General features: G+C 40.0%; 1 protein-coding gene and 2 pseudogenes across 3 annotated transcripts; 1 reads left to right on the top strand and 2 right to left on the bottom strand.

Annotated features, from left to right (window-relative positions):
• Positions 1-943: 943 nt before the first annotated feature.
• LOC131220063 (exopolygalacturonase-like) lies at positions 944-3,642 on the bottom strand (annotated as a pseudogene).
• Positions 3,643-10,398: 6,756 nt separating this feature from the next.
• LOC131220062 (exopolygalacturonase-like) lies at positions 10,399-13,069 on the bottom strand (annotated as a pseudogene).
• Positions 13,070-19,593: 6,524 nt separating this feature from the next.
• Positions 19,594-51,949, top strand: LOC131221383 (DEAD-box ATP-dependent RNA helicase 1). 3 transcript variants are annotated; one of them, XM_058216641.1, is made up of 11 exons: positions 19,598-19,807; positions 19,848-20,030; positions 26,243-26,477; positions 34,250-34,504; positions 35,878-36,032; positions 36,132-36,309; positions 39,004-39,191; positions 39,873-40,077; positions 45,840-45,945; positions 46,113-46,291; positions 51,615-51,949. In XM_058216641.1, the coding sequence occupies exons 2-10, from the start codon at positions 19,891-19,893 to the stop codon at positions 46,226-46,228; spliced, it is 1,578 nt and encodes a 525-aa protein (XP_058072624.1). In that variant the 5' UTR covers positions 19,598-19,807; positions 19,848-19,890; the 3' UTR covers positions 46,229-46,291; positions 51,615-51,949. The 3 variants fall into 3 exon arrangements, with proteins under 3 accessions (XP_058072626.1, XP_058072624.1, XP_058072625.1); XM_058216642.1 differs by having other exon boundaries at positions 19,630-19,693; positions 19,874-20,030; XM_058216643.1 differs by lacking the exons at positions 39,873-40,077; positions 51,615-51,949 and having other exon boundaries at positions 19,594-20,030; positions 46,113-46,262.
• The last annotated feature ends 18,269 nt before the right edge of the window (positions 51,950-70,218 follow it).

Genomic DNA, 70,218 nt, shown 5'->3' with positions numbered 1-70,218 from the left:
TCTAACTATAGTGGTATTATCAATCATGCTTTGGCGAATTATTAAAGTATTTATCTTTTAATAAGGTACGTCAAAAATCTAACGGTTGCATTTGGAGTATTTTTACAATGACCAAAATCTTTTATTCGATGGGCTCCCCTTGCATGGAAGATACCCCAAAAACACTTTACGATTTAATATTTCAACCCTTTGGTCAAACAAAGTTATGGTGACCATTCATCTTCATGCGCTAAGTTATGTCGTGTTCAATTCAATTGTCCACTGATTATATTTATGCTAAACGTACACGTCAATAGGAACTAATAAGAAGTGTTTTAAGCCATTATGATGGTGGTCCACTTAATGGATTAAGCCTGTAAGCCAAGCTGAGCCATTCATCATTGGCCCTAGCCCAGCCTACCCTACCATCGGATCCATACTTTAGGCATTGGCACATCCCTTGGGCTAAGCTTAAGCATCCAAGCCTAGGCCCGACCAATGGCTGCCCCAATTTTGATATATGGTAGAGATGCTCTTTTCAATCTTATATATAGAGGACATATCCCTCTAATTTGCAGCAGGGATGACCGACTCATCCACATTGGTCGGAGTCAGCCCTTACTTTAAGACTTGTGGCACCCACAGACTCAGACTAAGCCTGAGTACACTTAAAGCGGTCACATCGGACTCAAGTGTGCCATCAAACACAGGAAAATCATTTATCCAGTTAAAAATTCACTTGCAGTTTGTATAAGCTAGCTACTCTCTTAGGTACATCCATCATTCTCCATATATTACGGTGACATCCTATAGATTTTCTAGTGGTATAATTTCCAAAATCGCATAGAAAGATGAATGAGGGAGGGAATAATGCATTTTCTTGAATGTGTGAACTATAAAACACAAATGAAATACATTTCATTCTAATTGTTGAAAAGCTATGTATATGAAGAAGTGAAGAGGATCAGAGGCAAGAAGGAGGGCTTTGTGGGCCAGAAGAAGTTCCCTTGATGTTAGAACACGAGGATGTGGCAGGTCCCCCTAATCCAATGTAGACCAGGTTGATGTTGTGGAGCCGCACATTGTGACATGGCATGCCTTTGCTGCATAAAAGATTGACCGCAACCTGCGACGTGGAGTTGCCCCGAATGTTTGTGAAGCTAACGTCGCTGATCTTAACACACGAAGTGGTCTAAAGGATAGAACGCCAAACCAATGTAATATGAATTAGATAAAAATTTTGTGGAAGATCCAGAGATTTTTTTTTGAAGTGGTAAACAATAAACCAATGTACTGAGTGAGCGAAGATGTACCTGTTGGGTGCAGGATGCATATGGGCAATACTCTTGATCTATGATGATTGGGTTATAGACGTTGTTCATGACTATATCCTTGAATGTGAAATCGGATGCAAACAAGATAGAAGAGTCTTGCCATGTCTTGATCCTTAGGCTGTTGGTGGTCCCTGTCATGGTGCAGTTCCTCACATTCACGCCCACCACATTTCCTTCGTTCGGGTACTTTCCAAGGCTACCGATGCTGATACCGTGTCCTGGCCCACATAAGATGTTGGATATGGAGATATTGGAGCTGTCGGGCCCAATGGAGATGCAATCGTCGCCGGTGCCTATTGCTGAACGGGAGATCTTCACCCCACTTGAGTCTCCTATGTGGATACCATCCGTATTAGGGCTGTCCCCAGGTGCGGAGACGTTAATGGATTAGAGCTTCAAGTTCTTACACCCCACAATGTTCATGTGGAAGAACTTGCTATTCACCGAAGATATGCTACGAATCGTTGCATCTGTCACAAACATGAATCATAAGGACTGTGGTTGTGATTAAAATAAACAAAAGACATGAATTCCTTTCGCTAGTCATCTTCATGCCATCCCAGTCTCTTGACAGGAACCATAACAAAACCTATCGTTGGTAAAGCTTGCATTAAAGCTTGCATTTCTTCATCTTGGGGCATTTATTGTGTGGCCAAGCTAAAGCTCCTTGACCGTCGAATGTCCCACCTCCTGTGACCATCAAGTCGTTAATGTATTAGAACTCTATCCAACCGTCTGATTCGAACTTCTCAAGACCAGGCGCCTTCACCACCCTAGCGCCCTGAAATACAATAGCACCCTCGCATGGCCCTTTGAATGCAACTCAACCCACAAGGAATGTCCATTTGGGAATCACAACCCTACCCATACCATCCCATGCACATGCATGCTTCCATGTATTCAACAACGCTTGCAAAACATACAAATACATTAATAATTTCAATGGTGTGTACTAATGAGATGCACGTGCATTGCACATGAGCATCCAATATCATTATATGTGCACGCTCACATTGTTGTTGTCTGTTTTGCCGTCTGCGATTGCACCGAAATCCTTCACATTGAAAACTTTCGCTAGCGCGACAACTTCGGCCACCCACGCAAACAAGAAACCAAACAGGCTGTCTGAAGATTTGATTTCGAACCCATTTCACTAATAATGGGAAATATGTTTTTGGATTATGATTTTCTCAACTTGGTTTTTTCAATGGATGGAATGAGAGCATTTGCATGGGGTATTTATATAGTGGGTGTTGGAACGTCCTCATCTCTCTCTCTCTCTCTCTCTCTCTCTCTCTCTCTCTCTCTCCAACTTCTTTTAGTTTTGAAGGTTTTAACAACTCACCATCCCTGCCATTCCACGAGGAACGGAATTGTGCGGTTGAGACATCCCTTAGCATCCAGTTGGTAGGGGATACATCTGGACTGTCGTGGCTGGGCCACGGTTACAAGCTTACACAAAATGAATTATCCTAGGTATCTGATTAATAAGATCTTAAATGATGATAAAATTAAGAAGTACTAAAGGTTGATATTTTATGGGGAAAGGACCACAAACTAAGGGTTAGGCTTATCATATTGAAGTGATTTCTGAAAAACTGACTATTTATGTTAGCGTCTATTGGATGAACGGTCCCAACTAGCACTTTAATAGTCATGAGTGCAGCCGAAGGGGCCATGCATGTCACACATTCCTTTGTATTGCATTTGTTTTACATGCATAATATCTCTCTATATTTAGATATTCCATCCTCTAGTTGTAGTTGCTAACTTCTCCCATTTTTAGGATGAGAGATGCTCCCATACTCGGCGGTATGACTGATGATACGCAGGTAGTAAACTATTTAGAAATTGCGTAGGTGGCACACAAGTAACTCAAGTAAACCATCCAAACTAAATGTATCATGAACTAAAATTTAATTTTACTAAGCACTCCAATTATTAGATTGGTGGGCAGTGATTACACCGCCAAAAATGAAAATTATCCTATGGTCTTAATTAAAAAAATATGCGTCCAAGAATCAGAGGTTAATTAGGATTGTCCAAACAATATGATTTTCATATTTTAACTTATTTAGAGTAGTTTCAACAATCTACCTGAGTTAGTATGTTCCACATGTACCATTTTAAATGTCTTTCTATTAGGTGTCACATGCTGTCGGATTATCATGTAACTCCTCATCTTAGGCCCCAGTTGGCATGCGTCATGGTGTTATTATTACAAAAAGGGTGTAGAAAAAAAATTACCTAATTAATATGGAATTTGCATTCCCGTACCTTCTTCGAACATGTTTCGAATAGCCACCTCATTAATCATTACAATTACCATTCCACTACCTTCTGTTACACTTCTTTTTATGACCAGTTGGTTGGCGTGTCAGCAAGAGGGTCGGTAGCTTGGTTGGCCCAACTGTGATGTATATGTAGGATCCATTCCGACTACGGGGTGCGTCATCATGTTAGGCCGATGGCCTAAAAATCAACCCATTCATGGTGTTTCAGATGGATCACATCATTGAAAAAAAAAAAAACTATATTTGACAATGATCACCCTAAAAATTGTTTCCCTTAGTATGGTGCACTTAAATCATGAATGGGCCTATTTTTAGGCCCCATGCCTAAATTTTACTGTGGCATCGAGTGGTTCAAGTATATTTCTAATAATCATCATGGTGGGGCCTGTAAAACCAAGTGTAGAATATCTCTGCCAAATGATTTGCCCGGTGTGGCCCACTTTAATAACAAGCCATCCTAATTATTTTTTGCTCCGGGGCCCAATTGGGAATTATTCATCTAACGGCAGAAATGGATTTGGTGTTCACATCATAGTGGGCCCTACCAAAAATCAAGTCGCGGCCATCCTTTGCAACTATACAGAGAGAGATTATTAAGAAAAAAAGGGAATTGCATGTGATCCTAGGGCTCACCGTGATGTTTATATAAGATCCACTTCAACCAATATACGTTTAGTCTTGTACGAGGTCCGTTAATAAAAAATCAGGATGGGATGTGGTTCTGGTGGGCCACAATAAAGAAAATAGTTGGGAGAGAGATGTTTACCCTTCATTTTATGGGGCGCGCCGTGACAATTAGATGAAATCCACTGCAACCATTAAATTCCATAAAAAAAAATTGGCACGTGGCCCAAAAAATCATACCCATTCGTGATTCATTTGAGCCTCACTAATGGAAACAGTTTGGGTAGATGAATGATAACTATATCCATTATTGTGGTATCTTTGTGAAAACCTTTTTGAAAAAGGCACTGGGATGTAAATTCTATATTAATTACTTATTTGTTTTTAAATTTTTCTTAAAAAATTGAGTGGCCATGATAAGATAATCTCACGTTTGGTAGGAGACGCGCTAGTGTGCATCACTCTAGGTATGTTTTGCACTGAGAACCACGTGGATGAAAGTCTCATGAGATCCACCACATCCATCTAAAATTTATGTCCATCCAGATCTAAAGAACAACACACAGTAGAAAAAAGTTAGGATGAAATCCCTCCATTAGCTTTTTGTGGGGCCCACCCTTGTGTTTAAGTACCATCCAATCCATGTGCTTCATCCGGATGAAGGAATTATTTGAGAATCACAGCATTCCATAACTCAGGTGGGCCATACCACATGAATATAGAGGTTTTTAAGTATAGTTTTATGTGGTGGTACACCTGAGTTTCGATTCAGCTAAAATTTTAAGACGACGGTTGTTAGAATATTGTGTGATCTTATTACCATACTTTGTGTGATCTTGTTATATTAGATTGCAAATCTCCAGCTATGTAATATTCTCTCTAGCTATGTAATATCCTATATTTAGTACCTAGAATCTTTCTTACAACTATGCATATTTACTATCAATAGGTTGTAATCAAACTATAAAGAGAGTGTTCTTCCTCCAATACAATACACATTGAAATAAAGAATTTCTACGACAATCTCTCTTTCTCTTTAATTCTTCATGGTTTCAGAGCCACACTCTTATGGCCTATAAATTTATTTATATATATATATATATATATATATATATATATATATATATATATATATATATATAGCGGTTGTTTGGAGTTCTTTTTCGCCATCTTCAATATGTCTCTATCTGCCTCAAGTCTTAATTCAATTGTCCATCCTATTGATCTTATATTGAATGGATCCAATTATAGTCTGTGGGCTCAGAATATGGAAGTCTTTTTAAAAGGATGTCGGATATGGTGTTATGTGATTGGAGCAGTCCCTCAACCTACGCTGGGAGACGGTGAGAAAGACGGTGGCTTTGCATCTCGTCTGGAAGAGTGGGACAATATTCACTACAAAATTCTATCTTGGTTCATCAACACTTCCGTTCCATCCATCAATAGTCTTCTTCCACGACTTGGGAATGCTAAAGTTGCTTGGGACTTTCTCGCAAAAAGATACAACTGCACCTATGATGCTTCATTGGAGTTTCAACTGGAAGCTAAACTCTATCAGATGCGTTAAGATCGGGGTCAGTCTATTGCTGATTTTTATTCTTAAACTAATCATCTTTGGGAATAATTATCTGCCGCAGACCCTAAGTCGGAATGTTCTAAAAACATTCAAACGTTTGCCACTTGGCTTGATCGACGGAAGTTTATGCACTTTATGATGGCTCTTCAAGATGATTTTGAATCTATTCGAGCTTCTCTTCTTCACCGTCAGCCACTTCCAACATTGGATGCTACAGTTGTTGAACTCATCTCTGAAGAAACTCGGCGTTTCACTATGCAGATGCAATCTTCTGACATGGTTATAGCCACCGCTTCTCATGGTGCTTCTCAGTCTTCTGCTGGACGTTCTTCCTCTCAATCCACCTCCAAGCCTGATTTTTGCAAGTGATGTAAACGAACTGGTCATACCATCGATGAATGTCACAAGTTCCAGTATTCTAAGCAGAAAAGAGCTTCCCAATAGATAGCTGTGATTGCTTCATCTGATCCTCCTGTACTTGAGACTCCACCTCAGTCCACTTCTCTTACTGCAGCTGACGTGAATGACTTAATTCACCAAGTTTTGTCCCAATCCTCAACTGTCATGTCTGTCACCCAGGTAAATCCCAGTGGTTTATAGACTCTGCCTGTTGTAATCACATGAAATCTGATTCCACCATCTTCTCCCACAAAACAACTATCTCTCCTAATCCTGTCATATATACTGCCAATGGTTCCCATATGTCTGTTAGTTATATAGGGTTTGTCTATCTCTAATTTATCTGTTAGTGATACTTACTTTGTTCCTAAGTTATCTTTAAACCTTCTTTCCGTTGGACAACTATGCGAGTTAGGTCTTGAACTGAAATTCTCTAACAAGGGTGTTGATGTACAGGATTCACAGACGGGTCAACTACTTGGGACAGGCCGTAAAGTTGGACGTCTTTTCGAGCTCTCATATCTGCAGCTTCCTTCTTCAACGACCACTTCCATGGCTGCTGTCACTGTCACTTCCAGTTTATGGCATGCCTAATTGGGTCATGCCTCGCTTCCACGTGTCCAGTTCTTGGCCTCTCAGGGTCATCTAGGATCAGTTAATTTTCAGTTATTTGATTGTGTTTCATGTCATCTTGGAAAACAGACACATTTGTCCTTTAATAAAAGTGAATCTTTTTCTTCTACACCTTTTGACTTAGTCCATTCTGATATTTGGGGTCCCCGCCTCGATTCCGACTGAGGGGGATCTCGGTATTTTGTTATCTTTGTAGATAATTACAGTCGTTATATTTGGATTTATCTTTTACAACATCAGTCTGAACTCACAAATGTTTACCATAATTTTCACAAAATGGTACATACTCAATTTTCTTGTACTATTAAAACTTTTCGTTCAGATAATGCTATGGAATACAAAGATAAATCTTTTCTTACCCTTTTACAACAAAATGGAACAGTCTCTTATCATTCTTATCCATACACTTCTCAACAGAATGGTCGAACAGAACGTAAACATCGTCATATTCTAGATACGGTAAGAGCACTTCTCATCTCTTCTTCTCTTCCAGAACGCTTTTGGGGTGAAGCTGCTCTCACTGCCGTCTACACTATCAATTGTGTTCCTTCACCTACCATCCACAATACAAATCCTTTTGAGCTTCTCCTTGGTACAGTCCCTAACTATTCCTTGCTTCTAGTTTTTGGTTGTGTCTGTTTTGTCACTCTTCCTACACATGAACGCACTAAACTAGAACCACGATCCAGACTCTATTGCCTTCTTGGTTATGGTTTCACTCAGAAAGGTTATCGTTGCTATAATCCCATAGCCAAACATCTTCGCATTTCTCGTCATGTGGAGTTTTGGGAGCATAAGATGTTTATGAGTTTTTCTCCTTTTTCATAGTACACTTCCAGTTATGCTCCTATTTTTACTGATCCATCTATTGCTTTAGTACCTCACCCCTCTGCAGAGATGCTAAGCTCCTTAGACATTCATTGTACGGCTACTCCTGATCCAACTGACACGTCTGCTGATCCTCCTGCTACATCAACTGCCTCTGAGTCTGTCCAGTACCTGCACTTCGTCACTCCACTAGAGTAAGAGCCCCTTCTTCTCATCTTCAAGACTATCATTATTTTTATGCCCTTGTCACTCTTGAGTCTGTCCAGGTACCTGCACTTCGTCACTCCACTAGAGTAAGAGCCCCCCCTTCTCATCTTCATGACTATCATTATTTTTATGCTCTTACCACTAGAGTACCTCACTCCTCTGCAGAGATGCTAAGCTCCTCAGACATTCATTCTACGGCTGCTCCTGAGCCAACTGACACGTCTGCTGATCCTCCTGCTACATCAATTGCCTCTGAGTCTGTCCAGGTACCTGCACTTCGTCACTCCACTAGAGTAAGAGCTCCTCCTTCTCATCTTCAAGACTATCATTATTTTTATGCCCTTGCCACTCTTCACGAACCACATACTTATCGTGAGGCTAATACTGATCCTCTTTGGCAAAAAGCTGTGTCTGATGAACTAGATGCTCTTACCAAAACTTATACTTGGGACCTGGTGGATTTACCTTCCGGAAAGTCTGTAGTTAGTTGTAAGTGGGTTTACAAAATTAAGACTCGGGCAGATGGATCAGTGGAACGATACAAAGCTCACCTTGTTGTGAAGGGTTTCTCTCAGGAGTATGGTATTTACTATGAGGAGACTTTTGCTCCTATTGCTCGACTTACCTCTATTAGATCTTTGCTTGCAGTAGTTGTTATGCGTCATTGGGAACTTTTTCAGATGGATGTCAAAAATGCCTTCTTGAATGGCGATCTTGTTGAGGAAGTCTATATGCATCCTCCACCTAGCTATGATCATCCTTCTCACACAGTTTGTCATCTTCGTTGTGCTCTTTATGGTCTCAAACAGGCCCTCTCGAGCCTGGTTTGCCAAATTTAGTTTTGTTGTTGCTCAACAGGGATTTGTCCCTAGTGCATATGACTATGCATTGTTTCTGCGGACTACTGGTGCTGGTACTATTCTTATCCTTCTTTATGTTGATGACAGGATCATTACAGGAAATGATCTCTTTGGTATTCAAGATCTTCAACACTTTCTGAGTCAGAATTTTGAGATGAAGGACTTAGGGCAACTTAACTACTTCCTTGGTCTTGAGGTGACTTTCGGTTCATATAGTTATTATCTATCTTAGGCTAAGTATGCTTCTGACTTGCTTTCCAAAGAAGGCTTGACTGACAGCAAAACGTGCACTTCTCCTCTTGAATATAATGTTAAACTTCTCGCTACTAACGGTGAATCTCTTCCAGATACTACTCTGTATAGGCAATTGGTCGGTAGTCTCATCTACCTCACAGTTACTCGCCCAGACATTTCCTACGCTGTTCACTTGGTTAGCCAGTTTATGAGTGCACCACGCTCTACTCACTATGTTGTTGTTCTTCGTATCTTGCGCTATGTCAAGGGGACTTTGTTTCATGGTCTTCACTTTTCATCGCACTCATCTCTGGAGCTCCGCTCTTATTATGATGCTGACCGGGCCGGTGATCATACGGATCGTCGTTCCACTACGGATTATTGTTTCTTACTTGGTACTTCTCTCATTTCTTGGCACAGCAAGAAACAGACTGTTATTGTCCGATCCAGTACTGAGGCTGAGTACCGTGCACTTGCTGATACTACAGCTGAACTTTTGTGGCTACGATGGCTTTTGACAAACATGGGTGTTTCTCAGTCGACTAGTTCTCCTCTTTATTGTGATAATCGGAGCGCCATTCAGATTGCTCACAATGATGTTTTTCAAAAGCGAACCAAGCATATCGAGATTGACTGTCACTTCATTCGGCACCACCTCCAGCAGGGTACACTACATCTTCGATCCATCTCCTCCGAGGATCAACTTGCCGATATTTTCACGAAGTCTCATCCTCCTGGTCGACTTCGTGATCTTGTTTCCAAACTCAAGTTGACTTCATCATCTCGAGTTTGAGGGAGGATTTAGAATATTGTCTTATCTTGTTACCATATTTTGCGTGATCTTGTTATATTAGATTGTAAATCTCTAGCTATGTAATATTCTCTCTAGCTATGTAATATCCTATATTTAGCACCTAGGATCTTTCTTACAACTATGCATATTTACTATCAATAGGTTGTAATCATACTATAAAGAGGGTGTTCTTCCTTCAATACAATACACATTGAACTACAGAATTTCTATGACAATCTCTCTCTTTCTCTTTATTTCTTCAAAGGTAAAAAAAGGGATGATGCACATATGGATAGGATGTATTTCATGCATTTTACTAAGAGAGAGTGACCTAGGCATACTAGTTCTTTTCCTATTGATAAAGTAAGGTGTCACCTGCTACATTGCGGTACATACCGAGGCCAATTTCAAGCCCAGGTGTGTATCTCAAACGATGATTGAATCGTTCACATTCCGGGTTCCATGCTACCCACTCCATACCAAGAAACGTTTCTGGAATGGGGTGAGTTGGTATGAAGATGGATGTTTCTAACGACTCATAGTTGAATCTAAGATCAAAAGGACATAATAATCAACGAATCATGATTGTAAGAACCTGTCTTCTGTATGGTAGGAGTGAAAACACGAAAGGTTAAGATCAGTTCGGGGATGCAATCGAGGGGTGGAAACCGGCCACGGTACAGGAGTTTGGCAGTGTGGCATCAAATCCTATCAAAGTGTCAATATGTCCACGCCCAACTTTTATAGCGTTGAATGGGGGCATTTTCCTGAAACACAATGGCAATGGGGGAGTAATTTGATACTCTCAAAGTGTATAATGGTTGACGGTTGGCACTCGATCACCTAGAGATTATATATTTTGCGTGCAATAACTCAAAATAAACTAAGTAATTATTGCAGCCCCACTTTCATTTAAATCACAACATTAAGATGAGACTTTAAAAAAGAAATATTATCCGCGATTTGTAGACATTTCTTGTTGAAATAGGACCGTACTCAATGTCCATCACTATGATAGCCACATGATAAGGTAATGTTAAATTTTCGGTCCTGACACATCTATTTCGGGACGATAATTTGAAATGTTTAAGTTTAATTATTTTATACCATGCATGCAATTCGAAAGTAATTTCTAACTATCTTAGTATTATCAATCATGCTTTGGCGGAGTATTAAAGTATTTATCTTTCAATGAGGTACGTCGGAAATCTAACGATTGCATTTGGAGTTTTTTTACAATGATGAAAATCTTTTATTTGATGGGCTCCCCTTGCATGGGAGATGCCCCAAAAATACTTTACAGTTTAATATTTCAACCCTTTGGTTAAACAAAGTCTATGGTGACCGTTCATCTCCATGCGCCAAGTTATGCCATGTTCAATTCAATTGTCCACTGATTATATTTATGCTAAACGTACACGTCAATAGGAACTAATAAAAAGTGTTTTGAGCCATTATGATGGTGGTCCACTTAATGGATCGGGCCAATGAGTAAAGCTGAGCCACTCATCATTGGCCCTAGCCCAGCCTACCCTACCATCGGATCCATACTTTAGGCATTGACATATCCCTCGGGCTAAGCTTAAGCATCCAAGCCTAGGCCTGACCAATGGCCACCCCAATTTTGATATATGGTAGAGATGCTCTTTTCAATCTTATATATAGAGGACATATCCCTCTAATCTGCAGCAGGGATGGCCGACTCATCCACATTGGTCGGAGTCAGCCCTTACCTTAAGACTTGTGGTACCCACGGACTCAGACTAAGCTCGAGTACACTCAAAGTGGTCACATCGGACTCAAGTGGGCCATCAAGCACAGGCAAATCATTTATCCAGTTAAAAATTCACTTGCAGTTTGTATACGCTAGCTACTCTCTTAGGAGCATCTATCATTCTCCATATATTAGTACCCATGGTGACATCCTGTAGATTTTCTAGTGGTATAATTTCCAAAATCGCACAGAAATATGAATGAGGGAAGGAATAATGCATTTTCTTGAATGTGTGAACTATAAAACACAACTGAAATACATTTCTTTCTAATTGTTGAAAAGCTATGTATGGGAAGAAGTGAAGAGGATCGGAGGCAAGAAGGAGGGCTTTGTGGGCCAGAAGAAGTTCCCTTGATGTTAGAATAGGAGGATGTGGCAGGTCCCCTCAATCCATTATAGACCAGGTTGATGTTGTGGAGCCACACATTGTGACATGGCATGCCTTTGCTGCATAAAAGATTGACCGCAACCTGTGACGTGGAGCTGCCCCAAATGTTTGTGAAGCTAACGTCGCTGATCTTAACATGCGAAGGGGTCTAAAGGATAGAACGCCAAACCAATGTAATATGAATTAGATAAAAATTTTGTGAAAGATCCAAAGATTTTTTTTAAAGTGGTAAACAATAAACTAATGTACTGAGTGAGCGAAGATGTACCTGTTGGGTGCAGGATGCATATGGGCAATACTGTTGATGTATGATGATTAGGTTATAGACATTGTTCATGACTATATCCATGAATGTGAAATTGGATGCAGACAAGATAGAAGAGTCTTGCCATGTCTTGATCCTTAGGCCGTTGGTGGTCCCTGTCATGGTGCAGTTCCTCACATTCACGCCCACCACATTTCCTTCGTTCGGGTACTTTCCAAGGCTACCGATGCTGATATCGTGTCCTGGCCCACATAAGATGTTGGATATGGAGATATTGGAGCTGTCGGGCCCAATGGAGATGCAATCGTCGCCGGTGCCTATTACTGAACGGGAGATCTTCACCCCACTTAAGTCTCCTATGTGGATACCGTCCGTGTTAGGGCTGTCCCCAGGTGCGAAGATGTTAATGGATTGGAGCTTTAAGTTCTTGCACCCCACAATGTTCATGTGGAAGAACTTGTTATTAATCGAAGATATGCTACGAATCGTTGCATCCGTCACAAACATGAATCGTAGGGACTGTGGTTGTGATTAGAATAAACAAAAGACATGAATTCCTTTCGTTATTCATCTTCATGCCATCCTAGTCTCTTGATAGGAACCATAACAAAACCTACCGTTGGTAAGAGCTTGCATTTCTTCATCTTGGGGCATTTATTGTGTGGCCATGCTAAAGCTCCTTGACCGTCGAATGTCCCACCTCCTGTGACCATCAAGTCGTTAATGTATTAGAACTCTATCCAACCATCTGATTCGAATTTCTCAAGACCGGGCGCCTTCACCACCCCAGCGACCTGAAATACAATAGCACCCTTGCATGGTCCTTTGAATACAATTGGACCCACAAGGAATGTCCCTTTGGGAATCAAAACCCTACCCATACCATCCCATGCACATGCCTCCTTTCATGCATCCAACAACGCCTGCAAAATATACAAACACATTAATAATTTCAATGGTGTGTACTAATGAGATGCACGTGCATTGCACATGAGCATCCAATATCATTGTATGTGCACGCTCACCTTGCTGTTGTTTGTTTTATCATCGGCGATTGCACCGAAATCCTTCACATTGAAAACTTTCACTGGCGTGATGGCTTCGGCCACCTACGCAAACAAGAACACCAAACAGGCTGTCTGAAGATTCGATTTCGAACCCATTTCACTAATAATAGGAAATATGTTTTTGGATTGTGATTTCGTCAACTTGGTTTTTTCAATGGATGGAATGAGAGCATTTGCATGGGGCATTTATATGGTGGGTGTAGGAATGTCCTCATCTCTCTCTCCAACTTCTTTTAGTTTTGAAGGTTTTAACAACTCACCATCCCTACCATTCCATGAGGAACACATCGTTGACGGAATTGTGCAGTTGAGACATCCCTTAGCATCCAGTTGGTACGGGATACATCCGGACTGCCATGGATGGGCCACGGTTCTAAGCTTTCACAAAATAAATTATCCTAGGCATCTGATTGATAGGATCTTAATTGATGGTAATAGTGAGAAGTACTAAAGGGTGATATTTTATGGGGAAAAGACCACAAACTAAGGGCCAAGCTTATCATATTGAAGTGATTTTTGAAAAACTGACTATTTATGTTAGCGTCTACTAGATGAGCGGTCCCAATTAGCTCTTTAAAAGCCACGAGTGCAGCCAAAGGGGCCATGCATATCACACATTCCTTTTGTATTGCATTTGTTTTACATGCATAATATCTCTCTATATTTAAATCTTCTGTCCTGTAGTTGTAGCTGCCTACCATTTTTAGGATGAGAAATGTTCCCATACTTGGCAGTATGACTGATGATACGCAGGTAGTAAACTGTTTAGAAATTGCGTAGGTGGCACACAAGTAACTCAAGTAAACCATCCAAACTAAATGTATCATGAACTAAAATTTAATTTTACCAAGATCTCCAATTATTAGATTGGTGGGCAATGATTGCACCGCCAAAAATGAAAATTATCCTATGGTGTTAATTAAAAAATATGTGTCCAAGAATCAGAGGTTAATTAGGATTGTCCAAACAATATGATTTTCATATTTTAACTTATCTAGAGTAGTTTCAACAATCTACCTAAGTTAGTATGTTCCACATGTACAATTTTAAATGTCTTTCTATTAGGTGTCACATGTTGTTGGATTATCATGTAACTCCTCAGCTTAGGCCTCGGTTGGTGTGTGTCACGGTGCTATTATTACAAAAAGGGCTTAGAAAAAAATTACCTAATTGATATGGAATTTACATTCCCGTACCTTCTTCGAACATGTTTCGAATAGCCACCTCATTAATCATCATGATTACCATTCCACTACCTTCCGTTACACTTCTTTTTACGACTAGTTGGTTGGCGTTTCAGCAAAAGGGTTGGTAGCTTGGGTTGGCCTTCCAACTACGGGGTGCGTCATCATGTTAGGCCGATGGCCTAAAAATCAACCCATTCGTGGTGATTCAGATGGATCACATTATTGAAAAAAAAAAAAAAACTGTATTTGACAATGATCACCCTAAAAATTGTTTCCCTTAGTATGGTGCACTTAAATCATGAATGGGCCTATTTTTAGGCCCCATGCCTAAATTTTACTATGGCATCGAGTGGTTCAAGTATATTTCTAATAATCATCATGGTGGGGCCTGTAAAACCAAGTGTAGAATCTCTCTGCCAAATGTTTTGCCCGGTGTGGCCAACTTTAATAACAAGCCAGCCTAGTTATTTTTTGCTTCAGGCCCAATTGGGAATTATTCATCGAACGGCAGAAGTGGATTTGGTGTGCACATCATAGTGGGCCTTACCAAAAATCAAGTCGCAGCCATCCTTTACAACTGTATGGAGAGAGATTATTAAGAAAAAAGGGAATTGTGTGTGATCCTAGGGCTCACCGTGATGTTTATGTAAGATCCACTTCGACCAATATACATTTAGTCCTGTATGAAGTCCGTTGACAAAAAATCAGGATGGGATGTGATTCTGGTGGGCCACAATAAAGGAAACAATTGGGAGAGAGATGTTCACCCTTCATTTTATGGGGCACGCCATGACAATTAGATGAAATCCACTACAACCATTAAATTCCACAAAAAAAAAAAAAAAAATGGCATGTGGCCCAAAAAATCATACCCATTCGTGATTCATGAGCCTCACTAATGGAAACGGTTTGGGTAGATGAACGATAACTATATCCATTATTGTGGTATCTTTGTGAAAACCTTTTTGAAAAAGGCATTGGGATGTAAATTCTATATTAATTACTTATTTGTTTTTAATTTTTTCTTAAAAAATTGACTGTCCATGATAAGATAATCTCGCATTTGTTAGGAGTCGTGCTAGTGTGCATCGCTTTAGGTACGTTTTGCACCAAGTGCCCATGATATATATATATATATAAGTATAATTTTATGTGGTGGTCCACCTGAGTTTTGAATTAGCTAAAATCTTAAGACGAAGGCTAAAAAAGGGATGATGCACCTATGGATAGGATGGATTTCATGCATTTTATTAAGAGAGAGTGACCTAGGTATGCTAGTACTTTTCCTTTTGATAATATATGGTGTCACCTTCTATATTGCGGTACATACTGAGGCCGATTTCAACCCCGGTCGTGCATCTCAAATGATGATTAAATCGTTCACATTCCGGGTTCCATGCTGCCCACGCCATACTAAGAAACGTTTCTGGCATGGGTGAGTTGGTATGAAGATGGATGTTTCTGATGACTCGTAGTTGAATCCAAGATCAAAAGGACACAATAATCGGCGAATCATGATTGTAAGAACGTGTCTTCTATATGGTAGAAGTGCGAACACGAAAGGTTAAGATCAATTTAGGGATGCAACAAGGGGTGGAAACCAGTCACGGTACGGGAGTTTGGTAGTGTGGCATCGAATCCTATCAAAGTATCAATATGTCCACGCCCAACTTTTATAGCGTTGAATGGAGGCATTTTCCCGAAACACAATGGCAATGGGGGAGTTATTCGATACTCTCGCAACATATAATGGTTGACGGTTAGCAATCGATGACTTAGAGATTGTATATTTTGCATACATTAACTCATAATAAACTAAGTAATTAGTGTAGCTCCACTATCATTTAAATCACATCATCAAGATGAGACTTTAAAAAATAAATATTATCCGCTGATTTGTGGACATTTCTTGTTGAAATAGGACCATACTCAATGTCCAGCATTATGATAGCCACATGATAAGGTAATGTTAAATTTTTGGTCCTGACACATCTATTCCGGGATGATAATTTGGAATGTTTAAGTTTAATTATTTTATACCATGCATGCAATTTGAAAGCAATTTCTAACTGTCTTGGTATTATCAATCATGCTTTGGTGAAGTATTAAAGTATCTGTTTTTCGGTAAGGTACGTCAGAAATCTAACAGTTGTATTTGGAGTTTTTTTACAATGACGAAAATCTTTTATTTGATGGGCTCCCCTTACATGGAAGATGCCCCAAGAATACTTTAGGGTTTAATATTTCAACCCTTTGGTCAAACAAAGTCTATGGTGACCGTTTATCTTCATGTGCTAAGTTATGCGGTGTTCGATTCAATCGTCCACTGATTATATTTATGCTAAATGTACACGTTAGTAGGAACCAATAAGAACTATTTTAAGCCATTATGATGGTGGTCCACTTAATTGATCGAGCCAGTGAGCCAAGCTGAGCCACTCATCATTGGCCCCAGCCCAGCCCAGCCTGATCCATACTTTAGGCATTGGCACATCCCTCGGGCTAAGCTTAAGCATCCAAGCCTAGGCCCGACTAATGGTCACCCCAATTTTGATATATGGTAGAGATGCTCTTTTTAATCTTATATATATATATATATATATATATATATATATATATAGGAAGTGTCCCTCTAATCTGCAGCAGGGATGACCCACTCATCCACATTGGTTGGTATTAGCCCTTACTTTAAGACTTGCGGTACCCATGGACTCAGACTAAGCTTGAGTGCACTCAAAGTGGTCACATCGGACTCAAGTGGGCCATCAAGCACAGTCAAATCATTTATCTAGTTAAAAATTCACTTGCAGTTTGCATACGCTTGCTACTTTCTTAGGAGCATCCATCATTCTCCATATATTAATACCCATGGAGACATCTTGTAGATTTTCTAGTGGTATAATTTTCAAAATCGTACAGAAAGATGAATGAGGGAAGGAATAATGTATTTTCTTGAATGTGCGAATTATAAAATGCAACTGAAATACATTCGATTCTAATTTTCTTTTCTAATTGTTGAAAAGCTATGTATAGGAAGAAGTGAAGAGAATCAGAGGCAAGGGAGAGGGCTTTGTGGGCCAAAAGAAGTATGTTACATTGATTGTAGAACATGAGGATGTGGTAGGTCCCCCCAATCCATTGTAGACCAGGTTGATGTTGTGCAGCCGCGCATTGTGACATGGCACACCTTTGCTACATAAAAGATTGACCGCAACCTGCGATTTGGAGCTGCCCCAAATGTTTGTGAAGCTAACGTCGCTGATCTTAACACGCGAAGGGCTCTAATGGATAGAACGCTATACCAATGTAATATGAATTAGATAAATTTTTTGTCGAAGATCTATTGATTTTTTTTTAAAAAGTAGTGACCTATTGCCGCCATTTATTCTTCCCAAGCCCACATAGGGTTGTGAGACACGGGATACTCATTTGGAACATATATTGGCATAACATACTCCTCTTTTATCTGGTCCTCCAGGCCTGTTTTGGTGCTTGCAAGTTCTATAAATTGTAAGTGATTTAATTTTGTTTGGATGTAACTTGTAAGTTATTTACAGATAAGCTGGCTTTTGTGTTTGAAAATGTATAGGTTTTTCATATAGAATAAGTTGTGTATCTACGTTAAACTAAGCTGGCAGTAGAAACTTGTCCTAAAATATTATAAAGAGCAGTGGTCATCATGATGGGTTGGACCATCGGACTCGCATGGATATATGTTTTATCAATTCATCGTGGGGCATTAAAATAAGAAGAAGAAAATACAAATCTCAAATGAACCACATTATTACAAGAAATAATGGTGATTGAATGCCCTCGATGTAGCTTCATTTTGGATGTATCTTTTTTTTTTGCCTAAGCTCTTAAACGAGCTGGCAGAATTGATGGACCGTGTGGACATCAATGCATAGGGTGGGCCCACTGTCACGGCCTCACCAAATCGGACCCATTCAAAAAGCAAGGAAAAAACATAGAAGCTCATAACCAGAAGGGGATTGGCTGGTGTACCACACACCAGCTATATAGCTGGTGTAGGTACGCATGTGCAAAGACGTGCGCCAATGCTTCTCGAGCTCCTAGTTGTATAAACGATTCAAAGGAGATCAAAGTTTCATGGCCCCACAATGATGTACCACTGTTCATCCATTTTCCCATATCATTTTATATTACCATACAAAAGATGAATCATGTAACACCACCAGTAGCAGTAGAGATATTGATTTTCACTGTTTAAAATTTCTTAGGGCCTACCATAATGTTTATTTTCCATCTAACCTATTCATAAGGTCACAAAGTTTTGGATGAAGTTGAAAAACAAATTTTTTTATTGATCCAAACCTTGGGTGAACCCGAGAAGGGTTTCAATGGTAGACATTCAATCCCCCATTGCTTTTTTCAGTGTGATCCATTTGATCATTAGATCTGTCTTATTTTTCGTTGCAAGCCTTAATACGAGTTCAAAATATGGATGGACGGTTTGGATATAACACATATCTCATGATGGTACCTACGAATCTTGTTGATGTCAATACAATAGCCGGTCCTTGCAGTCGGAAGTGGATTGGCTGTTGTACCTCACACCAGCTATATAGCTACTGTACATACCTGTCACTCCTCGACCACCAAGTTGTACCAATGGTTCAAAGAGATCAAAGTTACGTGGCCCCACAGTGATGTATTTATTATAAGTTCATCTATTTGTAGAGTAAATTTTAGAGCATTATCAAAAACTAATCACATCCAAAGATTATACGGACCACACCGTGGATAGCAGCGGAGATAATGCTTTTCACTGTTAACAATTTTTAAGGCCACAATAACATTTATTTTACATCCTATCTGTTTATAAGATCACAAATACCGGAATGAAGAGGAAAAACAAATTATATGTTGACCCATAACTTTTGTGACCCAAAAAGGATTCTATTAGTAAACGTCTAATCTCTCACTGTTTTTTTGCACTGTGGTCCACTTGATAGTTAGATCTCTCTTATTTTTCGTCTCAAGCCTTAACACGAGCTCGCCAAATGGATGGACGGTTTTGATATAACACATACGTCATGATCAGACCCACGGAACTTGCTGACATAAATACAGCAGCTGGTGTGAGGTTCACCCGCCAATCCGCTTCCCTCGTAACCCTACCGACTGCATAGAAGTGCACGGCACTGCAGAGAGAGAGAGAGAGAGAGTGAGAGAGAGAGATTGGAGCCGACTGGAGAGAGGAAGAGAGGGAGATTGGAGCCGATTGCAGGTATTGTTGGTGCATCTTCCCCCTTTTCCTCTTTTCAAAAATCCGAACGTTGGGCTGTAAGTCACTTACAGTGAAGTGACTTCTCACCCCAGCCCCCTGCAGTTTTCTGGAAGATTTGCCTGTAAGTGACTTACAGGTGAATTTCCTCCCCCAAACATCACCTATAAGTGACTTCCACAGAGAGAGGGAGAGAGAGAATGGAAGAATCGAAGCAGAAAACAATGGAAGAACCGAAGCAGAAAAGCAACATTCCTACATTGCCATGGATGAGAAGCCCTGTTGATATCAGTCTCTTCAAAGAATCTCCTCTAAATCTCCTCCCTTGTCTCGACCCCAGGTTCTCTCTCTCTCTCTCTCTCTCTCTCTCTCCCCCACCCTCCCTCCCTGACTGCTATTTTTATATGATTTCTCAATTTAGGTTTTATGACAAGTGACTTTCGATTGAATTTATTGCTGTAATTGGATGTGCAATGATTAACTTGCAACAAAGTGGAAGTGAATTGTCGGGGTAGACTTCCGTGATAGTCAGGGTAGCTGTACATGAGTGTCACATGTGAGGGTGAATGGCCACTATCTTCAAAATGGTTGTGTACTATCATAGGAGTCAGGGTAGCTGTACATGAGTGTCACATGTGAGGGTGAATGGCCACTATCTTCAAAATGGTTGTGTACTATCATAGGAGTCTGGCCTGTGAATCATCACCATGCACGCGTGTTTGTGTGTGCATGTGTTCATGTTGTAAATTTCTTGCTATTCTTATTTGATTTTCAAAACTAGATTTGAAGAGACATCCGTTGTGCTTCATATTTGTCAGTTCCAATATTGTGGCATCATATGGACTTAGTGGGTATGGCACCTGAAACACAATGATCAGAGGGAAAGGGTGCAGTTACATGCAGAGAGAGTTTTTGGGCTACACAAAGATAGAGAAAGAGAGAATGACCCTTCAATGGTGGGAATCTTATATTCTGTAGCCCTCATGAGTTTTAGATCTGCCTTTTTTTTGGGCTTACAACCTAACTTGAGTCAACACAATTTTTGGATGGTGTGGACGTTACATAGACACCATAGTGGGCCTCACATAGTTTTTTGTTGGATTGGTTCCATAAAGATTTGCGTCAGTGTGGGTTACACACTGAGAGAAAGGGTGTAGGCTACTTGCATAAAAAAACATGTGGAAACACTCCTGCTTGAAGACCCAAAGATATCAAATCTTCATTTAAAATATGAAGTTTTCATATATAAATGACTAACTCTGTGGTTAATATTGTGCATAGCTACTTGCGTTATGTATAGTAGCGATATTTTGATGAATGCATATCCCAATTTTGCTGTTCTATAACTCATTTCTCCATATTGAGGTTTTCATATTTCAATGACTAATTGTGTGGGTAATGTTGTCCATAGCGACTCAGGTTGTATATATGTTAAGGACTGGATGTGAGCCATACGACTGTATCTTCCACCCGAGTGAATGTAATATGGGGACGTATAGTGGTACTGCCCACCTAGTCTCAGTTATTTTCTCTTTATTTATTCTGTTTGGTGCAATTAGTGTACACACATCATATTGTAAGTGAGGCTTATTTTTATTTTTATTTTTAATACTTAATACAGAAAGGAAGAGAGGAAGGGCATGCGGCCAAGTTCTCTCTCTCTCTCTCTATTCTTCTTTTTCCCTTCTCTTTTTCTTTATCTTTTCTATCTCCTTTCGCTTCTACATAAATTTACAATATAGTAGGGATATTTTGATGAATGCTTATCTCAATTTTGCTATTCTGTAACTCATTTGATTATTTTTCTTTCTTGAGGTTTAGTGACACCAATGTTTTAATTATCGATGATATCGGCCGATATTTCCCACTATATATCTTGTATCCCATTTATGCTATATGAAACACACAGGTAGTGCCAATATATCCCACATATTCGATCTAGTGAGCATTTTCAATTTTCAAATTATTATTATTATTATTATTAAAATTATGTTAAATCAGTGTCAAATGGTTACAAATCCATTGGTTCTTCATGGTTTGCATGAAAAATCATGGAGTTGGAGCTTTGATTTCGATATCCATTAGTTCCTCCATGTTTTTTTTTTCTCGAAAATTTCCTTTGACCAGCTGTTAATTGAGACTAATTTCGAAGCATTTAGGAGTATTTGATGAAACAATTATCACATACACTCTAATTTTGAAATTTGAGTGTAGGTGGTCCGATTTGGGGAAAATTCAAAATTTCCCCAATTTCTCCCAAATTGCTTGCAATGTTGCACTCCAAACATGAATTAAGCATGTATGAGGGCTGATATACTGATTTGTCAAGTCCTTGTCAATTTTCAGAAAATAAAAATCATTTAAAATAAAAATTATTAAAATATTTTTTTCCCAAAATTTCCCTTCAACCAGCTATCAATTGAGACTAGTTTCAAAGTATTTAGGAGTGTTTGATGAAATGATCATCACATACACTCTTAAATGTTATGCATTCAATTTGAGTATAGTTGCATCAGTTTTGTCAGATAGCGCATAGCTTAGGACTCTATACAAAGAAAACATATTATATGCACTTCTTTTTGAGATGTTATGATTCAAAAGTGTGTATTAATGTCTTAAAAAAAAAATAATCCTTGAAGTTTCATTCAATGTTGTCATATCGCATATGCGATCGTGTGCGATCGTATATGCTTGTGTGCATATGTGATCGCACAATCACATATGCAATCACCTATAAGTTTTTTTTTTTTTGAAAAATTTAAAAAAATCAGAAAAATAAGAAAAAAAATGAAAAGAATATAAGAAAGTAGGGGGAACTTTCTTAAGTTAATAAATAAATAATTCTATATATTTAAAATAGTTTTGAGTGAAATAAAACCAATTAAACAATGAATTAAACATTAAGTCATCAACATTTGATAATATAGTCAACAAATATCAATTAAATTTAACACTTAGTAAGTAAACAAACTGAAAAAGTTATTTATTTATTATTGATTGTAGAAAATGGAAATATAATTTATAAGTCAATAAGTCATACACTAAGTCACTGACAAAATAATACTAAATGATAAATACTACTGTATACATTGATCTATTTGCTATATTGATATTTGATCACTACCACCACCATCATAATCCGAGTCATCTCATTCTTTCACATACACTTTTTTTTTTCCTTCTGTTTCTTCATCATTTGTATGTACTAATACTTTATCAATATCCAACGGTGAATCTTTAGCCTGATCATTATTTCTTTCTTCTATTTTCTCAATCTTTTCCACGGGTTGACTGCTACTACTCGCTCTCCCTCTCCTTCGCCTTTGAGTGGAAGTAGAAGTACCTTCTCCAGTGTCGATCCATATGTGGCATCTTCAACTTGCGCTCATGTCAGGTCCTCGTTAGCAAATACCGGGTCCTCCGTCTCTACGAGCCACTCATTATCTGTATGCGATCTCATACATTACATATGTGATCGCATATTGTTGCACATTACAATATGCGATCATATATGTGCAAGGATCGCATATGCCATAGTCGCATATGTGATTTTTCCTGGATTGTGCCCATATGTGATCACGTATGCGAATGTGCAGTCGCACATTACAACATTGGTTTCATTGAAAAATTCAACCAATTTCCCTATGTTTCCCCATGTTTCCCAAAAAGTGTGATAAGTTACCCGATACAAATGATAACCGATAGTTATATGTATCCCAGGGATGCAATACATAACTTGATACAATATTTCGAACACCGAGTGACACACCCAATCACCATTTACCAAATTTCCATTTCTTTTGTTCAATTCATATACCTATCTAGCTTTTACTTGTGGGATAGGGTTTTCGAAAGAGTTGAAAGTAAGCTTTCCTCTTGGAAGGGTCGGGATCTTTTGTTAGGAGGGTGGATCTGTTATCAAGGAAGTGCTTTCGAACATGCCAATTTACTTTTTGTCTCTTTTCAAGTGCCTCCAATCGGTGTTGGATAGAATAGATAAATTGAGAAGGGAATTTTTTTTGGAAAGATCAGATGATAAAAGAAAATTCTATTTGCTTAGATGGGAGCAGGTTTGTAAGTCGGTCAAGGAAGGAGGTGCATGGGTGAAGGACCTCGCTCTTATGAATTTCGCCCTTCTTGGTAAATGGCATTGGAGATTCGGAGCATAGGCCGGAAAGTTGTAGAGGGAACTTTTAGTCTCCAAGTATGGCATGCAACCTGGCGAGTGGAGCATTAAGACTTCTTCTCATGATAGAGTTTCTAATGTTTGGAGGGTGATAGCCTCGACGGAACAAAGGTTTCGTGAAGGGGTGTCCTTTTCGATAGGCAAAGGGAACCACATTCGTTTTTGGATGAATGCTTGGTGCGGGATTAGCTGTTGATTGAGCTATATCCTAGAATTGCTAATCTAGCTACCGATCACTTTATTCATGTGGATGGTTATTATTCTTTTGTTGGAGGAAGTGTGGTGTGGTCCCCTCCGTGTAGAAGGAATTTAACAGAAGAAGAGTTTTGGGATTTAATGGCTTCAGCGCCTTAATGTCTTTGTACCCTTGGTGTTCATTGAAGATTCTATGGTTTGGAAGGAGTATGGTTCAGGTCTTTTCTTGGTCAAATCATTCTACAGTTTGCTGTCAAAGCCTTCCAGTGGGAATTCTTTCCAGTTTCATCATTGTTCTTATGGCGTTCCTCCTCGTGTAGCAGCGTTCTTTTGGCTCGTGGGAAGAAAGAGGATCCTAACCATTGATAACTTGCAAAAGAGATCTTTAATTCTTTTGAACATTTTTTTGATGTGTATGAAAGATGTGAAGTCGATAGAGCACTTTTTCGTCCATTGCCCTTTCGCTTCCTTGATCTGGGATCACTTTGTTTTTTTTCCCTTCTTTTTCCAAGTTTCTTGGGTTATGCCAAAGTCAACTACGGATCTTCTTGGGGCCTTGCATGAAATTAGTTTGGGAAAGGCTATAAATATGGTTTGGACTTTGGAGGTTGGTGGCAGTGGGAATCTTATGGCTCATCTAGAAGGACCGGAATAGTCATACTTTCGAGAACAAGGCCTCATCTGTGGAAGGGATCATTTGTAGAGTCAAATGTATGGTGGTGGAATGGGCTGCTTATGTTGAAGCTGCAAAATGTGTGGATCTTTCTACCTTTTTTGTTTAGTGCTGGGTTGTATTCTTTTGCCACCTTACGGTGGTCTTCTTAATAAAATTTCATGTTATCTCTCAAAAAAAAAAAAAATAAAATAAAAAAAAATCTAGCTTTTACTTTTACTCTAGTTTATTGAAAGCTTGTGAAAAGCAAAACCCACCAATAATATGTATCTTGGTTTTTGCAGTTTTCTTATGATTCATGTTTGAACTTTGTAAGAAAAACGATGAAAAGGAATTATCGATATCGTTACATCTGTTGGAAAGGAGTTTGATCATTAATGATGCTTGGAATATACCGTTTTTGATTAAAAATTTCTCTCTTTGCGATGCATGTACTAAATATTTCTCTCTTCGCAATGCATACATTGTGTAGAAACATGTAAAACCTTTATGAGGAAGTATATGATTCTTGATGTGAGGACTTGCATAGCATCCTCTGTTTTCAGTTTGCACAAGTTGTGCACTGATATAGATTGATGGTATATGATTGACCACATTGTCGATGGATATCACAATCATCATAGCCTCGTTCCAGCTATTTGGCATTTCTGCACTGTCAGTTGGTCATGCCTTTAAAATCTCCTTGTGGGACAATCCCAGCCCTTCCAATTGGTACCCCGTAGTAGATAGTTAGGAAAAGAATTACAGCTATGATCCACATTCAAATGGAAAAAAAACCAAAGGTTTGAGCGTTGGATGGCTAGGATTGTCCTAGGGGGGAGACTTTTATCCATGGTGGTTCTCATTGTACCAACAGTCCGGACTAATGAACCACTGTTCCTGCTTTGTACAGACTAAAAATCCAAGGGTAAAATGCTTAACCTCGGCTCAAAGGTTATGTAACTATAATTCTTAAATCTCTGCATATATCCCGCTGATGTTAATCATCTTTTATGTGTAGAATGTTTGGTAACATCTCATGCTTTTGCTGCTCTATTCTCCTAACTTTGGTCAATATCATCTCTTGGCCCTCTTCATAAGTCCTCATAGGGACCGTGCTCCTTGTCAATGCTGTGGAGTGTAGATATGGCATGGATGGACTAAATCTAACCATTTAGTTAATGGGTTACATAGTGAATGTGCAATAATCCAAAGATTGTAATGTTTGGAAAATTCTAACCCTTGAATCAATGGCATACAAATGGATGTGAAAGTCCAAAAATCAGCAATGGCTCACCTTGAGTTAGAAAAGGTCCACTTATCAGATAGAGCAGTCCAGTCAAAATAAAGTTTGTGTGGTGGCCATCCACTAGTGTAGCCTGCTGAGTGCCTGGTTTGGATCATATACATGTCCCATGTGTATGGTATGTGATCTGGAGGCACAAAAATGCCAGGATCAATTCCTGTCGTTGTAATAAGCCCTGCAAGCAAGCTTATAGCTCTCTCATGTTGTGTATAGACTGGAGGAGGCTTTGAAGAATATGGGTATTAGTTCCCTCTTTCCGGTGCAAGTTGCTGTATGGCAAGAGACAATTGGACCTGGTGCTTTTGAGAGAGACATTTGTATAAACTCGCCGACAGGAAGCGGGAAGACGTTGGCATATGCCTTGCCTATAGTCCAAAGACTTTCGACTTGTACCTTAAGATGCTTACGTGCTTTAGTCGTGCTGCCTACTCGTGATCTAGCCTTGCAGGTTCGGCTTCAAATCTCACTGCATGAATGCATGGAGCACACTTGCATATGCTTATTATCTCACCCATATATTGCTTTTCTTTATCTTCTTAAGAAATGAAGTATTGACGCCTGGACATTGTTACACTTGTCATATCAAGTAGTGTGTACACATCTCTATATGATTATTCTAATAAACAGGCTTCTGTTCTTGACATTTTTACTATGTGGAGATAAAAAATAAGATTTGTTTATAGTTCTCAAACAAATATAGCTATGGTCTGGTTTGGCCGAAGGAATAGATAGTTTCTTGGAAACGATAATAATGCAGGGCCAGCAGTGACAACTTAGCTGAGTGCTTGTAAATTTGCAAGATCCTTCAAAATGCAAAAAAAAAAAATAAAAATTGTTGGCAGTGAAAAATAATAAACAGTGATATTGATCCCCCTGACTACTATATGGAACTGCCCAAGCTACAGAGTGCCCCATGGGACAAATTTAAATATTTATAATTATTTCTCTGTGTGCTTGTGGCGTGTGACACTAGGTGTTTTTGGGTAATTTGACATGGCAACTGCATATTGTGACGACCAAGAGCTTCAATTAATGATCCGGACCTTGCATATGTCCAGATTACCTAAAATTACATTTCGATACCTGTAGTAGAAGATCAAGCTTCAAAGTCCACTATCACAACTTAGAGCTTTGCACTGCATAGGATGGTCAATCCAATGGTTCAACTGTATACATGAATCGTACCACTCTAGGGGAAGGTTCAAAGCATCACAATTATATTTGATAGCTAGATCTTCACTAGAGTGCAGAAAAAGCACAAGAAAGCAGCTCTCTAGAGTAGAAAAAGGTTTGATTATTATAGTGTGGAGAAAAGAGGAGTGAGAGAGAAGAAGAAGAAAAAGGAGATTTTGGGGAAAATGTTGTGTTAGGCTAACATGCCCTAACACACAATGTTTTATTATAATGAAGCATATAGTACACTGCAGGAGAAGATGAAAGTGTGCACATGCACTTGCATTAAAAGAGCCACTAACCACATATACTGTACACTAACACTCTCTAGACTCCCCCTCAAGTTGGAGCATAGATGTTGATCATGCCCAACTTGTCATGAACACGATGAAGAGCATCTTGACTTAAGGACTTTGTAAGAACATCAGCAAGCTGATCCTCGGATCGAACAAAAGGGATGATGATTTCCTTAGAAGCAACTTTCTCCCGAATAAAGTGACAATCGACATCAATATGCTTGGTTCGCTCGTGGAAAACCGGGTTACAAGCAATATGGATGGCCGCTTGGTTATCACAATGAAGAGGAATATGAGCTGAAGGAGGATAGCCAAGTTCTTCAAGAAGGTTGCGAAGCCACACGAGCTAACATGTCGCATGAGCCATAGCACGATATTCTACTTCAGCCGAGGACCGAGCAACAACCGGTTGCTTCTTGCTCTTCCATGTTATAAGATTGCCACTTAGGAAGGTACAGAAGCTGGACGTAGATCGGTGATCATAAAGACTACCTGCACAATCAGCATCGGAATAGCCAGAAAGATGAAGATGACCATATAACTGAAAGCGGAGGCTAAGACCTGAGGCTAATTTTAGATACCGAAGTATGTGGTATACAGCCGTGAGATGGGAAGCACGGGGAGCTTACATGAATTGGCTAATAACGCCCATCGCAAAAGAGAGATTTTGGCGAGTAATAGTCAGGTAAATAAGCCGGCATACACGTCGTCGATACATCCTGAGATCAGAAAGGAGAGCACCATCATCTGGTCGAAGCTTCTGCGAAGTATCTATGGGGGTGGTAGCGGGCTTGCACCCTAACATGCTGGTCTCCGTGAGAAGATCGAGCCCATATTTTCGCTGTGACAAGACCAACTCGGATGAGGAGCGACCAACTTCAATTTCGTGGAAGTAGCGAAAAGGACCAAGATCCTTGATCTCAAAATTGGTCTTAAAAAATTCTTTGACCTCCCACATTTCAATAGAATCACTATCGGACAGAACAATATCATCTACACACACAATGAGAACCATGATGCCCGTCGATCGACGACATATAAAGAGAATGATCGGCATGTCTACGAGTAAAGCCAAACTCTAAGAGAGCCTAACCAAAATTTTCAAACCATGCACACAGGTACTGTTTGAGTCCATAAAAAGCCTTCTTTAACCGACCTACAAGCGCAGGGTTGGAAGTAACAAAGCCAGGAGGTTGATGCATGTAGACTTTCTCTGCAAGGTCCTTATCGAGAAATGTATCCTTAACATCAAGTTGAAACAAGGGCCATGATAAATTAATGGCCAAGGAGATCACAAAGCGAATTGAATTAAGTTTAGCTACCGGAGAGAATGTCTCTAAGTAATCCACACCATGAGTCTGTATGTAACCCTTAGCAACAAGACAAGCTTTATAACGATCAATGGAGCCGTTTGGAAGAAACTTGATCGTATAAACCCATCGACATCCAATAGGTTTATGCGCTAAAAGAAGTGGCATAAGATCCCAATTATGATTCTTCTTAAGAGTAGACATTTCTTCTATCATCGCCTTCGTCCAGTCAGGACTTTGAAGAGCATGTGAGAGAGATCTAGGAATAGTTTGTGATGAAAGAGAAGCTGCAAACGACTGAAAAGACGGTGAAAGATGATCATATGAAACGAAATTACTAATGGGGTGTTGAGTGCAAGATCGTGACCCTTTGCGCAAGGTAATGGAGAGATCTAAACTCGAGGTAGGAGAGTCACCTGAGCCAACATCCAAAGTGAGCGGAAGGGTAGATGGATGAGCGTGTGAAGATTTATCTCGACAATGATATACCTGCAGAGACTTAGGGTCACCCAAATCACCAACAGGATGCTGAGGGGAGAGGAGTTTCCCCGCGATCACTAGTGGAAAGAGGAAGAGGATACGAGTCATGCTTCCCCTGACTCGCAAGAGGATCACAAAGGGATCAACTTGGAGCTGAGAAAAAAGAAATATCCTCAAAGAAGGTTACATTAGCAGAGACATATTTCTTGCGAGTCAATGGGTTATAACATTTATACCCTTTTTGACTCCGAGTGTACCCTAAGAAGATACATTTAATTGCCCTGTGACTATCCAAAATTTGAACAAAACATGTGTAATAAAAAACTTTAAGTGGTAGAGGAAATGAATTATCATGAGGATACAGTATGGTAAATGAAGATTTGTAAGATAGGATACGTGAGGCTATACAATTAATAATAAAAGTAGCAGTTAGAAGAGCATTACGCCAAAAATGTTTAGGTAGGTGCATACTGAGAAGAAGGGTGTGAGCAACTTTAAGAAGATGATGATTCTTTCGTTCTGCGATACCATTTTGTTGACGTGTGCGAGCACACGACGTCTGAGATAATACTATGTTCCTGCAAGAATGACAGAAAGGCAGTAGACATGCATTTCCTCCCATTTTCAGAATGGACGGTTTTGATGGAACATTGAAACTGAGTGCACACTTCATGATAAAACATTTTAAACGCATCAAAAACTTCACTTTTAGATTTCAAAAGATAAACCGAAGTCATGCGTGAATAATCATTAATAAAGGTGACAAAATATCTAAATCCAAAAGTGGAGGTAACCGAAGCTGGTCCCCAGACATCCGAGTGAACTAGAACCAAAAGGTTGAGATTTCCTCCTAGAAGAACTGGGAGGAAATGTATCACGATGATGTTTAGACAATTCATAAATATTATAGCATAACGGTTTAGTGACAGATAAGGAGGAAAACAAAATTCTCAATCTAGCTATTGATTGGTGGCCTAAGTGGCAGTGCCACCGTGTCATGGACTCTCGATCTAGAGAAATGGTACCAAAAGCAGCAACGGGTGTATTATTAAGAAGATAAACGCCTTCTCGCTCATTCCCCCACCAATTACTCTCTTCGTCTATAGGTCCTGGAACAAACAATAAGAAGGGAAGAAGGTAATGAAACAATTTAATGATTTAGTAAGAGAGCTAACAGATAATAAGTTTAATGGAAAACGAGGCACATGCAAGACTGAGGACAGAGACAAGGAAGAAGAAAGAGGGATGGAACCAATCCCAGAGATGAGAGTTTGGGTTCCATCCGGACTGTGACATACTGAGTGTGTGGAGAAGGAGAATAGGAGGAAAAGAAAATTGACTTACCGGTCATATGGGAGGAAGCTCCAGAGTCTATGACCCAGGAGGTAGGAGAGGTCGACGCAAGAAGAGCAGTACTTGACTGAGCCGAAGCTGTGTCAGAAGGCTCAGGAATCTCACGAACGTGAAGCCGCATAAGGGCATCATATGCAGCCTAAGAAATGATGAGAGACTCCCCTAAAGTAGATTGCTCAACTGTCGGGGTGGAAGACCATCCCTTAGGAGCAACTGTAGATGCAACAGAAGCAACGACATATGTATGATGATCATGTATTTGCCAGCAATAATCAACAATGTGATTGGTTCCATAGCAATGTGAACAAATACGGGAACCATCATGTCCTCGTCCACGTTCGCGTCCACTACGACTATAAAGATTACGACCGCCATGACTGCGATCTCCCTCGCGGCCTCTACCACGACAACCATAATCAGAAATGCGCCTTGAACTCAAGGATGGTACCTGAAAGCCAAGATAGGACTGATCGCCAATAAGATGTGTCGAACGCTCTGGTGGCACAAATGAATGAGAAGTATGAGCAGAGATAGTAGCGCGCTGACACATACCATAGACTGTCGTCAAATGGGGGGGGGGGGGGGGGGTAGGATCTTGCATAACAACTTGATCTCGAATATGAAGATAATCGGAGTTCAACCCAGCTAGGAACTGCATGATACGAGTATCATCCCTCTGCTTATGGGCATGTTCATGATCCTCTTTACATTTGGAAGAAAGAGGCTGATACTGTTTCAACTCATCTCACTTGCCCCGAAGCGTCGAATATTAATATTTTAATGATTGAATTTTGTTGGAACCGACCAGTTTCTTGAATAAGCTGAAATACTTGTGAAAAATTCTGAGACTCCGAGAACATATCATGAAGCGTATCCCAAATGCCTTTAGTCGAGGATAAAAACATCACTGAGTGGCTAATCGAGGAAGCCATACTATTCAACAACCATGCAATAACTTCATAATTCTCATTTGTCCAAGATTTATAGGTAACATCTGTAGAGCTTGAAGGATCATCCAAAATATATGACAACTTCTCACAAACTCCTAAGAACACTTTTACAAATTGCGCCCATTGAAGATAGTTGTCACCATTCAACTTAATGGAGGTAATTTGCAAGGGGTCGGATTTAAGAGACCCCATGCCAAGAGATGAGGGCCCTTTGTCAGCCATAGGAGATTCTAAGTAAGAAGGATTGATTCAAACAACTCTTTCTCACTCAATCCTTTAAGGGAAAAAGAGATAAAACTCAAACAAATTGTAATCGTCCAAAATAACAGGAAACCCAGTCAGATCTGACGCAACCGAGTGAAAAATGGCCCAGCTGCACGTCCATTTAAGGTTAAAACCCACTCAAACATGGATCTTAGGTAAAAAAATCCTCCATGAGTAGCTTGGGAGGAAGATTTCGGTCCATCTTGAGCAAAGAAATTAAAGAAAAGCTTACCGATTTGATGTAGATCGAAGAAAAACGGATGATGGGTCCGCTTTTCGAATTTCTCTATTTCGTCCCAAAACACCATGAAGGGAGGTTCAAAAAATTCTGAAAAAATCATGACAAATCTTATAAAATCAAGATCTATTAAACCCCTAAACTTTTAGCTCAAATGAAGTCAATGCGTCCATACAACGCCAACGTCAGCTGTACGGTTGCTGACGTTAGCAAGGTGATGTGTCGCCTCTCAACTTGTTGGATGCGGAATGCATGGATCTAAGCTCTGATACCAAGTAGAAAAATGTTTGATGATTATAGTGTGGATAAAAGAGGAGAAGAGTGAGAGAGAAGAAGAAGAAAAGGGAGAGTTTGGGGAAATGTTGTGTTAGGCTAACATGCCCTAACACACAATGTTTTATTAGAATAGAGCATATAATATACTGCAGGAGAAGAGGAAAGTGTGCACATGCACTTACATTAAAAGAGCCACTAGCCACATACACTGTACACTAACACTTTCTAGATCTGGTACATCTTCGACAACACCTGAGGTCCACCTGTAGTTCAGCGGTACACCAAGGATGCCCCACATCATGTGCAGAAGTGAGCAAAGGAAAAAGAGTTCATAACCAAGCAATCCAGCACGTGTCGTGACAGAGCAAAATCCGTCATGCAGACTACGTTGCATAGGGTTTATAACTGGCGACAAGAGCCTCGTGATAGCCTCTTGGAGATAAGTTCCATGACAGGCAGTTGCAACTCTCCTAAAATTGGGGGAATGTGCACGAGTGGTTCTTATTGTCTCTGACTATCTCCTGAGCCTATAAATAGCGGCAAAAGCAACAGAAGCAACATGGATAACACTCAGAAGCTGAGATTCTGCCATGAGGTCTCCAACAGCTTGTGAAATCCATGTCAGCATGCTACACAGGCATCCTGTTCGCAACACAACCTGCAAAAGCATTTGGAAGCCCAAGTTTTCCATTTTTTTCTTCTTTTGTTGTAACTGTATTCTTAATCTAGGAGAGCCCAAGAAATGAACCCACCATCAACCCATCAATCGGTTGAGCTGGTTTGTTCATGTTCAAGCAATCAAGAACCCATAATTGTATCCGCTGTACACTCTTTGCTTTACAGTAATAAATGTGTTTCAAACCCTATCCATGTGCTACAAAAATGTTGACTTTTTCTTAACTCCATTTTTGTGGGCAGAATCCTGCAATATGACTCAGTTCCAAAAAAGACAAGTACTCAGTCTAGCTTTTGCTATATGTCCACATCATTTCTGGATTATTTTGAAAAACATTTTTGTTTCCCATCCAAATGATGCTAAAGGAACAAAATGTAGAAACTCTGATTGAAATATCTAGGTATGAATTTGGTGTGCCTAGTGTCCATGATCACATTACTCATAACAACTAACAACGATTTAGATTGAGCATGGACATGGTAATGGGACCCACCCTCTCACATAAACTTGTAATTCCCTTCTTTATCTATGCATCACACACTTCTCTCGGCTCAGTTGGATTTCACTCGAGGGCCTTTTAAACCAATGGCCATTCTGCACAATGGAAATATAGTAGCTTCCATTTTCCAAATGCACACTTATGTATTTACTTCAGTAAACAACCCCAAAGGATGGGGAGTTCAAATTTTTTTTTTTTTGAAGACACAGGGTGTCCCCACCTCTTTTTGAAGTGAGACTAATCCCCGTAGATACAGGCAATCACCCACAACCACGTGTATCGGGTAAAGCCAAGGAGGGCAATCGAACCCTCACCTATAGGGAACAAACCTACGGTGAAGACCATTCGCCCAAACCTCGTTGGGTAGGATGGGGAGTTCATTTATGTACTCAGAGTTATTTGGATTTTGTAAATGTTTGGACTCTATGAAACCGATACATAGACATGGTTGCTGGTGTATGGACAAGAGTTGTTAGATACTTCAATCTTAGAAAACCTGACACTTTTGAACTTTACAGTTATTAAGTATATCATGCATTGTTGATTTTCGGCCCATGCGGGTAAATAGATGAAATGGGCCATGGCCTCTTTTATCTGAAACTATTCTCAGTTGAATTTTATGGCTGATGCTTCATTTTCTTATGCTTGTTTTTGGGGATGCTGCTCTGACCAAACAACTGACTTTCTATTTGTTATTCGGTCCAGGTTAAGGAAGTCTTTGCTGCAATTGCGCCTGCAGTGGGCTTACGTGTAGGTTTAGCGGTTGGTCAATCTTCAATAGCAGATGAAATTTCGGAGTTGATCAAGAGGCCTAAGCTTGATGTGGGCCTTTCTTATGATCCCGAAGGTCTGCATGTAGAGTTACAAAGTTCTGTGGACATACTGGTGGCAACACCAGGAAGACTGATGGATCATATAAACACTACGAAGGGTTTCACTCTAGAGCATCTTTGTTATCTGGTGAATTGGAGATTGTGTTAATTCTTTTTGTTGATAGGAAACCTTTCTAGCTGTATTCTTATCAGATATTGGGCAATTATATGATCTTCAACCTAAGAATATGCATAATGTAATGGCTTTTTTTTGAAATTATTATTATTATTTTTTTAGTTTATAGAAATGGGGTCCATGGCTCAGTGATCCAGGCCATTGGTCAGTTGGGCCGCACAGCCAACGGTTCATGCACTGAAAATCTCCTTGGTTGGGCAAACATGACCTTTCAATTTGTGTCCTCCAGATAGATAGTCAAGAAGGGAGCTACAAAAACAGTCTGCATTCAACTGAAAAGAGGCTGAAGATTGGTAGCAGGATTCCTTCAATCTGGGAAATTTTTGGGGCATGCTCCGTCCATGGTACGACCCAATAAACCAATTTTTGCATCACCAAATCCATGGGTCCCACATGTGCAAACTGAAAACTGAGTATAGAGCGCATATCTTTGTCTCAAAGATCATACAATTTGTCAGGTCCTCATCAATATTATGGTTTCTCACAAATATGGTGGCAAATATCGTTCTCGGCAATTTCTCAGCCTAGAAATTTCTCGGGAGATTTTTAAAATTTGAGGGTTTCTCAGGATATTAACTGGAAAATCTCGCCAAAAATATAAACATTTAAAAATAAGTATTGTAAACGATTAAATAAATTTTAAATTTAAATACATATTGATATAACAAATTCCTAAACATTTTAACTATTTTTTGAGTTAATATCATGATACAAATGCAATATTTTGAAGCCTGCCAAGATATTGAAAATCTCAATATGATATAGTGATAATATCATTTAATGTATTTATTGCAAGTTTTTCAAAATCTCGGCTTTATTTGTCGTACAGCTCATAAGTAGCCCTAAGAGTGTGAATGACTAATCTGCCATTACTAAAATGTATAAATGAATAAATGCTATGCTAAAAATCAAGACCTACCACTTAGCACTAGCTGGTCTAATGAGTCTAATTAAAGAATGGAGTTACTAAGATTGAGTGCAATATAATACCAGGTATTCAAAAACGGTTACATAATGGCCGTTGAGTGATGGTAATGGTGGGAACTGTTAGGCGTTAGGGGGCTGATACAGTTTTTCTTACAAAAAAAAAAAGAAATTAAAAGAAAGAAAAAAAAAAAGGCCATAATGGCCATTGTGGCCGTATGGTAATGTTAATGGCCATGGCTGGCCAACGTTAGTCCGTTGCCATTATTGAATACCTTGTCTAATACCAATTTTGATATTGCCTTTGGCACCCATGTTTTAAAATCCCATGTTTTTGTTTTATCTTTCCACACTCATTTCTCGCATTGAAAGGCTTCTGAATCTGACACTCAGATCATCAGGTAGTTGACGAAACAGACCGACTACTTCGAGAGGCATATCAGTCTTGGCTGCCTACCGTGCTTCAGCTGACTTGTTCGAATGAGCAAGGATCGCTTGCACAAAAGAGAGATTCGACGATTTCTAAGCTTGGGTCATTGAATACGATACGGAGATTGTAAGTACTAATCTCCCATTTTAGCTGCTAACCCTTGTGTTCATTGATGGGCTTTGGCACTTATTTTTTAATGTTGTTTTTACCTTTTTTTTATTGCAGTGGTGTTGAAAGGGGGTTTAAAGGCAAAGCTCATCCGAGGCTCGTGAAGATGATTCTTTCAGCTACGTTAACCCAAGATCCTAGCAAGCTCTCTCAGCTTGATCTGCACCATCCTTTGTTCTTGACCACAGGTGTCAGACGGTACCAACTACCTGAAAAACTGAAATCGTATAAACTGGTAAGTTTTACTGAGCTGCTTGTAAGTCATAACTGCAGTCAAACAACTGGCTAGACATTCCTCAGTGAATGACTTGTCGAATAAAGGCATATTAGGCAGCAGGGTTCCCAAGGCTGACAGGATGTGCTCGCTTCAAATCATGGTTGAGATACATGGATTGCCAACTCGCCAAGTCGTACCCCACTCATCCTAGTTGACTCAGATTCAGTCGAGACTGTTAGGGGTTGGTACTGTGAGTCACCCCCTGATTCACTCCTGACTTGGTCTAGTAGGGTTGATTTACCCCTGATTTGGGCAAGTTGTGACTCAGCTTCAATCCGTTTGGACAAGACCATGTTGAGATAAGATAGAACCTTCCTGTTATTAACTTATTTTCTCAAACATATTTGGGGAAAAAAGTGGGAAATGGTTGTCTGTTTCGTGTTTTCTATTTTTCCTACTGCTCCAAATGCCAATGCATTAAGTACATCTGGCCAACCCTTTTATTTATTTATTTGAAAGATAAACAGAAATTTACTAGAAACACCAACGCTAGCCTACCCAAGAGCAGTAGCTAGACCAACAACTTAGCAAAACAGCATAAAACACACAACGGATAATGGGACCAAATCTAGATGAAGATGAAGCGTCTAAACTCAGAAACCATTAAGGTCTGTCTTGACACATCATGCTTCTCATGATAATCAACCACCTTGTTCGCCTCTCTATTCACACAAGGAAACTTGCCTTCCTTTGTTGAGATCCCAGATCTCCTCTAACATGTCTGCCAAAATCAACAGACTCCTGCCCGTCAATGCCCACATGTTGGCGTTTATAGAATCTCCTTCAGCAATAGCCAGAAGAGGATTAAATCTATCCAGAAACTTGGTTAGCTGAAGAAGCACTGCTCTGCAAAATTTGAATATTGAATTCCAACTGGCCCAGAGAATTCAAGAAGAATTCTAATTCTACCACAATGATCCCGAATGCAACTGCCTATACCAAAGAATCCAGGATTTCCAAACAAACATCCGTCAAAGTTGCCTTTGAACTGACCAACAGAGGGAGGCTTACATGGAGACACTGATTTATTCTTCCTTGGATTCTAATCTTGGACTTCTTCCAATCAGCAACTAAACAACACTGGCAGAATTTTGACCAAGTAAGGGTTGTTGTTGCACCAATATTTGGATGAGTTTGAAGATCCTACTGCTGATGGCATGAATATTGGAATATGAGATTACTCTCCCTCAAATGTCCTCTTATTCCTTTCTAACCAGATAGCCCACAATGTGGCAAGATAGGTCATGTTCCAAAGATGCCTGCCCGCATCTTCCCAAGCACTAACAGCCCAGCAACTAACCATATTTGCAACAGAATCCGACATGACCCAGGAAATGCCAAATTGCTGAAAGACCCAATTCCACATTTGACAAAAAAAAGGACAGTGCAACAGGAGGTTGTCTACCGTTTCTTCATTGTAACAGCACATAAACCATCTGTTTGGGATAGCCATCCCAAGCTTTTTGAGGTTGTCTCTTGTTAAAATTTTACCCAGACAAGCTACCCAAGTGAAGGCTCTTACCTTTAAAGGAGGGTACACTTGGCACCTAAAAAACCAATAAAACACTCTGTCAATATTCCCATTCTCTCTTTTATATGTAGGAGGGAAACCCAAATTTACTGGTAACTGCTAAACATAAAAAATCCATTTGTTATCCATCTTTACAGGCAATCATTACTCTTTTTTTGGGGATGACAAGGCTTTTAAAAAAAAAGCAAAAAAAAAAAAGAAAAAAGAAAAAAAGGAAAAAACAGCAACAAAGTATCTCTTCCTCCCATTAAATCGTGTGTACTATTTTATTCTACTATGCTTGAACATTGGTTCTTAGTTTGCCTAATATGTACATCATGTTTATATGAAAATGCTTTGCTATCAAACTTTGTTTCCCTAGGGGTGGCAATGGTCAGGCTTGGATTTGATTTAGGCCTGACTTTTGAACTGCTCGGACTGAGCCTATTCAAAATGTTTATATGACTAAGGCCTGATGTGGCCCATTGCCCACTATACTTTTCAGTTATCAGGAATTAGTAGTTCCACAATCTTTTCAAAATGTTAGTTATTTTGTATTGTTGCATTGACATTATATGAAGAGAAATGCTCCAGTGCACTCCGAGCGCTATAAGTTATAGTGCTCCTAGTTGCATCAGTTCACTTGGATGGTCCAATTGATTGATTTGAACTGTCCATCAAGTTCTCAACGCATTTAATGGGCTACCATGCAAAATCACAATTATCAGATGATGGAGTCCATCTTTGATTTGGCCTTATTTTCTATAGCCACCTTTTCCCAAGCCATGGATGGGATGGTCAAAATTGCACAACAAAGGTGGTTCTTTAGAATCATATGCAATCGTTGATGGTCCGTGACAAATAAATGGATCAAAATTTTGCCATCTATATTTAGGGCCATTGAGTAAATGATCATGGCCATCCATATTTAGGGCCATTGAGTAAATGTTTAATATTTGTTAGATTAGTGTGATCTTTTTATGGTACCCCATGAAACGTGCTTTGGACCTAATGAACAGTCTAGATCAATGGATTGGACTAAGTGTCCAAATGCAACAAGTAACTTATAGTGCCCTGAGAGCATTGGAGCATTTCCCTTATATGATTGCCTTTTTCAAATCAGCGATTCCTATTCTATGCAGGTCTGTGAATCAAAGCTCAAACCCTTGTATTTGGTTGCTCTCTTACAAAGTTTAGGAGGGGAGAAGTGTATCATTTTTACATCGTCGGTAGAATCAACACATAGGCTCAGCACTTTATTGAATTCCTTTGGGGGATTGCCATTCAAAATCTGTGAATATTCTGGTCTCCAGCGCCAATCTGTCCGAAGGTAAATTCCAGAAATCCACTTAAAAGGATGAGAATTGCAGGGTCCTAATGTATGAATGAGTGAAAATTGTCCTAATGCACCAAGTCATACTGTTGGGTCCATGCTTTAGTGATTGACATTATTGATATGATGGGCCCCTCTGTAGTCTATATATTGGGGGTGCCCCAGAAATCCTCCATAGCGAATGATGCTATACCTTCGATCAATGGCTTACGAATAGATGATGAAGTATACAGAAAAATCCATCAAGGCTCAAAGATTGAACCTCTGGAATTAAGATCTAGGAGATATTTCTGTGGCTTAAAAATGGACAGTTAAGAAAAGAATACAGCAATAGCCGCCAAAATCCAAAGATTGGATGTTTGACATTTCCTGATCTGGGCAATTTTTGGGGTATAGTGGGTCCAATCATATCAATGGTCTGGATCACCAAACCGTGGCTACAACCTATGGGCTTAGTGCATCAGGCTACTGATTGCCTTCTGGGTCATTAGGACCCTACAATTTCTCTGTTAGCATGTTTGCTATTCATATACTGAGAAGCAGCAAATGTTTGTTTTGTCTGCATGGGAGTGTGTATTTAATGTTCTTGAATATCCGTCCTGTATGGAGGTGCATTTTTCTTGAATATCCGTCCTGTATCGAGATGCATTTTTCTGACTGCAAAACTTAATTCTTCAGCAAAACGCTGAAGGCCTTTCGGACAGGGGAGATACAGATTCTTGTTTCTTCAGATGCAATGACTCGTGGGATGGATGTTGAGGGGGTTAGAAATGTCATCAATTATGACATGCCCGCATATATTAAGACGTATATTCACCGAGCAGGTCGTACTGCAAGGGCAGGGCGAACTGGCCGTTGCTTCACACTACTGCGGAATGATGAGGTACTGGAAATTTCCTATGTTGTGACCAGTGGTACAAGGCACTACACTAATATATGCCAATTCCCTCCATTGCTGCCTTCCATACTTGTTTGTTTAAGCATGCTTGTGCAGGCTAATGTCCTTGGTAGGGCTGCAACTTGGGTTCGGTCAACCTGGACTCGGCTGACCCAACCTGAGTTTGGGTCAGGTTGTGTTGGGTCTGGCATAGAGGAATTCGGATTGAGCACCTCCGGTTGGGTCAGGTTGTGTTGGGTCTGGCATAGGTTGACCCTCAACCTCACCCAACCTGCCTAAGTTGAACCCTAGTACTTAGTGTGCACTTACATAGTCACTGTCCAAGCTTTATTATGATTAGAAATTTTTTGCCAGTTAACTGGTAGATGGTGGAGGTTGGTCTTCCCAAGCCGATTCAAAGGGGAAAAAACCCCCAGAAAGTCTAGTATGTTTTTGCGTAACTTATCAGTGAGTTGCCTTTTGTACACATGGGGAACATGTACAAGATCCAAACAGATCATCCTGTAGGCCTACCTTGGATGTGCCGTATCTCAAAACTTACGCTGGTTGGACAATCCTAATCCTTGGATCCGACTGTTTTTTGAGGAAAGAAATGGATGTTCAATGGAACTTTGGTTGACTTTTTTATGGTCATCTATCTAATTTCCCCGGAAGTAGGGGTGTACACGAATCGAGCTAGCTCGACTCGACTCGAAAAAGCTCAATTTGACTTGGTTCGAAGCTGAGTTCGAGCAGGCCCCAGCTCGACTCCACGCGGATCGAATCCAGCTCGAATCGAACTCGGATCGAACCAGTTTGTGACTCAGTTACTTTGCCATTAATGTTGCTCACCAACTGTTTGATAAAATGACTCAACGAAATGTGGCTGGTGGCAAGGAAGGTATGTACATGAAACAAATACCCTTTTTCTCTTTGTTTTTCGTGGTTTTTATGTTGCTTAGAAGGTGTTTGATAAAATACCTGTAAAACTATTGTCCCTGTTTATAAAACAGTGGGATTTTGAAGTTGCAGTTCAGGTGTTTGTGGAAATGCCTCAATGGCGAACTTGGCTCGACCTTGGCTCGAACTTGGCCCGAGCTGGCCCAAGTTGCTGACCGAACTGAGCCGAGCTGGCTAGTCAAGCTCGAGGACCGAGCCAAGCCGAGTTCGACTGAGGTCAGCCAATGGCCAAGCCGAGTCGAGCTGAGGCCAGCTCGACTCGGTTCGACTCGATGTACACCCCTACCCAGAAGTCCTCCAATAGAGGGGTAGGATTGTCAGATCAGTGTGTTTTCTAGGGTATGGCACATTGAAGTTAGAGCCCACTTAATGGTAGATTCAGATGATCTCATACATATTTCCATGTGTATGAAAAACAAGTCATGGATAAATTCAAGCGAAAGAAGATGATAAACACCATGATCTAGCCCGTAAAAAAACATGGAATCTTGGACAAGAACTACTCTAGTTTTCTTCTGCGAGGATTTGATGCTTCAGGGCCCGTGTGGTTACACCCTCCAAAGTGGCGGTTGAGGCCTAAACTCCGTTTTGACGCAAACGGCAGTTTATGTTGTGCGTTTGGATGCACTTGCAAACCCCCTTCTCATCTCCCACTAGACAAAATAGATGCTAAAACAAAGTCTTGGAAAAAACAAATCTAATTGGTTTTTGCTAGGTCAACTGAGAAAGTAGGCTTGAAACCCTCTTTTGACGAAGTGTGTCTTGATGGGCCCTTAGTTGACCTTGTTTTCGTAATCCTATTTCACTTGACCTTGTTTTTGTAATCCTATTACACTTTTTTTTTTTTTCGAAGGATAACAGTCACTTTCATTAAAAGAGAAAAATTACAAAAGGAGAATCACCTCGCTGAGATAGCGGGGCAATTACTCGTCGAACATAAACAGATTGCAATCTTTTGAATGAATCATGTTAGAGGCCCATTCGATGATATAATAGTGAATTCTAGACACTATGAACCCCACCGAATTGGATACTCTATTAAAACACCTCTCATTCCTTTCTTCCCACACCGCCCACCAGACAGCCAGGAAGGCCATTCTCCATATCATAGTTCTTTGCTTGCCAATGGTAACACCATGCTAGGCTTTTAACAGCTGCCCTGTCGAATCTGGGAAAGACCAAGACATGCCGAACCAAGATCAAACTGTTAACCAAATCTGGTTAATGAAAGGGTAGCGAATGAACAGATGGTTCACTGATTCTGCATTTTCCATGCAACAAAGACAGATATTAGTGATTGTCATTCCCCTTTTTCTCAAGTTATCAACTGTCAGTACCTTTCTCTTTCCAACCAACCATCCGAAGGCCGCAATCTTTGGAGGGAGCTTATATTTCCACACTTTGTCTGTCACTATCTCTTCTGTGGCATCGGCTTTCCTGCCGATGAAACTGTATAAGGATTTGACCAAGAGGATACCGGATTTGTCGAATCTCCACACCAGCCTATCTGAACAAAATTGATCTGGCTTGCCACTACCGATGCGACTGAGGAGAGCCGCGAATTCATCTATCTCCCAATCTTGAAGATTTCTTCCACAGGCGAGATTCCACACTATATCGTTGCCTTGCATGTGATAGCTGTCAGCTACCGAAATAGCCCGATTAGGAGCCAGACGATAGATATTTGGAAAATCTACTTTTAAAGATGTTTCTCCCACCCAGATATCTTCCCAGAACCGAGTGTTTTCACCTTTACCTATTAATGCAGGACATGAAAATTTAAATATGATATGCGAGATTCCAGGCTTTAGATCACACTAGTTCAAAAACAATCAACAAAATTCCATATCCCACATAATGTCAAACACTCAACAAGGGGAATCTGTGGGTCTAGGCCTACACATGCTAGGGCTGGATCAATTAAAATTATAGACCAAACAATGCTCAAAGGAGAGTAAATTCATCCACACATGCACAAAAATATTTTCCCTAATCCAAGAGATTCACAGGTTCAATTCGGGAAACCCTAGGGTTGAAGAAAAGGGAATAGAAATTGGGGATTTAGGACAATATAGGGTTAGAGTTAGGGAAATTAGGTGAGAGAGGAGTGAAAGAGAGGAGAGAGAAGACCTGTAACCAGTCCGCACGTATGGACATCGTGCAAGTCCTGACGCACGTGCGCTGATGGTTGTCCGCACGTGTGTGGGGCCCACGAACCCCAAAAACGTCACCTTGGGTTTGGTCGGCCAGGGCTGGGCCACACACCCACCAAATTTCAGCTTGATTCGACGTCCGGTCCGTGCGCGGTGCTTCACCGAAGTTTCAACCCTTCTGCAGGGCCAGATTCTGGAAATCTGCTGTAGAAGAGGGTTGGCAGCAAGATAATGGTGGATTTGAAGTTTGGATGACTGTAGAAAGAGGTGAATATCGATGGTAGGAGATGGAGGCGGTTTGGGATGGGTGTGGCTTCGCACCACGGTAGTAGCCCTTCGAAGAAGGGAGAGTTTCGCACCTAATTAGGTTTTCACAACTCAGAGAAAAGCAGGAAAACGCAGAAATTATTCCAATCATCAATGATGAAAAACCCTACAAGGGGTGCCTATTTATAAGAAAACCCTATACCTCAAAAAGCCGTGCCATGTGTGCATCCTATGACTTAGAGACGAAGTAATCACAAATAACAACTAATTAAAGCAATCTAAACCGTTCATGACGTTCCTAACAACAATAATAACCAAAACTCAAAGTACTAGATCATCTCAAATAGTGGGCCACGATCATGAGATCTCATGGTGGGATTCACATGACGATCGGGTCCACTCCAAGGAACCAAAACACAGTCCTCTAGCTAGGGGGTCCCCCTTGGATGTCGTCATCGATCCAGATCGATGGTGGGGCCCTCCTCCTCCTTGTGTACATGCCTTTTTTTGGGGGGGGGGGGGTGATGTCCTCATCACCTATGATGAAACCGATGCCTTTGAGGACCTCCTGCTTCGTAGCTATCACACCTTTTCATAGAGCAGAAGCTCTATAGGCAGATGAATCCTTGGTCCACCACCCTCCTATTGATCCACCGTATTTGTTTTTAACCAACGAGTTCCATAGGTTTCCATCTTCTGTACCAAGTCTCTAGATCCACTCTCCTAAAAGGGCCTGATTCATACTCCTGAGGTTCCTAATTCCTGTGCCGCCTTCTTGAACTTGCTGACAAACCACCTTCCAGTCGACCAGGTGGAAATTCCTGTTCCTATTTCACTTTCTTGGGTTAGTGGGTTTCCAATTGATAGGTTGGTAAGGGGCTGGGCTGGCTCATCAGGTTCGAGTCCTGGCCTGATTGGTTTGGTCTTTTAATAGAGGCCCATTGGTTGGGTATGGGCCCGATTAATAAATGGCTTAGTCCCTGGATGAGATTTTGTGGAACTTTCTATTAAGTCCTGATCCAAGCCCAAGAACACTCCCATAATGATGTTAAAAGGTGGGTTTGGGCTTGAAACTCAAGGCCCGATTTCTAAAGGGGCTGAGGACAGGCCTGATGTTTTGCTACCCTTTTAGGTCGATTAGTAAAGAATTGCTCTAGGCAGAACTGTGTCAATTGATGCTTTGGATCGAGGGTGTTGGTCCTAGTTGGGGCATTCTTATGTAATTCACTTGCTTTGTTTGATAAAGGATTTCTTCTGAGAACCTGTCCAGGGCTTGGATGCTAATACCAAATTAGTTGTCCAATGCCCAATATATGTAAATAATAATAATAATAATAATAAAGGCGCACATGTGCAAGATCCAGATGGTGCATCTATTGTATTTGCGCCCCACCCTGGATAAGCCATTTACCAAAAACCTTGCCAATCAGATGATTGTAGCCATTGAATGGGGGATTTGAGCCTATTGAACGTTGACCTTTGGCTGGAATGTTTCCTAACTGCCCATATATAATCCTCAAGATTCCTCCAATCAGTGGCTAGGGTCAACCAAGCCGTAGGAAAGCCCCTTTCAATGTTCAACAAATGAAAAAAGAAAGAAAGAGAAAAAAAGGAAGTTAATCAAATTAAAGATCCAGATCTCATGTGTGTGCATCAGTATATTGCATGTATGGATCTCCTATATGTATGATATGGAATCACTTGGCATTGATAAGTTATAACAGGAATGGTCACTACACATTGTGTTATGCAACCAAATGAAAAGAACGAGGAGAAGAAGAACAAAGAAAAGAAAAGAAAAACCGAATGCTAAAAATGGCCTTTATATAACTGAATGACAGCTATTACTTTTTTTTTTTTGGGGGATTTCTTTCTAAAAGTTATTAATGGAGTTCCCTTATGCAGAAAGCATAATGCTGTTTTACATTAAAAAGCATCTGTTATTTTCCTGTAGGCCTGCCCTTATCTGTTTCCCATTTTCCCATTTTGTACTTTTTATAATGGCTATAACTGTCACACTAAGTCATAATAACTTTTTAAGCCTTTATCTATGCATCTGCATGTGTGCGTTTCCGGGGGGTTGGTTAGTACCATCCACTCATCAGGTGGGCCACACCCATAGCCGCTGATAAATAATAAGCTTTGAGTGTGGTCTACCTGATTAGTGGATGGGTCTGATTTTTACACAAGGTGATCCTCATGGTCAGGCCAATCTATTGGATGGGTTGGATTTCACACATAGATGACATGTTGGATTTCACACATCCAACCAGTTGGATGTGAGCATTTCTTTTATATATGCAACCATATAACTATCTAGTATCTATCATTTTATCATTATCAGAATTGTGCAAATGCATACTCTGTTCTAACCTTCTTTTTTTACAGGTTAAACGTTTCAAGAAGATATTACAGAAGGCCGATAGCAATAGTTGTAGTCTGTACCCGTTACCTGCTGACTTGGTCGAATCTCTTCGTCCTGTTTATTATTCTGGTAATGCACCAAACTTCCAGGCCCTTGTCCCCAGGTGTTTTACTGATCACTAGTCTTTTGATTTTGACTTCTTCTTCTTCTTCTTCCTTCTTCCTCTTCTGCGTTTTTTTTTTTTTTTTTTCTTTCCTTTTTTTTTTTTTTTTTTTTTTTTTTTGTGAATTTAACAGCATTGGCAAAATTGAAACAATGCGTGGAATCAGAAGCGTTGAGGCATCGTAGTGGTAGCTTTAAGTCATTGCGAGAAGGAAAAAGGAAGGAAAATATCAATGACCCAAATGAATAGTTACATCTTGGAAACACAAGCTCCGGCACGACAATACTTTTTTGAATTCTTCCACACAATATGGTGAGTTTTAGAGCTTGTCACTTCTAATACATGCTTTATATATTCTAATTTATTTTATCCATTGTGGTGGGTGTGGGGCATAGGGTTCAGTCACTGGGCTGAGTTTTGCCTGGCCTGGTCTGGGCCCCATAAGTGGGCTTGCATTTGAGCTTGGGCAACCTAGATAGAAATAGTGTCAAATATGGGTTTGTGCCTAGGCCATTTATTTGTTGAGGTGCACTCTAGTGGTACCAGTACCACATATGCTACTGTGGTACTGGGAAGAAGTAAAGACTACGTGATGTGTGCATGACAACCAATCCAGGTGCATCACCCCAAAATACTTCTAGTGCCCAAAAATCAGGCAGATTCAAAACTCAGGTGGGCTGCAACACAGGGAACAAGCTAGGAGAGAATGCCCACCCTTGATTTTCCTAGGGGTCCACTGTGTTGTGCATATGGAATCCAGGCTGTTCAGACCCTTCATCTGGCTCGAATTAAGGGTCAGGCAAAAAGTAAGGTAGTTTTGCAACTCTGGTGGGCCTTGGTGAAAATTAAGGTACGCCTTCCCTCCCACCTTGTTGCCTGTGCTGTGGCCCGCTTAAGTATTGGATCAAGCTTATTATTGGGCCCAGTGGATTTATTGAGGTGACGTATCTTGTGGACTGGTTGGATGTCGTGCACATGTCACGTGGAGCCCACATATTCCTAGTACCACGAAAGCTTATTGTGATACTGGTACCACTGGAGGGCACCTCTTATTTGTTGGGAGTGGATTTTCATGGTTGGACACTTCCCTGATCTCATAGGCTAAAATTAGACCAAACCCTAGTTGGTGGTGGGTTGGTTCCAGAAGTGTGATGGCCCAGTCCATTGACGGTCCTAGTGGTTATCCTTGATTTCAGAAGGACTTTTCTTGTTTATATGGAATTCTGTCACTCCAACGCTTTTGACATTGTCAAGCTAGATTCGATGTTTAAAAATGGCCACGCGCCAATGTAATTCTTCTTTGTAAATGATTAAAAAAAAATCCATTCTCTTTTGTAAATTCTAAGAAAAACACCATTGATTTCTCAAGAGAATATAATTACCCTTCATTTAATTGGCCAAAATAATCATGTCTTTAAATAGTGCCCGGTAATTTCTTACCCTTGGGAAATGGCATGCTTTATTGTACCCTATTATGTTTAATAGTTCTAAATAGAATGACATTTTATTTTAATGCTTGCTTAAGTGGTGCAACCTGGTTATCGAATCAATGAGATATCGACCCTGAATTTCAAAGAAGTAGACAAGAATTACACTCATAAGAATTTTGAGTAAGAGGGAGAAATAACTTTATTAATCTCAAGCTTCTTACAATGTTTAAGAAAAGAACTCAGAATTTTTTTGGAATAACTTCTATACCACCTTCCTTTTATAGACCCGGCCTGTTTGGAATGTGGGATTAGGTGGTATGGAATTGCATTTGGACCAATGTAAATTCCATTTGGTGTTTGGAAAAGATTATAAGGATTGGATTAATCCAGGTATCACATCATCTAGTCCCGGCAGGAGAGATGGTGGGATTTCTGGTGGATTTCGAAATCCACTACCTCTATGGGCCCTACATTGAAGCATGTGTTTTATCCATGCCGTCCATCCATAGGCGCCCTGTACATGAGACAATCAAGATGTATATGCATACAGGCGACCGACACTAGTTGTAAAATCTGGTCTTCTGTGGTCCGCCAAACACAAGTTTCACTTAATACAGTGTTTTCTTGGAGGAAGAATTTGATCGTAAACGTGGGATTGGATGGTCAAAATACCATAGTATTTCCAGACATAATCATTGTGCAATAATGGTGTTAAGTCCACCTAATGCAATTCAATACCATTTAATCCTATATGATCTATCTAAGTAATCTTTGATGACAATTCCCCCAATTAAGAGATTGATTTCAAATCTATATGATCTATATAAAAGCCTAATAATAATAAAAGCAAACATGAAAAGTAATCCTAATTAAATCTATTTATCATCCCCATAATAATAGTAAAAGCAAACATGGAAAGTAATCTTAATTACATTTCTAAATCCGCCCCATATTTTTAATCACATCAAATTAGCCCCCCTATCTAACAAAAATAGTAAATTGCAATCCTTTATTTAGGCCCTCAAATCTATAATTAGACATTCCAAAAATAGCACATGTTGGGCCCTGTGGCGGGATATGGGCGTATGTCATTGTTGGCCCCAACAGTGGACCTAGGTGGGCCATGGGCCTGCATAATTAAGCCCATACACCTCTCATGTTAGAAGGACAAGTCTATGGTGATAGATCACCAAATGCGACTCCCAAATCGTAGGAACAATGACCAGATGATCCCTCCATCCAATTGATGGATCTCTATTGGATAGTTGATGTATAAAGTAGTCAGTCGTCCATTTCAATGAGTGGAGTCAGATGGTTAAGATGATTTAATCAGTGAGAACTTTAGGCTGTGCTCCATTGGCAATTGGGCCCTCGATTTGGATGGTGCCATTGCCTTACTCTTTTGATACGCCTTCAGTGCATGAGACACAGGAACTTAGAAAATGGTGGTGAACTATCTGTCAGTAATCTAGCTGAGGACGAAAACAACTAAAAAATTGAATTACCAGGCTTGCTGCGATCCTAGGTGCTACAATTGTTCCACAAACAAGCAAGTTCTTGCACCATTTTCTCATTAGTCAAACAAACCAAAATCAAATTTGGTAGTGGGGCTTCTCATCAAAATTGAGGGAGCGCCTAGCAAGCGTTTTTATATTCTAATATTAAAATAAAAATAAAAATTTATATCGATCCATAAAAAAAATCAAAACGCTTACCTTTTATTTTATTTTATTCAAGGAGATCATCATCATCTAAGCCTTAATTCATTTCCAGGAGATATAAAAATTAAATGGAAATTAAAGTTTTGCTTAATTCTATGTAAGGAGGTTCGATCCTTCTACGAGCTTCTCTCCAAGCTGGCTATCCCAGAACATCCTAGTCCATTCACTTTCATTTGGTTGTATGGCGCTCCAAAAATCATGGCATTTATGTGGCTCTTTGGCAGAGGTCGTGTTCTTTCAATTGATAACCTTCAAAAGCGGGAATGTTCCTTCCAAATATGCGCCTCTTATGCGAACGAGATGTTGAGACCATTGATCATCTCTTCCTCCACTGTTCTTTCTCGAAAGTCGTTTGGTCCGGTATGCTAGCTCTAGCCAATGTCTCATGGACCATGCTTACTTCCGTCGTTGATTTTCTGCTTGTTTGGCATGCGGCAGACGGAGGGTTGTTGGGCAGAAAGGAGATAGAGGTTGATCATTCTAGCAGCATTCTTGGCAATCTGGGGCGAGAAACAATCAGTGTTTTTGCAATAGGAGTCTTTCGGCCGTGGTTGTGTTCAACATAGCGATCCTTCTGTCTCAGGACTGGGTCCCCTGAGATGTGTCGTTGAGTGCATTTTTGGGTTTCTAGTGTGGCCTGGGGGCTGGGGCATTGTTGTTGTCTTCTATTTCTCTTCTTTTAGCTTAGTTTTTTTTTTTTCCTTTGGCATTGGCCCAATAAAATTGCCCCCCCTTCCCTACCCACCCCTTTTTTTTTCCCTTTGGCATTGGCCCAATAAAATTGTCGCCCCCCCCCCACCAAAAAAAAAAAGAAGGAAAAAACTATACAACATTCCAGGCTGGGCTCAGGCTCAGCCCAGGTCCTGTACAAACATTCTGGCTGGGTTCGGGCTGGACTATTTTGGTCCATCCTGGGCCAGGGTTGTGCTTGCGTTGAACAATGCGGGCCAGGCTTGGACAGATCTCGCCCCTAAATACCATTGTTATAAATCCGTATGACATCTCGTTGTTTCAGTTTTTTACTAGATATGTGGCTGATCACTTACTACACTACGGTTTAGTAAAATAATGATTTGGAGGTAGACATGTCCGTTGGTGTGGGATATGGACATAAGGTGTCATTTTTACAAAGATTGAGTCTGTATAAAGATATTTGAATGTAAAAAAAAAAATAAAAATCCCCCCAAATAATGAAAAGAAATATCTGAAAACTGTGAAATTTAGAAGATAACTTAGGGCCAACGTTTTCAAAATACCTTCGATATTGGCAAATTTCGTGGTAAAAATGCCTCGGAAGTTTCGGCTCTTTGAAGGAAACTTTGGGGAACCTAAGGAAAATAGTGGATTTTTTCAGTGAAACTTTTGGAGATGTTAAGGGGGCGTTTGGATCGTAAGTTAAGATAAGCTACTTATGCCTCAAGTAGCTTATCTTGATTTCTAGTTATTAAAGTGAAGTGACCAAGTAACTTCAAATATAAAAAGTTACTTGTGAGTGATCATAAACCAAACTTACTTATCTCAGATGAGTTACTGCTATAAATAGAAAAAGTAACTTATTTGGTGGTATCCAAGCTGTCCCTATAAGACATGGTTTCACACTTGCAACTCAGAACATTATGAAGATAACTGTGTATAATGGTTTCTGTTATTTAGGGGGTAAAACTATTTGCTGTCAGCCATAATGATGCAATTATATCCAAAATGAGTTCATATCATTCAAATATCAATTAGAAGCAATAAAACACAAATATCATAACCAAAACTTAAAAGGAAAAAAAAAAAAAAAAAAAAAACCTTGGTCCCAGATCCACAGATTGATGGGTTGGCTTGAAGTTGTAGTTACCTATCTCTACTAGGGCGCCCATAATACTGCTGCTTCACATCAGTGTAAGTATCATGCCTGGCTCATGAGCTGATAATATCGGGCATTGTGCACTAGTATTTATTTAGAAGGATACTCGTAAACATATTATGGCACTTAGCAATTTTTTGGTCGATCTGTTTCAAAGTCATGCATAGATTTCAACTTATTTCATCAATATTCTGTTGAAAGAAAATAAGCATTCAAGCAGAAAAGATCATATTTTTCTCTGCCTTCTGGCCCGAAATCCCTCTCGGATTGCGATCTCTCTGCCAAATCTGTGTTTGATCTGAAACTACTGAAGTGATGATTTTTAATTTTTAAATTTTTTTTTTCCCTTTTTGTACGAGTGATTTATGTTAGTTACAGTCGACACTTTCAATATGTTGCAAGTTTCAGTTAAAACACTGTAAATTGATAACTAAAAGTTTGTATATGCACCACAAATTTTTTGATAATTTCGACAATATTTTGCAAAATTAGTAGTAATGGGCACCATTTTCCCAATATATTGGTGGATGTCAATACATAGACATGGCTTGAAAAATTATATTGTTGCAATTCCGTTACATAGATTGTTCATCTGAGATTGAGATTATTGACTCAAAGAATGCCATTTACAGGCACACATCTAGGTTTGCATGGCACCCTTGTCTTAGATCTGGACATTCATCAGGTGGGCTTCTCAGTGATCGTGCCTGTTGGAAAATCAGGCTGGCATATTAATCTGGTGACTGCAAATGATCATCGAATGTGCGCCCATGTCTGTTTTAGGGAAATTTTCCTACCTGTATTTTTGCTGAACAAAATTCACGGACGGTCCTTTCTGAAAGGAGAAATTACCAAGGTACGTTGGATTAATTTTTTATATTGAAAATGCATAAGATGAGAATCTCGGGGCCCACGCAGCATGCAGATGACATTGAACACGTCCAACATATGTGGCCCCATCAGTTGGTTGGGAAAAAGAAGCCTAGTTCCGGTCCTTGTGTGGCATGGTCCATTTCATTAGTGGACAGGCCATGTTCTCCTGGGGTCCCACCTAAAGAATGGCAGTCTTGGCACATCGAATCTTCCATGGATCATTTGGATCCTATTATCCATGCATTATTCCTTTTTATTTATTTTTTGTTTTTTAATTTTTTTTTTTAAATTTTATTTTATTTATAACTTTCAAATTTACTGTTTGAGGATTTATAGATTGGCAAATCTCAGGATTGATGAATTCACTTGTCACCCAATTCCCCAAAAGAGTCATGAAGAGAGATACTGATCTCTTTTTGCAATTTTAATATATGCATGTATGGTTCACCTGATCGGTAGAGCAACTTGCTTTCTGAACGTGGCTATGTTTGTAGTAGTAATCACCTAATGTTTGGCTTGGGCCTTGAGCGTGTGCCATGTTGGAGTATTGATAAAATGAATTGGCTATAATGATCAGGCCCATCATGCAAGTGTGCACATTGAAGGCGATCAATGGGTCGGGTTGGGGTTGGGTCCTAGAGTACCCAGGTCCATGCTAATTGGGTTTCGGGTTTGGGTAACCATCATGTATTTAGGCCTTGGTGGGTTCGATAGAAATCGGATTGCATACTGAGTTGTGTTGGGCCTACCATGAATGTATTTAGTTTATCCACACCGTCCGTCCGTTTTTCCAGTTCATTTTAGGGGTTGAGCCCAAAATTGAAGCAAATCCAATTCTCAAGTGGACCTTACCACAGGAAACATTGGAAGTATTGATTTGCACAGGTGAAACCTTCGTAAGTACCCCAGTGATTTTTATTTGTCGTCCAACCTGTTCATAAGATCACACAGGCATGGACGAAGGGAAAACACGAATATCAGCTTGATTTAAAACTTTGTGGCCCCCAAGAACTTTTCAATGGTGGATGGAGCTTTGTATTTTCTTCATTTTTGGGCTAAAGACCTAAAATTATCTGGTAAAATGGATGGACAGGGTGGATAATATGCTCGAGGCCCCACTGAGTACGCAATCCGCTTCTGGTTCAATAAACACATTTACATTGTCAGGCCCTGTCGATGGATGGATTAGATTGCGCACACACATGCCATCTCGGTTAGCAAACGTTGTTTCATTGCTAGAATAATTTATATATACATGATTAATGGCCTCTCGCAAGCAGTGTGGACAGAGCTGGAAGGAGATCATTTGTGCGAGTAAAGGGTTGGGCAGCTTCGGTGGGCCCTGGTGTGATGTTTATGTGAAAATTTACTCCAATCTTTAGGTGTGATGATGCATCCGTGCGAGCAAAGGGTCCTCCCTGATGTGTATGTGAAATTCACTCCTACCATCAGGCGGGCAAGCAAAGGGTTGGGATGTGTGTGTGAAATTCATTCCAACTATCAGGGTAGGCCCCACTGTGATATGCATGTAAAAATCTCCATCATGTGTATGTTAAATTCACTCCAACCGTTCTTCAAATGTGTCACCCTTGTCAGGTCTAGGGCCCTAAATACCATCTATCCTATCGTTGATTGATGTGGACCACACCATGGGAAACTGTTGTTTGGGAGACATCCACCCGTGATTTCTCTACCATGATGTGTATGTTAAATCCATTCCTACCATTATAGGTTGGGAGAAAAAAGAATCAGGTGGACCTATAAGTTGGAAGATGAGACATCCACCCTCGATTTATTTATGGGCCCACTGTAGTGAATACCTGAAATCAACTCCAACCGTTGGGCTGAAAAATTCAGGCCCATCTCTGATTTAGGTGAGCCATACCAATGCTAACAATTTGGAGGGTGGGCGTCGCTAGAGGTGGGCACGGGATGACTCTGACTTGCTCAGACTCGACTCGATCCGAACCCGGTGGGTGAGTCAATCCAAACTGAGTAGACTTTGTCCAATCTAAAGTCAAACCGATTCGAGTTCGGGTCACCCAGTAACTCGACTCAACTCAACCCGAAATCCAACTTGGCACTGACTCGACTCGATCCAAAACTTGACTCGTACATATATATTTATAAAAACTCAGATGTGACATTTTAGATTTGAGATGCCGGTACTTGTGACCAGATGTGACGCTGTGGGGCCCATAGACTCGGTACTTGTGACCAGGTTGGAGTCGGTCCGGATTAGTCCAGGCTAGAGCTGGACTCAGATCGGGTCAAGCATGCTGGACTCAGTACCGAGTTGAGTCAATTTTGGGTTAGGTCTATTTCAAAATCAGATCGAGTTAGGTCAGCCCTAACTCAGTCAAACTCGACTTGATGCCTGGCTCTAGGTGTTGCCCTATACATTTATTTTCCAACCGTGTGGTCCACCTGAATCATGGATAGGTGTGATATTTGGGTCCTGGGCCTGACATGGGGTGATGCACCTATGGTCGGGGTAGGTTTCATATCCACATCACTGTCGGCCCCACACGCACCATAGTTTTGAAGCTGGTGACTTGACTCGGCCGAGTTAACTGGAGTTGAGGAGATTTTGATCAGAGTCGCTAGGAAGCTAGCTGGGAAGTGTGACTCGGTCACCATCAACACATGGGACTTGTGGTACCCAAAAATCTTCATAATCTCCTTAAGTGTGGCCATGTTCACGGCGTGGCCCACCTAAAGAATGGCTAGGCTTGACTTGTTTCCCATATTGCCACTTAAAATCTTCCATGAACCATTTGGATCCAAGTATTCATCCATTGTTAATGTTTGAGGATTCATATATATTGGTAAATCTCAGGATTGATGAATTCACTTACCACCCAATTTCCCAAAGAGTCATGAACCGAGAGATATCTCCTTTTCCAATTTCAATATGTATGTGTGGCCCACCTGATCAGCAGAGCAATTTGATTTCCGATTTTCGCTATGTTTGTAGTGGTACCCACCTAATGTGTGGCCTGGGATTTGTACGTGTGCTGTGTTGGATTATTGAAAAAATGCATTGGCCAAAATGATCAAGCCCGTCAGTGGGTCAGGTTGGGGTTGGGTCCTAGAGTAGCCAGGTCCATGGTGATTGGGTTTGAGTTTTTTGGGTCCAGTTCTTGTTTCTTGAAGAACTGAACAGATTTGGGTAACCATCAGGTCTTTAGGCCTTGGTGGGTCAGATAAGTGTGTGCATTTACACTACTGTCGGGCACTCTCTATGGATGGATAAGATTGCTCACACGTATGCCATCTTAACACGTGTGGTGTTTAAGTTGCTCTGTTAAATGTTCCTAGGTTAGGGTGAGCTTGCGTATGTGAAATTCACTCCAACCATAAGGTGGGTCACCCATGTTAGGTCTGGGGCCTAAATGTCAGACCCATTGGTGATTATTGATGTGAACCACACCCAGGGAAACTGTTGTATGGGGGACACCCACCCTGTATTTTTCCACCTTTATTTGTATGTTAAATCCACTCTGACCATTAATTATATGGGTCATACCATGTTAGGTCCATTGCAAAAATAAAAAAAAATAAAGCTGTCAAAGGAAACAGTTGGGAGATGGACACCCGCCCTTAATTTTTTACAGGGCCCACTGTGGTGAGTACGTGAAATCAACTCCAACCATTAGATGCCACACCATATGTTAGGGCTAGTCCCCAAAAATCAGGCACATCCATGATTCAGATGAGCTACACCAAGGTTAGCAGTTTGGATGGTGGGCATCACCCTGTACATTTTTTCTCAATTGTGTGGTCCACTTGAATCATGGATGGGTGTGATATTTGGGCCTTGGGCCAAACATGGAGTGACACACCTATGGTCAGATAGTAGATTTTACATGCACATACTGGTGGGCTCGACACACACCATAGTTCAGTAACTTAAAATCCAAACGGCCCTAAGAAACTAGCCAGGAAGGAAGTCAAAAATCTTTTGTTATGTCTTTATTTATTGACACATTCCTATATTGATTTCTTAAGTGCATACAATGACGTGGCATGTGTGATAGTCAGCGCGGAGGAGTGGGCCCTCAGGATATGATGGTTTACACATTATGAGACCTCCACAAAGCTGATGGTGAGCGGCTTAGGTTCAGTAGTCCGCCTAATTACTACTAGAGCAAATGAGTCTAATCACCCTTTAGATTCTATGGTATAGATGGCTCCAGATTTCGATATACGACTTGGGGTGTTTAAGGAACGGGCTAGATGAACACAAGTTCACTATTTCTTTATTATTATTAATTTTTAAATAAATTTTGTAAGATCTCTCATATTTGTAATTGAAAGAAATTTTTCTCTAGTTATAGGAGGGATCGAGAGATAAACCTCAGTTGATCCCAACCGAGGCTAAATTCATCTTTAGCCTCGATTTTATCCTAATAGAGGCAACTTCTATAGTTAAAGGCTTTAGTCTCGGCTACTAAGAACTGAGATTAAAAATAGTTTTAGCCTTACCTTGGATATCTCTGTTTGAGTAACTAAGACAAACCAAGGCTAAAAGGCTTTAGCCTTGGTTTTTAATTTTTTAACCACAGTTTTGAACTAGGGCTAAAAGCCTTTTTTCCCATCCCACTTGGGCTTGCCTTGATTCTCAACCAGGCTAAAACTAATTTTTAGTTTCGATTAATGTCAACAAAGACTAAATCCATCTTTAGTCTTGATTTCTGTAGATCAAGGCTAACAATATATTTTAACCCCAATTACAAATGGAAGCTAAAACTATTTTATTTTAAAAAAAATATAATTGTTTAAATAACCTGGTCATGTTTTATCTATTTAACCTGTAGAATCATTCATTCATTCAATCCAATCATTTATTTTATTCCATCTTCATCAAGACATAAAACAATTATAAAAGCACAATTTACTCAATATAATAATGCCGACTTAAAAATAATTTCAACTGAACACAGTTAATGGAAGCACTTACTTCAGACGATCCAAGAGGTTAATAGGAGTAGATACTTTGAAGGCTGGATGCAAAGGCATGCAGATCGTTAGTCAACCACGAGCATGCATCATGAATCTAGTAAGAATATCTTCTGTAACAGAACCATAAATCCATCTTATCTGTATAAATACAAACCCAACCAAGATCAGAGAAATGAGTACTACATGATGCATTTGTGCACAATATCTGCGGCCCTAGAAAGTTTGTGTAAGATCTAAGTCATTGAACATGGAACATGTGGACCCCACTCTTTTTTCTTTCTGTTTTTTAAGAAGATTTATTGATTCCTATGAACAGCAATATATTCAGGTGGGCATCACAAAAAAGATGCCAACCTCACCTATCATATACCTATTTCCACATACTCTCAAGGCCCATCACTTCACACCGGGGTAGGAGGAAAAAAAAAAAAAACCAAAACTATCTAACCCTTCTAATCGCTCCCAATCCGGCATTGTCGACATTTAAGAGGCCCCTGATTGGCAGAGGTATCTTAGTCCTAACTAGATACATCGTATTGGACCACCCATCAATTTGTGGACCCCACTCTTACCAGCCCAAAAATCAACCAAACATGTACCGAGTTCATGTGTGATTTCAGTAAGAATCCAGATAAATGCAATATGGTTTAAGATTTAAAAAATAATAATAAAATAGATGACTTAAACTGGCAAGGTAATAAAATGTCCATACGGCAATATGGCAATGTATTAGAAGGTATCGTTTTTGCATCTAGGGGTGCACATGGAACCGGTAGAACTACTAAACTGGACCGGCCAAACCGCACGGTTTGGTCCGGCTTCGAAGTGCACCGCTTCTGAAAATCAAAGAATTGATTAGTTTAGTTCAGTTCTTGATTTTGAGTTATGTAGAATCGAACCGAACTGTAGAACCGAACTTCGAACTGGACCGTCCCAAGGAATAAATATTTTTTAAAAAATTAAACATAGAAAAAACAAACAAAAAAAACCCTAATCTCTTCATGCTGCCTGAGCCCCAGTTCCATTCTCATCTCTCTCTCTCTCTACCCAGAACCATAGAACCGAACTAATTTTTACGGTCCAGTTCCGATTTTCCTGAAACCATTAGGAACGGTTAGATTCTGATTTCACCCCAAAACCTGACCGAACCGACCCGTGTGCACCCCTATTTGCATCCGTTGTTAAGCCGAAATAGTCAACACACTCCTCTACAAGGAAAACCAGAAATATGCCACTATATGTGCCAGCGTGGCATACAGATGAAATAGCCAAGCAATCCATCGGCTGGGTCTGACTGAAAATGCTCTCATCCCACCCAGAAAACAGGAGGTTACACTCATCCAGTAGGCCACGGCGTTTGAACAGACGGATATCTTAGAAAACTTTAGCAAAGTTCTTTTACACCGTACATCTGTTTCATGAACCGTGGCCCACCTGATTAGTGGTCCAACAAGATTCTTGAGCAAAAGTAAAAAAATTACTTTGCCATGCATTACAAGAAAATGGAGCTTTACCATGGGCCTTGAAATTCAAAGGACGTGATGAGTATCCTACTGTAATTTTTGGTATATAGCATATTAACTGGGTGCACTACTAATGAATGGTCCAAACCTTTGACACGTGGCAAGCCTTCACCCTTTAGATGAGGGTACTTTCGAACACACTACTAATGAATAACCGCCCCAACATGCTTGGGAGGTGGGTGGGATCCCATATTGTGGGAGCCACCTTGATGTATCTTCCTTACATCCATGCTTACATCCTGCTATCCATCCTTATTTAAATTTCATTTTAGGGTATGATAAAAAAATGTAGATCGAAATCTTAAGTGGATCATATTACATGAAATAGTAGTAATTGACAATTAAAAACTTCTTATGAACTATTAGAAAAATTGGATTGAGATGATATTTGTGTGGTCTCTTGGTTTGGGTCTCGTTATCTTATTAACAAGTTGGATGGAAAATAAACATTATGGTGAAACTCGTTAATTTTTAATGTGAGTGATTCAGTGGGATTGTTTCCTGTGGTGTAGTCTACCTTAGATTTGGATTTGCTTCATTTTCTAGTCAATTCCTAAAACGAGCTTTCAATACGATGGACAGCATAGATAAAAGGAAAATACTGTTGGAAAAATTGCAGAAATAATATTTTCTATAAAATATGAAAATCGAAAAACCAAGTTGATCTGAAATAAGGACAGGTTGAAGCACGTTTGGAACGCTATCCTTAAAGCGTTATTTGCCCCTACTCAAGGAAAGACCATTGAGTTTATCTTTGGAAAAGCGTTTAGTTTCATTGCAAACCGCTTCTAAGATACGACTAGCCTGGTGTGGGTCTATTAGGTGTGCTATGTAGCACTATGGCAGCACTACGCTAGCAATGCTATTTAATAAAGAAAAAAGAAAATCCTAGAAAATAGAGAAGATGATTTTTGTGAATTAGACCCCTACATTCGGTTCTGTTCTTCATGTTCTTCACTCTTGTTCGGTTGAACCATTCTTAGATCACACCACTAACGTTCGATCGCTTCAAGCAATGGTTACAGATCAACCTTGGTATATTGCGATTGATTGAAGTCCATAGGCAAGCAACGCTTGCCGCCTCTGGTTTGTATGAGTATTGCTGGAGTGTGTCGAGATGGTTTGGAAACCCATCCAGGCTCTCTTATATAGGCATTGGTGGTTGGGGGGTTATGGTATAGGGAAATAAATCCCATTGATCGTTTTCTAGTTGTTGGAGAAAACTAGCCGTTTTAGGTAAGACAAGTACATGTAACTGACTTTCTTGCATCTTCTTGTTCCTCTAGCTCCTTGGTTATAGCTGCTGGTGCCACAAATCATATGATCCATGATTCAGAGAGAATAGAAAATACTAAAGTTTTCACTTATATATATATATATATATATATATATATATATATATATATATATATATATATATATCTCATATATATATATATATATATATTATATTATTTGATTTTTTTATTTTTATTTTTTGAAAATCTCCAGCGTCCTGGCCCTGGACTGCCTGGATGTAAAACACATAAATCATAGGTCCCCATCGTCCAGAGCACTGGACGGTGTGGATATGCATGACATGTGGGACACGATGCGCATGTGTGAGGTGTAAAGTCTGCCACTAGCCCCTTTACAGCCACACTGCCTCACATGCCCACGCCCTTGTGCCAAGTCCAAGTTCGAGGCTGTGACCCTGACCCTGACCCTGACCCTGACCCTGACCAGGGCCATGACCATGACCGTGCACTTGTTCTAGTACGAACATTGGAACACACAAGCCTTGGTACTCCTCTATCTCACCATGCAAATATTAAGATACTTATTAAGAGAAATATGGGACTATTCTCAGGGGTGAAAGATCAAGTTCTTTCACACACACACACACACACACACACACATATAACAAAACCATTTTCCATAATAATCCCTCAATTGGTTGAAAATAATTTTTAAAGAGAAGGCATTTGTCAGATTAGACACAACTTATATGCATAAAGAAAGATATATTTCAATTTGAATCTTTCCTTAGTGGAAATATCTCAAAGTTCTATTAAAAATTCTAGTAGTCGCGGCTTTGAAGAAGCTATTCCTAGATAACAGAGCTAGAGATACTACATATATACTTACGTTGTGTTATTTGAGTTCCTACAAATTTTACTCAGCATATTTAATGGTCATGTGCTTATCTTATTTCAAAAATGATCTCGAAAGAAACTCTAACTCTCATTAGAAGTGGCACCACTTTTACGTTCATATAAGTGAAATCTTTCCAATATCTCTATTACTATTTAAAAACTTATCCTTTTAGACTAGATTTCATTAAGAGCTCTAAGATTCAATCCTCTTTCGTAATGCTCAACACTTATCTATTATGGATGAGGTCCTATATAACTTAGTCCGAAAACTTTCCACATATCAGTGACTTATTTTTACCCATTAAACTCGAAATTAGAGATTTCTGAATTTAGGTTGGGTTACTACTACTGGTGGAACTTTGGTTGAAGAGTTTCAACCCCATCCATCTACATGTAGCTTTACTACCTCTTTCGGTAGATGTTTAATAAAATGGTCTGCTAGGTTATTACTTGATTTCATATAGGAAATAATAATGATTCCATCTCGAATCAACTGTCTAACATAATCATGTCGAAGACTTATATGTTTAGACTTACCATTATATGTGTCGTTATAGGCTCTAACTAATATGGCTTCATTATCACAATGTAGTGACACAATCGATATAGGCTTTACACAGAAAGGGATTTCTAATAGAAGATCCCATAGCCACTCAACCTCTTTGCCTGTTGCAGCCAAGACTATAAATTTAGACTCTATAGTCGAATGCGTTATATAGGTCTATTTCTTGGATCCCCAAGATACAGCTACACATCCTAGGGTGAATATTTACCCTGTAGTAGACTTGTTGTCCCTTGCACTCGATATCCAGCTCGCATTGGTATATTCTTCCAATACGGCAAAAAACTCTGAATAAAATAGTACCAAGTCTTTGATTGCTTTTAAGTAACCAAAGACTCTACAGATTACATTCCAGTGTTCCGTACTGGGGTTACTAGTAAACCTACTAAGTTTACTCACAGCATATGCGATATCGGGTCTAGTGTATTACATAACATACATAAGACTCCCTATAGTACTCACATATTCTAATTGTGCAACTGTTCTTCTGTTATTCTCTTTTAGCTTGATACTTGGATCAAATGAGATTTTTGCTTCTTTTATATTTAAATGGTTAAACTTGTTTAGTATCTTCTCAATATAATGAGATTGACATATGGCATAACCCCTACAATATTTTTTAACTTTGATACATAGGATGAAATCAACTTGTCTAAGATCTTTCATTTTGAATAAAACCTCTTTGTTTCAGTCACTCCTTCCATTTTATTACTTATTATTAACATGTCATCAACATACAGATAAATAATAATCATGCAGCTTGTTTTAATCCATACAAAGATTTGATTAATGTACATACTTTATTTTTATTTTCTGGTAGAACGAATACTTCAGGTTGTTCCATGTATACCTCCTCGTTGAGGTCACTATTCAGAAATGCAGTCTTTACATTCATTTGTTGGATGTAAAGACGATGTATGGAAGCTAGCGTAAATAATATCCTAATAGATGTTATCCTAGTTATAAGAGAATATGTGTCAAAATAATCTATCGGTTTTTTTGTCTAAAACCTTTAGCTAATAGTCGAGCTTTAAAGGTTTGGATAGTCTTATCAGTGTGATATTTTTTTCTAAATACCCACTTGCAACCTATGAGTTTAGAACCTGGAGGTAAGTTAACTAGTTTTCATGTATGGTTTGACATTATATAATCCATTTTATCATTTATAGCTTCTTTTCAGAAAGCTGGGTCTCTAGAGGATACAAACTCTTTATATGTTTTAGGATCATCTTTTATAGTCATTACTATAGGTATTTTTCTTATAATATTTTCTCTATCTTCTTCTACAAGATGGAAAAAGATGCACTGAAAGTTTATATAGTCATCTCTTAGACTCTTCTCTATTCTTGTCCTTTGACTCCTACGAGGTTCAACAGGAGCTTCCACTATTTGTGGAGCTGAACTATCTAGTTCTTTATTAGGAGTTTGAACTTCATTATCCTTTGACTCGAAGTGTCATGCCCCAAACTTGGAAATTGGGCTCATCAAATTTTCGATCGCCGAATCCGCCGACAGCCTCTAGAACCCCATTCTCGGCTCCCAACGCCATTCGCCAGGTTCGATCCTGGGATACTACGAGGAGGATTTTTTCAACATCGGTTTGATTCGTAATAAGCATAACCAAAGGCATAACCCACAAACAATAACCAAAAACTCCATCACATTTTCATTATGATAAAAACTTTACAAGTACAATGAGCATAAAGGGAAATATAATATCAGCTTGTTTCCAAGCTTAAGGGTGGCCCACTTATTTTGGCCCCACCTTGATGTATGTATTCAATCCACGCCATCCATTCCTTTCCCAAGCTCATTTTAGGCATCGAGTCAAAATATGAGCCCAATCCGATTTCCTGATGGGCCATACCATTGGTTGAAATATCCCATGTTGTGTCTATACACCGAAATTGCTTGTTTTGAGCCATGGAGAGCCATTGGATGGGGTGGATTTACCTAATGTGGGCCCCACATGCAAAACTTGGAAAAAACTAGAAATAAAAAAATAAATAATAACAGTGAGCACTACTGCGTAGGCTGCCAGTGAGAAGGGGACGGGCGGATGGCGCAACCCACGGCCCTCTGTGGCCCCACCATGATGTATATCTGTCATCTAACCCGTTCATTGGGTGGGTCACTTCCTGGAACCTGCCGAATGGGCGTTGGGATTCGAGAATGGGGTTCTACAGAGGTGTCACGGATTCGGCGATCGGAAATTTTGTGAGCCGGTTTTTTGAGCTTGACTCCAAGGATAGTGAGTTTTTAAAGAACGTCTTTTGATTCTATTATTGTATTAGGATATCTAGAAATCTATAAGCTTTACTATTTTGTGCATACCTACGAAGGTGCACTTAATAACACTTGGTCCTAACTTAGTTCTTTTTGGATCGGGAGTTCTATTTTTACAAGACACCCCCACACTTTAAGATATCCTAGGTTAGTTTTCTACCTTTTCATGTTTCATATGGAGATGTTTTATATTTTTTAGACAAAATTCTTTTTAGTATATGACACGTTGCGTGCCTCACCCCATAGATTTAGTGGCAACTTTGCTCCGATTAGCATTGATTCATTAATTGAAGCTATCTATCTAGCACATTTTTTGAGGGTTATAAATAAGAATTTCTTGGATGGTTTCACCCGGTATCATAAAATATCCTTTTTCTACCGCACGCCTTTTTTTTTAGATTTGGATTTCAAGAGCTATGGCATGGACCCTTGAACTTTCTGTTCTTCTTTTGGGGTTTTTCTTGAATTTTCTTTATTAGTTTAAGGAATTCATTTTGGTCAATTGAATCGCAAGTAAACGGTCGCGATAGGTGCCATTTTTATTAGGAATTCTTTAAGGTTTTTAAAAAAAATGAGGCGACGAGTTTTCGCCATAGGTTTGCTCCCTATAGGTATAAATTTGATTCCCCTCATTTGCGTTACTGCTCGAAAAGAAAATCAAAGGCTGGTAAAAAAATAAATATGTGAGATAAGTGTTGGTTTCAAGCTTGGTTGTCACGAATTACCAATGATATCATGAGATTGAAAATTGGATCTCTTAATGTTTGTAAGTCGAGATTACACTTTACATTCATGGAGCTCGATGTTCAGAATTGTTCCAATTAATGGATTAATAGTTTGAAATTAATTATGAAATCTGTTGAGAGCTTGATTTCAGGAGAAAATTCTACTTACCATTCATGAATCTTAGAATTTTCACATCTCAGCTGTCTGTTCACAAGTCACTTGAGTTTACAGGAATCGTCTTTTATTTCTAAAATTATTTTTCGCATGTTTTGCTCGGGACTAGCAAAATGCTGGTTGGGGGTTGTGATCAGGGTCAAATATTGCATATCAGACCCCAGTAATTGCCTGATTTTACGTACATGATAAGGTTTAATGCCATATTTTAATTGTATTTTTGTTACAGGATGAAGTGAGGAGCGTTAATTGAAAATTGATGTTAAAGGCTGGATTTCATGATCCAAAGTCTCCAGGGCACAGGATGGACTCCAGAGAACCATTCAGAACCAGGGGATTCCAGATCTGGAGCAAGGAAGAGAAGAAAGAGAAGAAAGAGAAGAAAGAAGAGAGAGAGAGATCGATTGGTTTGGTGTTTAATTTTTATGAATTTTATTTAATATTTTTCATGAATTTTATGGGTCACTAATCTCTCAGCTAGGGCTGAGATGAAGCCCCTAATTTGATTAGCTCTTGTATTGGTTGATTTACTTTGAATTTCAATTAATTTGTTTCTTTCTTTAAGTGGGCTTTATGGGTTTAAATTCTATACTTCTCCATCTATGAACTTGATTAAAGTATATATATGGATGTTGTTTGGATGCTTATTATAGGTACTTGTGTCTGATCAAGAACAAGTTTCCTATAGAGGAAGAAACAGGGTGCTTTAATGAATGTACATTCCATGTACCCGACCAAGGATATGGGATATGTCATTCATGGCATTGCTTAAAGGAATTAGACAGTTTGTATGCCCGATTAAGGACACAGATTGTGCTTTCTCTGTATAAGTGGTATCAATCTAGATCAAGGTGAATCAACAGACAAAACAAGGGTTAGGATAATTAGGGGTGGATTCGAAAGTCCTAGTGCTCTCTCTCTGATTGAATTTTCTTCCCTGTTCTTAATTAATTATTTTTCATAAAGTTGTGCTTAGTAATTCATTCCATTATTTGTTGGATTAGTTAAGGAGAATCATAGATTTGAATTGTGACGACCAGTCCTCGTGGGAACGATCTCGTAATACGTACCGTATCTGCATCTGATTCGTATACTTGCGAGTTTAAAAATCATTTAAATCGTGTTGGTTTAAATAAAACATCAGGGGTAGCAGCAGTTTGTTATCTACCATGTTAAAGTCGAAATACCTGACAATCAGAAACTTGTTGGTACCTTCTTTTTCAGCCTTATACTTGAACTTCGGAGCGGTTCAGATTTCTTTTGCTGATGAAGTTTGTGTGTACAGATCGTATAGTTGATCGGAGAGCGCATTGAGAATGTGTCTACTACACAAAAGTTCGTCTTTAGCTTGTTTGGTGTAGGAAACAACTTGTTCAAGTGTGTCCTTATCAGTTGCATCAGGTAACAGCTGCAAGCTTGGATCTAGGATGTAGTAGATCTTCAGCATTGTCAGAAGAAATTTGAGCTTGTCTTGCCATCTAGTAAAGTTGGTTCCATCGAACCGATTAAGACGAATCAAGTCTTGATTCATCAACTTGATGGATGATACACTACCGGCTTCCATCAAATAACGCTTTAAGATTGTTGAAAAAATTACAAAAATAATATTTTCTATAAAAATGAAAACTGAAAAACCAAGTTGATCTGAAATAAGGACAGGCTGAAGCACGTTTGGAACGCTATCCTTAAAGCGTTATTTGCCCCTACTCAAGTGAATTGAGTATGCTGAAAGGTTACAGGCAAACTGCTTCTAGGATACGACGAGCTTGGTGTGGGTCTGCGTTCAGCAAACACGAAGGCCCACTAATGGAACTCTGTTACACAGTCTGACAAAAATAAAGAAAAAAAGAAAATCCTAGAAAATAGAGAAGATGATTTTTTGTGAATTAGACCACTGCACTGGTCCGTTCTTCCTGTTCTTCAGCTACTGGTTCAGTTGAACCATTCTTAGATCACACCACTGGTCTGATCTTCAAGCAATGGTTTTGATTAACCTTGTTGGATTGCTGAATTTTGGTCTGTAGGAGAGGAGAGGCTCTGGTTCGTATGAGTGTTGGTAGAGTGTGTTGAGATGGTTTGGAAACCCATCCAGGCTCTCTTATATAGGCATTGGTGGCCAAGGGGTTATGGTCCAGGGAAATAAAACCCATTGACCGTTTTCTAGCTGTTGGAGAAAACTAGCCGTTATTAGTTGTTTCTAGCTGTTGTGCATGTCACGCCCCAAACTTGAAAACCGGGCTCACAAAATTTTCGATCGCTGAATCCGACGCCGATAGCCTCCGTAGTACCCCATTCTCGGCTCTTGGCACCCATTTACTAGGTTCTGATCCTGAGATCTTACAAGGAGAAATTTCAACATCAATTTGATTCGTAATAAGCATAATCATAAGCATAACCCACGAACAATAACCATAAGAACACCATCACAAAATCCACTATGATAAAAAACTTTAAGGTAAAATGCGTATGAAGGGAAATAAAAGATAATAATAATGGAAACACCTGAAGCTCGACTGCACGCTCCTGCTGCGTCTTGGCGTCACCTTCACGTATCAATCATGTATAAGCTTATAAAAAACTTAAAGGGTGGTGTAAGTGTGTGTGCAATATGAACATGCTCAGAATGAATATCAGAGTAATGCGCAATATGCTGGTGAATCTATGAAAACTATCAGCCGAACCAAGGCTATGCAATACAAGGCATGAATGCTATCAACCATATCAAGGCCATACGATGTAAGATGTGAATGATGTCGACCATACCAAGGCCATGCGATGCGAAATGCAACTAAAGCATACCAATCCGTATATCAATGCAATCATCAAATAGCAGTATAGTTCTCACGTTGGGCAAATCACTAGGGTCTAGTACACTCTGCGCTAGCTTGCCGCCCCTATCCGAGCGTACAACTGGGTAAGTGAAAGAGACCTCACTATCCGCCTGCTAATATCGGACTCGGCTCGTCGATAGCGGACCCATTCCTCAAGTTGGTCAAGCTCAACCTAGTTATTGCCCTCTCACTTAGGCAGGTAAGGTCACACCCCTTTTCAACCGACCGCGACACAGTGAGAGACACAACCTACTGGTATACGGCCCTCGTGTGCTCATGTATCCACTCGGTCTCGACATTAGAGTCATCCTCTGATACTATCGAGTTTAAGAATTTCACCCAGGGACATCTATGGTGCCCTGATGTTAGTAACAATATTTTCAGTGTTCGATCCCGCCATCCACGATATGCCTGTGGAGGCCACAACCCTGATGTCGCTAGGGCGTCAAGTAATAATGTTATACAAATGTGAGGTGCATGAACCACACTATCAGTCATGCAGCAATCCTATGCATACCGTGCACTCATGTGGGACACTCCGCCTATCAAGGAGCCCCATAAACAATCTGCCCGAAGGCATTTGCTATGATCAGTCACTCCTCATATCAGGCATACATATGATGCGTATGAGCATGAATTATGGAGTTATACTAAGCATGTTATATGGTAATGAACTCTATTCATAACGAAGATGGGCCTAGACGACCTACACACTACGAGTATGGGCCTAACAATGGGCCCTAGGGAGAGTTACAATGCGGACATTTAATCATCATTGTTCTTATAATGTGGACGTCAAACCATCATTGCTCCCAAGGCATAGCCGCCATAAACATCATTACATATATCATGTTGGAATCACACATCACAATGGACTTCATATACATCACATTCGGCCTCACACAAAGGCCTCACATACATCTCATTAGGCCTCACTTATGGTCCTTATATACATCATATTGGACCTTAACCCATGGGCCTCAAATACATCACAATGGGCCTCATATACATCAATTGGGCTGCATAACATGAGTCGCACCAATGGGCCTCACACACTAAGTGGGCCGCACCAATGGACCAATATACATCAAGTGGGCCGCATTATATGGGCTGTACTAATGGACCAATATATATCAAGTGGGCCACATCATATGGGCCGCACCAATGGGCCGATATACATCAAATGGGCCGCATTATATAGGCCGCACCAATGGGCCAATACACATCAAGTGGGCCACATCATATGGGTCGCACAAATGGGCCAATATATATCAAATAGGCCATATCATATGGGCCGCACCAATGGGCCAATATACATCAAATGGGCTGCATTATATAGGCCGCACCAATGGGCCAATATATATCAAGTGGGCCGCATCATATGGGCCGCACCAATGGGCCAATATACATCAAATGGGCCGCACCAATGAGCCAATATACATCAAATGGGCTACATTATATGGCCGCACCAATGGGCCAATATATATCAAGTGGGCCACATCATATGGGCAGCACCAATGGGCTAATATATATCAAGTGGGCCGCACCATCAACACCATTCACCTATTTTTTTTGAGATCATTTTAGAGCAATACCCAAAAATAAATCACATCGGGAGACCATTTGGACCATATCACAAATAACAGTGGGGATAATGATCGAAAGATCATCTGGATCACACCATAAATAACAGCGGAAATAATGATTTCCACTGTTTACAAATCACAGGGCCCACCATAACGTTTATTTTTCATCCAATCTGTTCACAAAGATCTGGATTAAGAGGAAAAACAATTTCATATTGATCCAAAACTTTTGTGACCCCAACAGGTTCAATGGCAGACGTTCAATCCCCACTGATTTCTGCAGTGTGGTCCACCTGATACGCAGATCTGCCTCATTTTTAGTCTAAGGCCTTGAGACGAGCTCACTGTTTGGATGGACGGTTTGGATGTAACATATACATCATGCTAGATCCGCAGAACTTGTTGACGTCTTTCCAGCATAACAGCCACGCTGCTGGGGCCCACCGTCCAGATGATGGACGGTGAGATATAATGCTTACATCATGGTGGGGTCCACACTCTGGCCCACCATTTAAATGAACGGATGGTCTGGATCACGTCTGTGATCAGACCGTCTTGCTGACGTGAATACATCAGCTTCATAGCTGGTGTAGGTACCTCTAGCCAATCCGTTTCCAATCATGGTGGTCCCACGTGGGTGGGCCACCATTATATATCTTATATAATATATTATATTATTATAATATTTGTATTATATATATATATATATATATATATTAAGAAGGCAGGGTCCAACAACCACCGTCTAGTGGACTGGACGGTGTGGACAGTACATCACGGTGGGCCCCATGTCCTGAGGTCGACGGTGTGGATACAACAAATACATCATGATGTGGGTCCCATCGTCCAACCATCTAGACGGTGTGGATTAAACCCACACGTTAACATGGGTTCCACAAAACTTACTGACGTCAATTACACCAGCTATTTGTTGGTGAGAGGTACACCAATTAATCCGTTTCCAGATGGGTGGGTCCCACATGGGGCCCACCTCCAATACATATTATTATATATATATATATCATTATTATATATATATATATATATATATATATATATATAAATCCAACTATAAGCTGGTATGAGGTACTCCAGCCAATCTGATTTCAGGTGGGTCCACACGTGTGCGACCCATCAGCTATGGATGGACGGTTTGAATACCAAGCATCAACGGGTGGGCCACAACATCACAAACAAAAGGAGAGAGAGAGAGAGAGAGAGAGAGAGAGAGAGAGAGAGAGAGACCCCGCCACTATTGGGCCCTCCCTTATACAATGCATACATCAAGTGGGTCCCACAACAAGTGGGCCCTTAAAACAAAATCAATGGTGGATCCACCTGTTAGCTTTCTTCTTTAACTCCTTGGGCTCCTAGGCTCCTTAGCTTCGATCTTAATGGGGGATGATGAGTTTGGACGGCTAAGATGGGAGATTGGGGTAGGAAAGTGGGCTACACTTGGGTTGCTTGGGAAGCTTGGACGTGGGATTTTCTTGGGTTGCATGGGAGTGAAGAGAGAGAATGAGAGAGAGAGGTGTGGGATGAAAAGAGATGGAGTGATCGGTGATGGGTGGAGTG

The sequence above is a fragment of the Magnolia sinica genome, chromosome 12 (genome assembly GCF_029962835.1).
Source record: "Magnolia sinica isolate HGM2019 chromosome 12, MsV1, whole genome shotgun sequence".
Classification (NCBI taxonomy): Eukaryota; Viridiplantae; Streptophyta; class Magnoliopsida; order Magnoliales; family Magnoliaceae; genus Magnolia; species Magnolia sinica.
Note: the sequence above shows the minus strand (reverse complement) of the source record. Positions and strands in the feature narration are given on the sequence as shown.

Bases quoted from the DNA above. Each gene is read 5' to 3' on its own strand.
- LOC131221383 (XM_058216641.1), top strand. From the start codon at position 19,891: ATGGAAGAATCGAAGCAGAAAACAATGGAAGAACCGAAGCAGAAAAGC. The intron at 36,310-39,003 runs GTAAGTTTTACT...TATTCTATGCAG, and splicing joins AACTGAAATCGTATAAACTG to GTCTGTGAATCAAAGCTCAA. The intron at 45,946-46,112 runs GTAATGCACCAA...TGAATTTAACAG, and splicing joins TCGTCCTGTTTATTATTCTG to CATTGGCAAAATTGAAACAA.